The sequence below is a fragment of the Trichosurus vulpecula genome, chromosome 9 (genome assembly GCF_011100635.1).
Source record: "Trichosurus vulpecula isolate mTriVul1 chromosome 9, mTriVul1.pri, whole genome shotgun sequence".
In the NCBI taxonomy this organism is placed as follows: Eukaryota; Metazoa; Chordata; class Mammalia; order Diprotodontia; family Phalangeridae; genus Trichosurus; species Trichosurus vulpecula.
The window spans coordinates 7791936-7864024 of NC_050581.1; the positions used below are offsets into that span (position 1 = coordinate 7791936).

Consider the following 72089-nt stretch of genomic DNA (forward strand, 5'->3'; position numbering starts at 1 on the left):
CGAAGTTTGAAATCCTTGAAATGGTTAATTCTTGAGAGCTATTTTGCTCTTACTTCTCTTGTAATTTTTTCATCACAAAGCACGTTCACAGTGATTTTCCTTCCTCGCTTTTAGGACAAAACCTGGGTAGATTGGCAGGTCTCTCGGTGAGCGGTTTTATGCGGTAAAAACGCCCCATTCCTCGGTTCCTTTGTGTTCAATCTGAGTTTGCTAGGGAGGGATTTAGAAAAAAGGAGAGGGTATGCGGGAGAGGGAGCCGAGTGAGGAGGGGGGAGGAGGCGCGGGGGCGGGGGGATAGGGGAGGGGACCTGAGGAGGGGGAAGAAAGGCGAGGGGGCTGCGGCTGCGGCTGCGGCTGCGGCTGGGGCTGGGGCTGCGGCTGCGGCTGCGTCAGCGTTGCCTAGACAGACAGAGAGAGGCGAGGCAGACGGAGCCCCGGAGCCGGTGCAGCCACCCGGCGGTACCAGCTCCCCGGCGGGCTCTTTTTCCTCGCTGCCATGCTCCAACTGCCCCTGCTGCCCCTCCTGCACTGCCTGGGCTGCAGCGCCTGGCTGCTGCTGCTGGCGGGGCCCATAGCCTCGTCGGCCAGCCCAGCCGACGACAGCGCCAGGAGAGGGGACCCCTCATCCTCCGGGAGCGACGAGGTGCAGCGCCAGCCGCACGACTCGTCCTACGGCACCTTCGCCAGCGAGTTCTATGACCTTCGCTACCTGTCCGAGGAGGGTGAGGCTGCGGGTCCACGGTGGGGGGGTAGGAAGGGGGGAGCTGGAAGCAAGGGATGACGAGTGGGATAGGGGGCTAGGAGAGGGGGATGGGGTGGGGAGACCACCGGAGATCACCAGGGACAGTGGCTTAGGGGGCGGAGGGGGGGCAGAAGAGGGACTGGGATAAGGGGCGAGCTGGCCCCGGGGACCTCTGGCTGGGGGAATAGAGGAAAGAGATGCGCTTTGGGGGGCGGGGGGGCAGATGGGAAGGAGTAGGTTGGTGGTACTGGGGATCAGATGCGCTTGGAGCCTCTGTCTCTCTCCCTTCTGCCTTTGCTTTCTACGACGCGGAGGCGGGGGAGAAAGAGATGGAGGTTGGCGAGCCTAGAATCCTCTGCAGGATTGCCGTGGATTGGTTGTTGTCTGGGCTAGCGACAGAGGTTGAGGAGCTAGCTCTAGCTGCACTGACTGCGCCCCACCCCCTTCCCGCAGCGCCCCGGGGGCGGTGCGGGAACGGAGGCCAGGTTCACAGCCAGAGTTCTCCCCAAGCCTCATCCAAGCTGCATTTTCGTATCCCTCGCTGTCAGGAGCGTTGGGGACAATAAAAATCCTTTACCTTCCTTGAGCTGTTTAACATATTCCCTCATTACGGTATCTTCTTACTGTCATACTGGCATCGCATCACGTCATCCTTCCCTGCTTCCAACCCCTTCGCACCCCCTTTCCTACCAATTTTATCCAGCATTTTTACCCACCTTCGGTGTGTCCTGCCATTCTTCAGGGCTGCCAGCCCAGCCCCTGTTCATCTAGTTGAGATTTCCTTTGTGTGGGTTTTCCCACTAGCCGAGTCTTTGAGAAGGTTGCTTGCCTCAGATAGGGAGACCAAGCCTGCCCTCCTCATTGTGTAAAAGGTACATCTATCTTTGCAAAGCATATGAGCAGCATTTAATATTTCCCTGACATCTTGAAAATTGTTCATTTTCTATAAAATGTGAAAAGCAAATTGAGGTTAAAATGTAGATCGTTGGTAACAAAGGGCATTTCTAACCACAAACAATGATCATTTCTGAAATTAATAAATAAATAGCTATGTTCTGTAAATTTAAAACACTGCTAGGTGCTTTAGCATACCCAAAAATTGCATGGCATTGTTCTTAACATACCCATAAAACGATCTGTGAACATGACAAAGTTACATAAATATTATTTTGGGGGAGACCAGAACTGTGATTTCATAAGGGACTTCCAAAAAGGAAATTCCCTTTACTAATGCAGATTGGCAATTTTTCTATAGTTTATAGTTTTAGGTGCCAAAAGCTTACATGACTTGCCCAGGTTGATAGTTGTATAATACAGAAAATAGTGAAAAGAACAAGACCATCAGTGTGGACTGGATTAGGAAAGGATTCAAACAGAACGTAGGACTGGAGCCAGCTATAAGGATTATAGGCCATTAATGAACAAAGAGGAGTGGAGAATTCATTTCAGGGAGGTAGAACAGCATGAGCAAACACTGGAAGCAGGTATGAAGTAATATGTGATGGGGGGGGGGTGTACAGAGCAAGGAGGGGCTCCTGACTGGTATGATTGGTTCATGTTAGAGAACGGTGGGAAGTCATTTGGTTACGAATACGGCCTTGAGAAGGCAGAAGGGCGTAGATTGCCTGGATGTGGTAAGCAGTTGGAAGCCATTTTAGGTTCGTGTTTAGGAGACTGACATGTACAGAGAGAATAATCCCACAGCAATGTTTGGGTTGAATTGAAGGAGGATGGAGACTGGAGTCAGAAATACTAGTTAGGAAGTTGTTGGATTATTCTAGGTTTAATTTATTTCTTGGTGATTTATTTTTCTCATGTTTTATTCAAGGGCAAAAGATACAGGTGATAGCAGAGAGAATTCCAAGCATGGGAAATGGCTTGTGCAAAAGCACGGAGCTGGAATGTCGTATATGGAGGACAGTAAGAAGGCCAGACTAAAATGTAAAGTGTTTGGAGGAGAGTGATGTAGAATCATCCTGGAAGGATAGGTTGGGACCGGATTATAAAGGACCTGAAATGCCAAACGGATTAACCAGTTTCCAAGGCAACAAGGCAAGCATTTATTAAATGCTAACTACAGCTAGTTCCTGATTAGTGTGAATAATGAATCCCCTGAAGCGTTTGCTCTATTCTGATTTTGAATTTGCACTGCATGTTTTAAATGGTACCATCAATCATAGTTTACATAATTATAACTTCTAATAATACAGATTCAAATGCATACGCTCACTTCTGGTGATTCATTATTTATACTAATTTGGATCTAGCTGTACATGCCAGGGACTGTACTAAGCACTGGGGATACGAATACAAGCAAAAAGAAAGACAATTCTGGCCTTCGATGAACTTGCATTCCAATGGGGGAAGACAACACGCAAAAAAGAGATGAAAAGGTAGGGAAGTGGAAATGAGGAAGGAAGGCATGGCGTAGAATGAAGAACGAACCAATGAGAGAAGAGGGCCAGCATGGCAGAGAGATGTTCCAGAGCTATAGCAAGGGGTAGATGTTCCCGCACGAGGAGACCCTAGAGCTGAGGAAAGTTCCAGAGTGAGACATGGTGGCAAAGTCTAGAAAGCTAGAATCAGAGCTGGGAGGGCATTTATTATTTCCTTTGTGCCAGACACTGTGATAGGCACAAAGGATACAGAGACAGAAATGCAACAGTTCCTACCCTCAAGATTTTATGTAAGTGCACATAAAATATATACAAAATAAATTAAATTTCATTTCAGAAGGAGACACTAACATCTGGTGGGATCAGGAAAGGCTTCTGCTAGGGGTTGAAACTTGAACTGAGGGGGAAGCTAGGTGGCACAATGAGTAGAGCGCTGGCTCTGGAGTCAGGAGGACATGAGTTCAAATCCGGCTTCAGACACTTGACACACTTACTAGCCGTGTGACCTTGGGCAAGTCTCTTAACCTCAATTGCCCTGCCTTCCCGCCTCCGAAAAAAACAAAAACAAAAATAAACAAACAAAAAAAGAAACTTGAACTGAGCTTTGATGGAAAATTGAGATTCTGAGGAGGGAGGACGTTCTGGGTTTGCCAAATCACCTACGCAGAAGTATGGAGATGAGATGTCAGTTGTAAGGAATGGAAAAGAAGACTAATTTGACTGGAATGTAGAATATTTGAAAGAGAGAATATTATAATCAACTTAGAAAGATAGGATGGAGCCTTCAAGTGCCAAACACAGAAATTTGCAAAAGGGAGGCAACTGTGTGCACGGAGAAGGAAGGAACTGGATGTTGAGACCAGTTAGGAAGCTGTAACAACAGTCTAGGTGAGAGGTGATGAGGGCCTGGACTAGCGTGGCTGTGGTCTGAGTGGGAAGGAGATAGGCATGAGAGATGTTGAAGACATAGCATTCACAAGAATAAACTAAATGCTGCTTTATATTGCTTTAGTATTCTGTTCTAAGAGAAAAGAGGAAGAAACAATGAGCAGAGAAATAGAACATTCCACTAAATGTAAATGGATTTAATTCCACAACTAAATAAAAAAGATTTGAGAATTTAAAAAAAAAAAACAAAATATATGCAGGAAACTTCACTTTTTAAAATACCATTCTAATTGGCAGCTAAAACTGCCTTCAACATGTTTTTTAATTGCTAACAATAAAAAGGTACACGTGCTTATAGTCAGTGGAGTAAGCTATAGATTTAGATCTTGAAGATAACCATAGTAGGCATGCAACCTAACCCCTTCATTTTAATTATTTTTACACAAATTTTTACACTTTAAAAATTATGAACAAATTCTTTTAATTACCATGCATTTATTTTTCTGTCTTCTACATCTTCCTCTCCCCCGTACTGGGGGGTGGAGGATAAAAGAAAAACAAACACTTTTAATTAATATGCATAGTCAAGTAAAACAAACTCCCACATTGGCCATATCCAAAAATGTGTGTTTCATTCTACATGTTAATTCATCACATCACTATCCAGAAGCTGGTCATATTCTTTATCCTTGGTCCTCTAGAACCATGATTAGTCATTGCATTAATCAGAATTCTTAAATCTTTCATAATTATTCATTTTTGAAATTTTTCTCTTGGTTCTGCTCACTTCAGTCTGCATCAGTTTATGCAAGTCTTCTCAGGCTTCTCTAAACCCATCTCTTTGATCATTTCTTATAACACAGTAGGGTACCATTACATTCATATACCATAATTTGTTCAACCATTCACCAATTGATCAACCTTTTCATTTTAGAGATGAGGAAACTGAGGACCAGAGAGATGGAAGCAGCATGGCATAATGGAAATAGCAATGGATTTGGAATCCCAGCACCTGAATTCAAATTCTGGCTCTCATCCTTATTGTCCAACGTGGCCTAGGAGAAGTCAATTATTTTTTTGGCCTCAATTACCTCATTTATAAAATAATGGAGTTAAATTAGGTAAAATCCAAGTCCCTTGCAGTCTTTGATTCTATGATTAGATCTATGAAATAGGAAATATAAATGCTCTGATTCCAAATCCCAGAATCTCTGAGTGGGAAAGTATTTCAAAGGTCACCTAGTCATGCCTGGACAAAAATTCACTGTACAATATACCTTACAAGTTGTACAACAACCTTTCCTTGAAGACCTCTAGTGAGTGGGAACCCACTATCTCTCAAGGCAGCCCATTCAACTTGGGAATAGTTCTCATTATTAGGTACAAGTTTTTCCTTGCAGCAAGCCTAAATTTGCCTCAACCCATTGCTCTTAATACTGTCCCCAGAACCAAACAGAGTAAGTTAAATCTCTCTTCCGTATGACCATAGACTTTGAGATACTTGGAGATAACCCATATTGTCCCTTCTCACTCTTCTTGAGTCTTCTCTGCTTTAGACTAAGCATCTTCAGTTCCTTCAATCAGTCCTTTTACAGCAAGAGGCCTTAATTCGCATGGATGTCTTCCTCTGGATAGTCTCCCATTTACAAATGTCCTTTAAATATGATAACTAGGACTAGACACTGTACTCCAGATGCAGTCTGATCAGTGCAAAATACAAAGCAACTATCACCTTTCTAGATCTAGACACTGTGCCTCTCAATGAAACCTAAGATTATATTAGCTTTTTTTAAGCTTCCATATCATACTATTAATATGTACTGAGCTTATAGTCCACTAAAACACCCAGATCTTCTCCATATGAACCACTTTTTGATCATATCTTTCCCATCTTATATTTGTGAGGTTGATTTTTTGGAACAAAGTGTAAGACTTTACATTTATTCCTGTTAAATTTCATGAGAGTTATTTATTAGATTCAGTTCATGTTCTAACCTGTAAAGATAATTTTGGATCCTGACTCTATATGTTTAGTATCTCTCTTAGTTTTGTGTCATCTGCAAATTTGATAAACATGCTACTTGTGCCTCTTTTCAAAGTCATTCTTAGAAATGGTAAAGCCAATGGATAGATCCCTGAGACCCACTTCTAGTGACTTCAAGTTATCATTGCACTATTTTTTGAAAAGAAATTTACCTCCTTGCATTTAACTCTCTAGAGCACCTTATTTGCTACCTATACTTTCTGCATTTGTGTAAATACATCTGTAGCTGTGGGTTTTATTGCTGTCTCCTTTCTTAGATTCACTTGTCTTTGAATATCTAGGGTGTCTGTCCTGTAATTCTTCATTCTGCATTGTCACTACTCTCTATAGTATCTAGCTTGGTAGATAAACATAGGCAATTTTCTCCCTCCTCCTTCTTTTTCTTTATAAGCTTCTTTGGATTTGATTCATTATACTCCAAACAAATACTTTTTTAACCATTCCTTGTTAGATACACTCCATCCTTACCCAAGAAGCTAACATTCCTATATTTTGAGTCTTGGTCCAGAAATAACAAACCCATTTTCAGATACCATCTGCTTAACCCAAATTTTCTTTTCTTTTCTTTGATATGCAGCGATAACTAAAATAGTACCTATATCCTAAGGTCTCCAGTTTCTTGCCCAAGACTTCATAGTACTTAGCAATAGTCTCTAGATTCCTTCTAGCAGGATTATTTTTGCGTGTATGAATCACGTGAAGTGAATAGTAGCCATCTAATTTTACAAGTCTTGAGAAGTTCTCCATCATAATCTGGCTATATGGCTATAGAAGAAAAATACAGAAGACTCCCTTGTTATTTTCAGGTCAACATAAATCTGTCTTAGGACCCTTTCAGCAAAGAGTCACTAATCCCTGCCACTTGTCTATCTTTCTCTTGACATTTACTCCATCACTCCATGGAAAACATACAGCACCTCTCTCCTCAGATGGCTTAGCTGTTCAGGAAGAGCCTAATGTCTATCACTTAGCTCCAAGTGCTCAGTGGTCCTTCATTTTCTTCTCTGTGTAACATTCTCCCATCCTCTAACCACTTGACAAGATTCCCCTTTATCACATTAAGTCACTTTCCTTTTTTGGTTTTTGTAGCCCTTCTTCCATTTTTTAAACTCATTCACAATTTGGAGAGTGGAGCCCTACTTTACGTTTTCTTCTAGGAGGAAGAACAGCCTAAATTTTGGACATAGATAACAGTTGCTTCGTAGTGGGAAAAAGACAAATAGGGTACATTCTGCAAACTCCATTGCATATTTCTCCCTACTTTTCGTGCTTTCAGGACTTTATCAAACTAATAGTTCTTGTAGTTAACTTCCTTCTAGAACTGAAAATAATAAAGGTAATAAAAACTGAAGATAATGTGACCAAGTATCACCTCTCCCCCCAAACAAAAGTTGTAGTGATATAAAACAGTGGAATAATCTGGAAAGATAATATGGACACACATGATCAAAAAGGACAAAAAGACATTTCTCTTTCTCTCCAGAAGTGACTCTTTTTAAAAAGATGATCTTATATATTTTTTGTTTTTACATCACCTACATTTCCAGCTGTATCATTCCCCACTTCCTGTAGAGCTTCCCTTATAATAAAGGAGGAAAAAAAAGAGGAAGAAAAAGGTTTAGCAAAACTAACCAACATATCAAAAAAGTCTGGCATTATATGCAATATTCCACACCCATGATCCCCCCACCTTTGCAAAGAAGCAGGGGGAGGTGCCTTCTCACATTTCTTCCTTGGTCAAGCGTGGTCATAATAATTTCATAGCATGTAGCTTCGATTGTTTAGTTTTTTAATTTATGTTGTCATAATCATTATATGTAATATATGTATGTGTATATGCATATGTCTGCATACACACAATTTTCCTTTTCTGCTTACTTCACCAAAAGTGACTCTAATTAGAAACATAGGGTTAGAGAATAGACTGACTGTTTCATTAGTATAGATATTTCCCAAAGAAATATTTCAGTGGATTTGTGATCTCACTTCAGTGTTGCTGATTGCAACCCATCCACATTTTGTCATCCCATGTGACTCATCCATGTTCTCCCATAAATCCTCCATTAAAGGTCTATACAACATGCTGGGACCTCCCTCGAGATCTTATATCAGTGTATGACAGGGCACCATGCAGGTTGTCCATCTGTTTTTCCTCACATTCTCTACATGACCATTCACCTTCTTTTCCAAGGATACATTTCATGTATGATTTCCTTCAGGCTACTTCTTGCACACAAGTTGTCAGTGGTAATATGATGCAACCTGTATAGGCACACCATACATCTCTCCTTCACCCTCCACAATTTTGACACTTTGGACATCGTAGTATTCCCTGATTCATCAATATCTAGCATCACCATAAAAACAGTGATAAAAAAGAGGTATTTGTTTTAGGGGAAAGCTTTTGGTCATTGAACATGTAGAGAAATTTCCCCAAACAAATTTAGTTCATTCTCTTCCTCTAATTGAATTCTGGTCCCAGCTCATCATCCATCTGCAGTATTTGTCCATGATATACATATTGATGAACCATCTAAATGGACTATCCATCTAACTGTGTATCATAGACTGAAAATTAGGCATTCTTCATCCACTTGATTTTTCCTATATGGGTTGTTAGACCAAACTTATTTTGAGTGATTGTCAATATTATTTAGGAGACTTTGTAGTGTTCCAGGATGTGATACAATCAGCACAATATCATCCTCAAACAGGAACATCTGGAGGACTTCACCATCTCTAAGGAATCCCTCTTCCACTTGGACTCTTTCCTGGACATAGTCCATGAAAATGGCAAACATTTTTGGTGAGCATATGACTCCCTATTTTATTCTACACTTGATATTAATAATCAGAGCATTATTTTAAAAAGTAATTTTGTGGTTACATCTATTAAAGTATCATGTGTGCACTTAACCTATGCATAGGAGACATCTTGTTGGTGAAGAGCCTTTAAAATAATTAAATGATTGTCGACAAAATATAAATACAATGGTACTTTTTATTTGCTACACCTTCCTGTCAAGTGTGTCATGTGGTCTGCTACAGTGTATAATTTGCAAAAGCCTGCCTATTCTCATTTCATATTTGCATCTCAGATACCATGGATACATGTAGATCATTTTCATGAAAAAGTTTTAATGATGGAAAGTAGGTGTATGGATCAGTAGTTATTATCTTCTCAATCGCCCTTCTAGGTCGTTATACTGTTCGTATTTTTTTCCAATCGTTGTGTCTTCCCCTTTTCCAAATGTCTTGAGAACTGATCCCTCAGTGCCCTCAAAATTTTGCCACTTCCATCGAAGATATCCTTTGTATGTCACGTCTACACCAACCACTCTTCCGTTTTCATTTTCTTTAGCAACATTGCTAGTCCTTCATTTGGCACATCAGAGATTGTGGTGTTAGAGTTCAAACATAGTGGTTCCACTTTCATTGATGGGGGAAATTGTTATAGGAAATTTGGCAGATATTTTCCACTTTTCAGCTGTTTGTTGTTCCAGTTTCATCTTTAAATACTCTTTGGATGATCTGGATTAATTGGGCCTCACACCAACGTTCTGCAAATTTGATTTTCCTTCCAATACTTCTAGCTGTTTTATCTGGGGATACTGACATAATCTTCCACTAACTCTTCCTTAAGGTTTAGTGAATGACATAATATTTTAAACCAGTGTTGCCCTTGGCCACCACATTCCTCTACTTGATAAGGAAACCAAGTACTTATTGAATAAGGCTCTTTTAGCCTTTTTATTTTGAAAATTGGTTTACATCATTTAAATTTTCATAAGAAAGAATAATAGCTCATTCATTGGCTTTTTCTTTGTCTCTTTCCCATTTTTCAGCATCAAAAATTTGGTTGAAAAAATCAGATTTAAACTGTATTAATTGCATGCCATAACTTCTCATCTTCACCTTTTCTGCTAAATACTAATTTTGATCTTTTCTCTAACAAGTCAATGGTCTAACTGTATACACAGATGGATGATTTAGAAATGACTCTCATATTGATATATAATTCCTCATCTGTTAAGATACAGCCATTTCATTGAGGGTGGGAGAAGAGTTTACCATGTCCAATACCTTCTAATTGCTAGAAAAAAAGTTTTCATGATATATGGACTTTTTGATTTTGTGAATTTTGCAAGCTTTTGACTTTTTTCATGCCTATCCTGAGTCATTTTTTCAACATATTTTTTATCTACTCCAAATATCCATCTTTGCATTGAAGTTGCTAAGTATTAGCATATACATTGGTTTTATTTGGAGGCTCTTACTGAGTTTTTCATAGAATTTCTGCCTCCTCATTTTAGCAACAAATATTGGTACGTAAGCTAAATTTATTTTCATTTACCTTCACTGTCATCTTTTTGTTCATTTCCATCATGAGCACTGCAAGGACAGATGACTAAGTGTCCCATGTAGTGATATTTCTTGATGCCTTTGCATTCAACACCTCTATTTCATTTATTTGCCTCTCCCAAGTTCTCCCGGGAGAACTTGTGAGCCGTATTCATTTGGCTGCAACTTCCTTATATCATTTGGAGTTTTTGTAATAGTAGTATCATATTTCTATAATTAAGTTTCTCCAGTAGTACGTTGATCTGCCATTTTTAGACAAGAATCTCACATCTAAATTACCAATATTTGGTACTTCATTACAATAGAATATTATATTATTTACAAATGGCCTAAAAATTATGATTCTTAGCACCCTCTGGCCCTTTCTGGCCATACCACCAAAGTGCTGCAGAATCAGAAGGGCCCAAGACAGAGCTATTTTGTATTTTCCTTTGTTTCGTGAGTTGCTATGGACAAAGAATTCATCACCATGTGGACAGCCTATTGGTAATGAGCCTTTACATGCTTATCTATGCTTGTCCTCAAACAGAAGACACAGTCTGTCCCTGGGACTATACTCAGAGCCTTTTTCCGGCATGATAGACCCTGCCAAGGCTAGCACTCTGCTGTCATAGCCTTCAAAAAATGCAGTGTTAATGTCCGTACCACAGTTTAATTACAGAGCGGAACAAGACAGAAAAATAATACAGATAATGCACAGAATCTTGCCAGCAACAGAATTTTGGTGTTTCAGTATACCAGAAATGAAGGGAAAGACCATCACTGAATCATAGTTTTATGAACTGAGCTATTTAAAACAAAACATGGAAAAATACATTGTTAGTGAAAACAATGCATATAAAAAACTGCTGAGATGAATTCTAAATATTGTATTACAACATAATGAAAAATGAAAGCTCAGCATAACTCACGTATATAATGCAAAAAGCAGCTTGTTTTTTGTTCCTTTCTATCTTTACATGAACAGGATCAGAAAAATAATGCTATGTGGGGGTTTTTAAGCTGGACTCTAAGATGATTAGAGAATAAAGGTGGCAGGGAGAGGAAAGAAACTAGATACTAAAATTCTATTAACACAATAAGAAAGGACAAGAAAACAGGCCATCATGGCCCAGGGGGATGACAGTACTAGCTATAATATACAATAAAACTTGACAAGTAGATTATTGAGTTACAAAACAAAGTATTATGTAAAGTCTGAGGAGGAAAGTTAGAATTATCCCAGGGTTGGGGGCAGGGCAGGGAGGAAGAAAGGTTCAGAAAGATTAGGAAAGGCTTCTTAGAAGAGACAGCTCTTGAGCTGGACTTTAAGAGAGGGACGGGAATCTAAAGGGCAAGAAGGGAGAAAAATGTCGTTCTAGGCCCAGGGAACAGTGTGGGCAAAGGCAGAGAGGTGGAAAGGTACAGCTAATGTTTGGAGGGTACAGAGTAGTCTAGATCTGCCGAAGCAAAGGGATAAGATGTTGCCAGTTTACAGAATGTCTTGAATCTCATCAGGTTTGAACTCTACTTGGCAAGGCAAGAAGGAGCCCCTGAAAATTTCTGAGTATAGGAATAATGTGACCACTTCTGTGTTAAGAAAGATTAGTCTGGCAGAAAGATTATTCTAACTTATCATGTTTAATTGGTAGAAGATTCATAAGTATGTAAATTTAAGTCCTTAAAGGATCATTTCGAGGAATGGATTAAGAGGAAAAAAGTGAGTCAGATGCTAAAATGATGTAGGAATCTGGAAAGAGGACTTAAAAGGCAGGAGGCAGTGGCAGCTATGCGATTATGACGGTGATAAAGGTAAATGGCATATATTTACAGTGAAAAGTAGAGAGAAGGGTGAGGAATCTGTGATATAATCAGTCAATCAACAAGCATTTATTATGTTCCAGATACTGTACTAACCGCTCAGAATAAAAGAAAAGCAAAAACACAGCAGGAGTTCACCGTCTAATAAAAGTGCCCCATAAGATTAAGAAGATTCCCTCAACACAAAAACGCAGGAGACCAAAATCTTGATGAAATAGGATAGGAGAAGATAAAGGGCTCTTCGGAAAAGCCACTTGAGGGAGGAGATGGAGGAAACACCTTAAATCCAAAAGCCTTATGCTTTTTGATTTAAAAATTAAAATATCTTATGCTGAAAATGAATCAGTTTATTTCTCATAGACTTATGCCAGATGAGCAGAGTAACGAGTTTTTCTTCCACATCCCTAAGTGCCATGAAATAATTTAAATTCTTGGGGTAGCTTTAGAATCCACTTTGGCTTTTCCAAATCGCAACAAGATTGGACTTTTCTTTGGTCAGCTCTGATCCAGAACCACACTACTTTAAAGGCATTAATTGCCTTAGAAAGCACTTTTTTTTTAGCTTAGGGATTTCCACATACCTGACTGGCTATGTACAGCTGTTGGGCCATGTGAACAACAAATGAAATATTAACTATTGCTCTTTATTCTTAAAGAGCTATCACATCCAACTTTAAGCATATGGGGCTTCTTATATAATTAAAGTTGTAACAAATGGAGGGGAGGCAGAACAAGAAAGGGATCTTTCCATGCTTTTTTTATCCTTGAAGGCAAAAGATGTTCAGTTAAAAGAAATACATGCATGTATATTTTTATCCAAAATGTATGGTATTCCCTGTAATGCCTGGCCCAAAGGAAAGGGTATTTAGAAAGATTACTGATTTAGCATTCTCCGTATGCTGCTTTAAAAAGCTCCTCTATCTTGAAATCACTGCATTATGTATAGCAGGATCTGTCCCTGCTTTGTTTGAGTTCACACTTTCCTCTGAAAGTGGGAGTGACACAAAATTCCTAAGTCTCCTAGGAATATCAGAGAAATAAGCCTTTACCACCCTCGTGAATGCTTTCCTTTAGAAGGGCAAAGCTCGCTAACTCTTCACGGAACCATGTCCCAGCCATGTGTCTTCCCTAAGGGAAGCCTTCACACAAATCTCCATCCACAGAAAAAGTATTCATTGGCTCTTTTCCCATCTATGCCCTCTTTGGGTCATAGATATTATATGGCAGGGCATACTCTGCCTTTATACACTGCTGCAGGGCCTACGTGTACAGGTAAATCTATTTGTATATAAGACTGAGTCAACAAGTGCATGTGTCTTCCTTTCCTCTCTCATCCCTCTTATAGGGAGAATTAGACCAATTAAAGAGAGTTTTAGAAGGTCTGAACATTTCAGGATGTTTGTGTGGTGATGCATAAACGTTACATTTTCAAAATAAATGTTTTTTGAAAAGGCCATCACTGTACTTGTGATATTCTAACAAACATTTATTCTGTTTGTCCAGGTTATCCTTTCCCTACTGCTCCTCCCGTGGACCCATTTGCCAAAATCAAAGTGGATGACTGTGGAAAGACTAAGGGGTGCTTTAGGTTTGTAGTACAAAAAACAATTTAAGGTTGTAAAATATATTGTTTCAATCGCATGTAGATTCTATAAATGAATACTTATGACCTATGGCTATTCAATATGATTATAATCAATTAATTTTTATTGCTGTACTAAAAGGGTAGGGGGAAGTATAGTATAAAGCATGATTCCTGGCTTCAAGAAACTTGCAAGGTAGGTGGGGAGAGAAGGACTAACACGATGAACAAGTTAGTTAACAGTACACAATGCAGTGACAGTACACAAAATTAAGTTATAAATCGTGTAATATAGGCAATAAGTGTCCAAGTAATTAAGCTTGGTTTTGATCATGTTGAGTCTGAAGATGGACATTTAGGTAGAGAGTTCCATTAGGTGGCTGGAGATACAGAGGGAGTGCTCCAAAGGGTGGTTGGAATGAGAAATAAATGGATCGAGAAAGTACTCACACAACACAGCACCTTGTACGTAACAAAAACTCAATAAATACTTGTTAAATGAATTAATGAACTTAGCGAGGCAGAGGAGAAAGAGAAGTCAGAGAGAGAGAGAGAGCAATAGGAGAAGTATGAGAAGTATCAGGATAATATATCATGGAAACTAAAGAAAGAGATAGTTAGAGAATGTTTCATGAAGAAGAGAAGTCTTGATGTGGTCCCTGAAGGATAAATAGAAGAGGGTTTCAATAGAGAGGAGAGGGAAGGGCATTCTAAGCCAGAGAACAACCTGATTATGGGCAAAGACACAGGAATAAAAATGACACATTTAAGGGATGATGAAGAGATTATCCCGACTAGAGCAGAGAATAGCATAGTAGGAAATTAGCTGGATTACAAAGGATGAGACAAATCATGGAAGGTCTCGAAGGCCAGTTTAGATCTGATGCTGTAGGCCAGAGGTATCAAACAGGCCACTTTGCAGCCTGTAACACTCAAAGTAAGTCCTGAACCAGATTAAAATGCAATTCTTACATTTTAAAATGTAAATTTTACATTTTGATATGTAGCAAATATTAATACAAAATATTGAACAAATAATATTGGACAAAATGAATAGAGCCATTTCTGTTCAAATTTGACACCACTGTTGTAGTAGGCAATAGGAAGTGTTTAAAATTTTTTGAGCAGAGAATAGGGAGGAATTGGTGATTGACTAAATGGAGGTTAAGAAGAAGAGAGACACCTCCAAAACGACCACAAGATTTCAAGCGAGGATTACTGGGAGAATAATGGTGCCATTGAATGAGATTGGACAATGGAGGTGGGGGTGGGGGGGTAAAGAATGAGGTCAATTTCATTCATTTATTCAACAAGCTTTTATTATTGGTTAAATGCCCAAACAAAAACGTCCAGGAGGCCGCCGAAAATTTGAAATTGTGTCTCAATGAAAAGATAGAACTAGAAATATAGATTTGAGAGTTGTCAATTTAAAGGATCTCCTTGAAGTTACGAACATGAATGGGCTCTGTAAGGAAGAGAGGGAAATAAGAATAGAGCTAATAGAGTGCTGGACATGGAGTCAGGAATCCTGCCTGGGGCATTTACTGGCCGTGTCTAGACAGAGACCAGGCACACTTTTTAAACTCCCGGTGTCTCCCATGCCTCGTCTGTAAAGTGAAGGACTCGGCGGTCTCTTGGGTCACGTCTATCTCTGTATCTGTGATCCAGAGATGGGCGCCTGTAATGAGGGAATAGAAAGAAGAAAGGAAATAAACGTTTCTTAAATGCCTGCTGTGTGCCAGGCACTGCGCCATGTGTTTACAAATAATGTTTTATTTGATCCTCACAGAAATCCTAGGAGGTAGATGCCATCATTTTATAGTTGAGGAAATTGAGGCTGACAGCAATGACTTGCCCAGGGTCATACAGCTAGTAGGCATCTAAGCCCAGATTTGAATTCAGTTCTTCCTGACTCTGGACCTAGTACTCTGTCCGCTCTACCCCCTAGCTGCTTCTAGATGAAAAGAGAGAGGCAGAGCAGTGCGCAATGAAGGAGAAGTCAGAGAGATGTTATTAGACCAGCGAAACGAACTCAATCCCACTTGCGCATGACAGCCTTTCAGATATTTGAATACCACTATCACATCCATCCTATATCTTCTTTTTTTCCCAAGCTAAATATCCCCAATTCTGTCAACAGATCCTTTTCTGGTGTGGGTTGCCGTATAAGTAATAGGCTTTAACTGTCATATGCAAATGCCTGCAAAAGGAAATCATGACTGAACGGATCGGTATTCTAAAGGAAATTCCTACTGCCATCTTGCAAATTGTCATGGTCTCTGAGAAAAATCTCTTTCTATGTCTGTGTTTGTGCGTGTGTATGTTTACACACATATACATATTTGTGAATCCCTTTGGCAGTTAATTTATCATAATATAATTTAACGTACAAACATATGCATGTATGTTAGCTGGGATTAGTTATATCACAGGACATGAAATGACTTAGCCGAGGTCACACAACCATTATGTGTCAGAGGTAGGACTTGAACTCAGGTCTTCCTGGCTTGAAGATTAGGTCTCCACCACTGAACCATGCTCCTCTTTTTTTTCATTTTTATTGCATTTATTTAAAAAACATATATTGAACAAAAATTCAGACTTGGAAGCAGAATTCCAACAAGGTGTTTCCCATGCATATCAAATGTGATGATTGTAACTACGGAATAACTTTACTAAATGAACTTCTGAGGCAGCTAGGTGCTTCAGTGGAGAAGTGCTGGTCCTGGAGAAGGGAAGACCCGAGTTCAAATCTGGCCTCAGACATTGACTAGCTTATGTGACTGTGAGCAAGTCACTTAACCCTGTTTGCCTCAGTTTCCTCACCTGCAAAATGAACTGAAGAAGGAAATGGCAAGCCATTGCAGTATTAACTCCTGTTTGCCGAGAAGGCAGCCAGGCAACTTAGTGTTGGGCCTGAAGTCAGAAAGACCCGAGCATTCACTCCTCTCTTACATACATACGTATGCATACATATTGTATCAGGCAGCTAGAGGGCACGGTGGCCAGGGCCGGACCTGCAGTCAGGAAGACTTGAGTTCAAATCCAGCCTCAGACGGTTGCTAACTGTATGAGTGTGGGTAAATCACTTGACCTCATCTGACTCGGTTTCTGTATCTGTAAACTAAGGATAATAACGGTACCTACTTCCCAAATGGGATGATATTTATAAAGGGCTTTGGAAACCCTAAGGCACTAAATAAACGCTAGTTGTTTATTGGTGGTGGTGGTGTTGCTGTCATCTCTCCCAGGTGTGAAGTGGCAAAGCTGAGCTGCGAGCCTGACTCCAAATTCAGAGTCCTTTCCGCTTGTCTTTCCATTGGCCATCGTGGTCAGCCATTTGACATCTTTTTTTCTTGCCGCAAGAGGGAGATGTTTCCTTTCGTGCACTCCATCCGGCTCGGCGAGAACTAAAGCTCCTTCAAAATTCTCTCTTCCTTGGAGAGCCTTGTGTCTTACCAGGACATCCAATTCTTGTGGGCTTGACCCAGTACTCTGATTTCAGTTAACCGTAAAAAACACCAGTTCTTTTCCCAGAAGTCGTCTGAGATTCATACGTCGCTCCTAAGGATTTATTTCTGAGTGTCTGTTTTCTTCTGTCCTCCCCTTCCACTGAGCGAGCTCCTTGGAACCTGCACACTCTCATTTGCCAAATGCTCTTCGTCTTTGCTTTTGGTTCCTTTGTTTAGTCATGTTCAGTTGTGTCCAACTCTTTTTGGGTTTTTCTTGGTAAAGATATTGGAGTGGCTTGCCATTTCCTTCTCCAGCTCCTTTTACAGATGAGGAAACTGAGGCAAACAGGGTGAAGTGACTTGCCCAGATCACACAGCTGGTAAGTATCTGAGGTTGGATTTGAACTCACGTCTTCCTGACACCAGTTCTAGCATTCTATCCACTTAGCCACCTACCTGCCCCCTCTTCATCCTAGATCTCAACAACTTTAGTACCTGACTTCCTTTCTCATACTTGTGGGCTTCAGTGAAAACAGTGGTGCACCCTTGGCCTCCTCCTTCATGACCTTTTGTCTTCACTCTTCCCTCATCCACCCACAGAGTAGTCATACCTTAGATCTCATAATCACCTAAAACTGCCATTTCCATGATCGCAAACTCTGAAATTCTCCCGTCTGATTAAAATCTTCTTTTGCTTCTCCTCTGCCTTACTCTTCCTAAACTTATCTCTTTGGCCTTACCATAACCTCTAGTCCCTCTACTGTACCCCATTCTCCCAGCACATTACCTCTGCTCTAACCTCCCTTCAACGTCTTGACCCTAGAATTGACAGGTTCAACTATCTATAATCTCTCCTTGGATCTCTCTCCTCCTTGTCTTACTACCACCTTGTTTCTGATTCTCAATCCTCGGTCACAGCCCACGCAAGCAAACGCCACTGGAGGGACTTCACCTGGACAAAATCTCTGGACCCATCTGGAATTACAGGGTCCCACTACAAATCCATCTTATCAGATCTAAACCAAATCCTTACTGCCACAGGAAAATCCTATTCTTCCTTGACTAACCATTAGGCTTCCCTTAGCAGTTTTTTCCAAAATGTTTCTTCTCTTTTCAAGGCTCTTTCAAGACTCCCTCTTTGTGTATGACCTTGCCTCCTATTTTACTGAAAAAATAAAGGTCATCAGTCATGAGCTCACTCATCTCTCCTATTCCATACACGAGTCAAAACCATTCTGCATTTTACCTATCCTGTCCTCTTTGACATCATTCTGAGAAAAGAAAGTTGGCCTTCTCCTTATCAAGGCCAGCCCCACTCCTTGTGCTCTTGATTCCATCCTCACTTCTTGGAGCTTGCCCCTTCAATCATTCCGCTCTCCATCTTCAGCCTCTCCTTATGTCCTGACATCTCCACTATGAACAAACATGCCCTTAATAAAAATAAAATAAATAAAAATAAAAGAATTTTTAAAAATCTTTCACTTAATAAGTCTGATCAATTCTACCTCAATAATATCTCTAAATCTGTCCCCTTCTCTCCACTCACAAAGCCAGTACCCTATTTCAGGCCCTCACTACCTCTCTCCTAGGCTGCTGAAAGAGTTCCTACTAATTGGTCTGCCTACTTCTAGTCTCTTCTCCCTCTCTAACTAATCCTCTAGACTTGTGTCACATTAGTTTCCCAATACACTGGCATGTTTTCAATGCACCCTTGTTCAGAAATTTCATTTGTTCCCTATTGCATCTAGGATAAAATACAAACACCACAGGTTAGAATTTAAAACTCCTCCCAATCAGGTACCAACCTATTTTTCCAGGTTTTCTTCATCTTACTTCCTTTCATGCAATCTGTATTCCAGTCAAATTAGTCTGCTAGCTTTTCTCAAAACTCAGCATCTGATCCTCTGGCGTCCAATGCTCTCTCTCCATTTCTACGAGACTTAACTCAGATGTCCCCTGGGGCCTTCTCTGCTTATTTCCCACCACCACCAATGTTCTGGCCTTCAAATTATCCTCCCTTTACTTTTCTGTGTACATCTTATATCCCCTAGTGGTGTGTAGGCTCGTAAATGATTAAAAATTGTCTGAGTCTAACGGAATTGAATCACAGTCTCAATTTACTCATTTAGTGTGGCACAAATTTAAGGGATTATATGGTTCCTTTCAAAGCATTTCCTTTTTAATCCAAAGTCTTTTTGTCCCAGGCCCTTGACCTTCAGGGTGTGAGGTCTTCTGACTAGTTCACCTTATTTCTACTCCTTAGATCTAGTTCACTCTGATTCTACTCCCAAGGCCTGCCTAGGGCCCAAAGCCTTTTAGGCTCATTTTATTTGCTGGAAAAGCAATTTATCTCTTAACCTCCTTGCAGGCCTCCAGAATTGGCAACTGTCCCCTAAAATCCATGTTTTCTCTCTGGCTCCTCTCTGTAGCCTATGTGACCATAGTAGGCAGAAACTTTGGTGGCAGCAAAGGAAGTGTCGTGATCTGGAATCATCTGGAATCAGAAAGTAGTATAGGGAATGCAGTTGTCAGAAGTCAGAGCAACTGGTAGGTCCATGATCCAAATAGTAAGTCAAGAGGTAAGGAGAGTGTACATGTGATAGCTGGGTAGTTGGCAAGAGAGCAGAAATCCAGAGAGAAACAACAAAAAGTATACTCCCCAGAGTTCAAAATTATGAGTGGAGATAAGGAAGAAAGTACTTTGCACACTGTAAAGCACTCCAGAAATTCAAACTATGCTGAAAAGCAAACGAGGGGGGAATATAAAGGTACCATGTACCATTGCTGGGGCACAGTAGAGGAAGTCCTAAATGCAGGCTGGAGAAGAATGAGGCATGGCTGACCTGAACACCCTCCTTCAAAGGAGATTCTGTGACGTCTTAGCCAGTCAGAGGGAGAGTAAAGCACAGTGGCCAAAGGATACCTCTGACAGGTGAATTCCCAGGCTGAAATGAGGCTTCAGGGTGAAGAGGCTGGGCATGGCAGAGGAAGTTCTGAGTGTAGCCTGGAGAAGAATTACATATAATGATCACTACAATATAAGTGGAAAGAACCACAACAAAAAATCTTGTATGTTGTATAGTTATAATAATCAATTTTAGCTCTAGGGAAGAGTTGAAAAAATATGCCTCCTTCCCTTCAGTGAAGAGGTTGGGAATTGTTGGTGTCGAATATTGGATATGCTGTAAGAAATAATAAATGTATTGGTTAGTTTCATCAAACTGATTTTTTCCCTTCTCTTTTTAAATCTTTATTATAAGGGGTGGTTCACTGGGTAGAAGAGTGGGAAAGTATTTATTCTGAAATCAATGTAATGTGAAAATGACAGGCAGCGGTAAGATAAGATTTTAAAAATTTGCCCAGCTACAAAATTACATAAGCATTAAGATTTGCATTGGTGAAAGGGACAGTGCACATAGACAAAGGTAAAGGTTCTTAAAATACCAAAGTCAATAAATGGCCAAACCACAGATGGGCAGGTAAAAAGGAATGCTTATATTCAAGGTTTTAGGAGAAGTAAGACCTATTTTCCTCTGTCTTCTAGGTATGGGAAACCAGGATGTACCGCAGAAACCTGTGATTATTTCCTTAGTTACCGTATGATAGGAGCTGATGTAGAATTTGAGCTCAGTGCCGACACTGATGGCTGGGTGGCAGTTGGATTTTCCTCAGACAAGAAAATGGTAAGATTGATGGAAGCATGATGCATCGTATTATTGCTACATTTGCAATTTGAAATTGTGACGCTGTTGTCCAGACTTCATTTCCTACTATTAAATGTGCGGTATGTCCCTTGTTTGATATTTTTTTGTTTGCTTGTTGGGGTTTTCCCCCCTACAAATTGAGCTTTCTAGAATTTTCTTACTAGGTCAATGTCCTTGATAAAACCAAGGTGAGTATGTTAAGATTTGGCCAGCAATAAGGAGGAGCATTTTTTAAAAAGTGTATTTCAGACAAATTAAACCTTTTTTTTCATTTTGATGGGATCCATTTGCCAAAACACAATATCTCAAAATACTTTTATCAGTCCTGAGCTTTCTCATTAACAGACATGTGGAAATCTCCTTTGAGCTTTCTTTCAGGTCATATTCTTCTCACCTGAGCGGATTTTTCAAGAGCTTTTGGATGGCAAGGCCAAGTCTTAAGCCCTGATATCTTATTGCTCATGCTGCCTGTTCTTATGCGGTGCTCATCCCAGTAAAGCAAAGCTGGGAGCTGAGCTCCTTCAATTGTTGGCTTTAAGGAGTGAGTCATTTGGAGAGGCAGTCAGCTTTTGCTCTTCTTTGCGTCCTAAGCACAATGTCTGACACATAATAAGTGCTTAATAGGCTAGTGATAAAAAAAAATCCAGAAAGGAGTGAGTGTGTGTGTGTGTGTGGAGAGAGAGAGAGAGAGAGAGAGAGAGAGAGAGAGAGACAGAGACAGACACAGAGAGAGACAGAGAGGAAGAGAGACACAGAGAGAGAGGAAGAGAGAGTTAACTAAGGAACTTTGTTTTATCAATAATAACAACAATAGCTCATATTTATATCACACTCTAATGTTTGTGAAGCATTTTATATACATTTTCTCATTTGATCTTCAAATCAGTCCTGGGTGGGAGGTGTTGTTATTATCCTATTTACAGATGTAGAAAAATGACACTCAGAGAACTTAAGTCACTTTCCCAGGATCACACATCTCATAAATGTCTGAGGTAGGATTCAAACCCAGGTCTTCCTGACCTAGACTCTCCTTGCTGTGCCATGCCATCTCTCAATCATGGACTATTCAATTCAGGAATCCAATGGGGAAGACCACTTGCTGTACCCCCCCAAAAAAAACATTCCTAATTCCTCTAAGCATTTCCCACACATACACAAAATTACTTGATGGCTATTTTGTATAGATAATTAGAGACATGTTTTCTCCTCTAACAGAAGGTATGCCCCTTGAGGGCAGGAACTGTTTTGTTTTTGTCTTTGAATCTTCAGCATTGATTCAGAGAAAGGAGAAACCAAACTGGGTAGGGATGAACAGACTCTCTAGTTCTCATCTTGTCCAAATAGGGGTCAATGTAAAGGTTTTGAGCAGCTAGATGGTGCAGTGGATGGAGTACCAGGCCTGGAACCAGGAAGACTCATCTTCCTGTGTTCAAATCTGTCCTCAGACACTTACTAGAGTGATTCAGTGTGACTCAAAGTGAGTCACTTCACCCTGTTTGCCTCAGTTTCCTCATCTGTAAAATGACCTGGAGAAGGAAATGGCAAACGACTCCAGTGTCTTTGCCAAGAAAATCCCAAATGGGGTCACAAAGAGTGAGATACAACTGAAACGACGAAACAGCAGCAAGGATTCTCCCTCCTACCTGTGATGAATGGAAATACCTAATAGGACCATACTCCAATATTTTCATGATTAATTATTAAATCTAAGCTGTTCATCCCTAAGTATAGAGTCTGGAGGAAATGTTTTTATATGAAGGTCACCCTGTGGGAGCCATGAGACTCTTAGCCATTAATTGTAGCTTTTTAGAAATTACCTAATCTAACCCTATTTATTTTACTTAAGGTGAAACTGAGGCATGACTAGTTTCAGCACCTTACTCAAGGCCTCATAGTTAGACAGTGATAGAGCTGGGACTAAAACATAGGTTTTCTTGAGTGTTTTCCTCTCTACCTTGAGAGCAGGGAGTGGCTAACTTTTCTACTTGTATCCCCCTGTGCCTGGCACAGAAGAAGCTCTTCATAAATAATTTTTTCATTCACCTGTTCAAGCGCTACCGCATTTCTGTAGCACTTTCTGCTTACTTGAAATTGTTAGATCTCTTCTGTGTAAAAGAAAAGGCTTTAGACAGAGAGCTTGAGAAGTTCGAGTTCTAGCTCACTACTTACTTGCTACGTTTCCTCAGGCAAATCAGTTCATCCCCCTGGATATCAGTTTTCTTGTTGGTAAATGAGGGCTTTCACTAGCCAGTCTATGAGGTCTCTTTCAGCTCTAATTATGATCCTGCAATCTAACGATCACATAATCTGTAAATGTTCCTTCTAACTCTCATGAAGTTGTTTGTCAATGGTGTTTTAAGGCATAAGTAACATTACCAACCTTGAACCAAAAACCAAGACTACGAAAATGACCAAAGGGTTATCCCAGTTCCGTTCTTTATTTTCTTCTTATCCAGGATTAGGTATGAATGGGCAGTTATGCTTCTAGTTGAAATGTCTTCGGGAGACAGATCTTTCAAAAGATGCACCTCTGACTTTTTTTTTCTTCTTAAACTATTTTGTTTTTAGGGTGGTGATGATGTCATGGCCTGTGTTCATGATGATAATGGCAGAGTCCGCATCCAACACTTTTACAACGTTGGCCAGTGGGCCAAAGAGATCCAGAGAAACCCTGCCAGGGATGAAGAAGGCATCTTTGAAAATAATCGCGTGACCTGCAGATTTAAACGTCCCGTGAATGTTCCCAGAGATGAAACAATTGTGGATCTTCATTTGAGCTGGTATTACTTATTTGCTTGGGGACCAGCAATTCAAGGTAAGCTGATAGCTACCAATGGAATTCAACACCATAAGTGACTGTTCCCAAAAAAATACTCGAGCCATTATTGATCTCCTACTATGGGTCCAGGAATAGAGGATACAAAAGAAACACCTGATCCAGATTCATAGAGCAATTGTTCCCTTAAGGCGCAGGAGTGGGTGGGGCTACCACACCTTGAAAAAAGGAACTTGTCAACCATTTGACCAGGAGATCTTGACAGTGATCTATCCTGGAAGTTCCTGTCTCGTTTCATGGGGATCCTGACTCAAAGCCACCTTGGGTTCCCAGTTCCCTCTTTTGTTTGCTTGTCCAAGCTCATCACCTCTTCTTGGCACCGTACTATGGACTCAGAATTTTGGCGTTTGACTGTAGTTGTTACCTTGGCTCTGACACCTCAGTTCTCCTCCCTTTACTCAGCCAGACCCTCCTATAGTGATGATTGATAGTAAATTTGGTTTCCCCACCATTTCATAGCTGGGCATTCTAAAAGCCAGCTCCTAATGATTCTAACAAGCTTGCAGCTAGCTAAAACCCCCATTTTTTCACATGAACTTCAGTCTAGCTACATTTCCCTCATCTAATGCTGGGGCAACTGATTTTGCAAACTTCAATTCAGGATTTGAAATTCATCTGTGTTACACTGCATTATGTTTGATGCCACGTTCACTCGTCTCTTCCCCACTACATGAGCATCAGGCTTCCTCGTTACAGAAACTGTGGGTATGTGTTGCAGGGATGAGCCCAAGGTCCAGCTACCATGAACCATAATGAAGAAAGGCGTTATAGGAGTAAGGAACAATTTAGTAAAATATAGAACCAAGGAAGCATGAAAAAGATCACAAATTGTACACTTTGGTTAGAACATAAAATCCGTGAAGGAGATTAACATGAAAATTATAGAAAGGTAGTGTGATGCCATAATATGAAGGGGGACCTTGAATGCCAAGGTAAGGATTTTGACCTTCACTAGTTTCAATGGGGAGTCGACAGAGGGTTTTGAGCAAAACTGTTCCATATAAATATAAAGGTTGCAATTCTAAGATTAGAAAGTCAGTGGTCAATGAAAAGAAAAGAATTGATGGAGACTGGGAATATATTAAGAAACCAATCTGAGCACTTATCATATCTTCTTCCTTGGAATACTCCAATTGTCCATGGTTTCATGGATATGAATACTCCCTCCACCAATTACATTCAAAAGAACAGAAAAATTCCTAGGAGAGTGGAGATAGTCAAAAAGGCATATAAGAAAAAAATTAACTTAAGCTGTTTCTGGAAGGAAGTATAGGACTTAAATTGACGAGAGAAGATGGAGTGAGCAAGATAGATGTTATAAGGAGGAGCCGGGTTGAGGAATAGTAAGATTGCCAAGTGGAACAGAGCCTGGAATTTCAACCTGAAGGGTTTTTAGTTTATCCAGTAGTCTATAGGGAACTGTTGTAGGTTTACTAAGCCAGAAAGTTATATGATAAAGGCAAGTAAGAGGATGAATCTAGCAGTTGTATGGAGGGTGACCTAGAGCAGGTAGAAACTCAAGATAGCAGATCAAGGTAGGAGGCCTTGGTCACCAGGTGCACAATACAGAATACACCACATATCCATGGCAAAAAAAGCTTAACAAATCCTGTCTTGTACCTAGAGTGGCCTGTGTTTCAGGTTCGTGGTACTCTATAAAGATTCACGACATAGCATTGGCTGTATGCTTCTCAACCACTTTCCCCATTTGGGTCCTATAGAAAGCAACTTGTTAAAAATATAACACATCCATCCTCTCTTCTCATTCCTTCCTATCCTCTTCCCTCAAACCCCCTCAAAAATATATTGTCTCCTAAAGGTTTTCTTATTGTTCTCAATCTCTATGGTCATGGGCAAATGCTTCACTGGGAATGTCGGTGTTTCTATTTCAGTAACCCTAGGGGATTCCCTAAGAAAGTAGGGCAAAGGGAAAACCAGCACATGGTACTTCCAACATCCAATTCCAGTATAGTCAGATCTCCTATTTCTGGCCTACCAGTGCTAAGAGCAAACTTATGTAAGAGAGTCAGAGACGTCTATAGAGGCCAGAGGCGAGAATTTCTTCCTTTTAGAATTATCTTTGGGAGAGAGTTGTTAATATTCTTCTTGACAGTGGTCAATTCTTATCAAGCTTTTGGTTAAGTTCTATGCCAAGTATAAATAAGCGGGCCACATAGCCACTCTCCTACTCTCTAAAAAAAAGTTCTGTTAGTCAGACTTTTGTGCAGTTGTCCATTTATGGCTACAAAACTAAGCTCCACTCTGGGAATTCCCTGAAAAATACAATGATGGGATCAGTCCCTACCATGCACTGTAGTACCATCCTGGTATATATTCACAGTCAGTAAATTATATAGATTTTGAGTCTGGCTGTCCAGCCTTTTGTTTTCTGAGGAGCCGCGTATGGTGTCAATAAGTTTAAATTACTAGAACTGGTAGAACTTAGAACCCAGCCACAAAAGGTAAATGAGTTTACCCTGATGGCTAAATCATTGAGAGGCCAGTAGAGTTTGTCCCATAGAATATGTCTGGATAGGGGAAGAATGTCAAAGAGTAATGAGAAACCAGCCTGTTTCATTCATTTAAGTGCTATTCAAGCGATACTCCGTTTAATTCCTGTGCTAACACCTTTTCTTTATTATCCAGTCATGGATGTGAGTGTAATCCAAGCTGCTGATGCTCGTTTACTTGGCACTGAAGATTTTAAGATTCCTTGGCTGTTCAGGTATTTTGTTTTAAATCTGTATTTTTTCCAATCCTTTTCTTTTAAAGGATCTATAACTCGGCATGACATAGATTCACCACCTACATCAGAGCGCGTTGTCAGTATTTACAAGTATGAAGACATTTTCATGCCATCAGCTGCCTATCAAACCTTCTCCTCTCCATTCTGCTTGCTTCTTATTGTCGCGCTGACCTTTTACTTGTTGATGGGAACCCCGTAACCACAGCAGCAAAGCCGAAAGAACATCTTGTGGATTAATTGGAACTTCTTCATTGTGGTGTGTTTTCTAGTAGAGTTCAATATAATTGTTTCCTTTAAAAAAAATTTCATTTTTAGCAACTAAATTTGTCAGAAAAAAAGTTATCTAGCTTATCTTCCGGGTAGAAGAGGTTTGTGGTAATAATAATACCTTACATTTCTATAGCCTTTCTTTCTCATCAAAGAACTTTCACATACATTATCTCATCTGTTCCTCACTACAGCCCTGGGAGATATATAGAGCAAGGACTTTATCACCATTTTACAAATGAGGAAACTGAGACCCAGAGAAATTGAGTAAGTTGCCCATAGACACATAGCTAGTTCATGAAAGAACCAAGATTTGGAGCAAGGTCTTTGAACTATTCTTTCTTATTGGTTTCACAAAAGTTATTAAAATCAGAGAACATACAATAAATTGCTGTGAAATCACAAAACTATTAGACCAAGCTTGACAAAAAGACAAATACAAATACAAAAACACTTCCAAAAGTCAGTGGAGAACAAGCGCTTTAAGAATAATGATATTGATGATGAAAGGAAGAACAGGGATATTGCAGTGTGTTTTATGGGTCCAAAGCGGCTTCTGAAAATAGGCTGCTCTCTTAAAATGAGTCTTCGAAAGGGAAAAAAGTATATAAGTTCAAATGGAAATTTTTTTACAAGATTACCATATTGAAATTACTCTGAAAGTTTTTTACATTTCTTTTAATTCAAATACAAGTGGTTTTTTTTTTTATCACTTTAACTGTCATTCTCTTACTAAAAGACTGCCATATTGGGGGAGGAAAGTGTGACTAATATTAAAATCAAAATAGATTATTATTTCATTTCCAGCCCCCCTTCTTAATGGCAAAAAGCAAAATATTTTGTGTTCAGCCCTTAATGAGGCAATAGAAAAATGAAGTTATATTTTGCATTAAAAATAGTAATTTTATAAGTTTGGAATTTGGCGGGTCACATAATTACTTTAAGAAACTAGGATATTCATGTATAATTATCTTTAAATTGACAAAAAGTAGTGATTTTTAGGTCTAAATGACTTTATCGTCAAAGTCAGAACTCATTTCAAGGGTGCCTAACCGATTGAAGTAACTTAAATATGCATTGTGAGAAGCAAACCATCTTAATAGTGTTTCAAAAACCATTCAAGGATAATTCACAATTATATCTTGGAAATAGTGTTACATGAGAAAAACTTTACTTTAGATGAAGAATCTTCTATTTCATCAGGAAGTAGAAAAATTGACGGTGAAAGGAATATACCAAAAATTATTTCCATTGATTGCTTTGAAAATATATACTTGTGTACTAGACAGCCAATATAATAATAATAATCATGCCTTGACTTTATTTTGTATGTGAATGAGAAGTATCTGTGATTTTGTCAGCCTGGAATTTCCCTTCCAGGAATTTCACTTGACAATATGTATCATAGACCACAACCATCTATGACTTGAGATAAATCCTACAGAGTTGCCCAAGGCACATGGAGTTTAAAGTACTTGCCCAGGGTCATACAGCTGCCAGGTGTCAGAGAAGGGTTTGATACCAGGTCTTCCTGACTCCCAACCTGTCATTTCTACCACACTGTTTTCATATATGAATACAGACATATATATATTAATATCCCTAAGTACTTCCTGTAATCTGGCCTGATTCAAATGCTTTGTATTGGTAATTTTCACGTGGTACTCATACTTCATATTAATGAAGATGCAGTTTACTTTCTTAACCAAGGCAATTTAGCAGCAATCTTGGAATTTATGACATTGGCTAGATCTTGCTATGATGATGTCTTTACAATTCTTCCTATAACTAAATTCCTTTAAACTGAGTCCAAGAAGAACACTAATTATTCCTCAAATTCTAGGTTATAGGTTATAATATGAGACAACAATATATTTGGCCCCCTATGACCTCTACAAAAAAGCAAAATGTTTTAGGAAGATTTTTCTGTTTTCTTTTACGTGTAGACTAATACTTATAATGTTGAATTGTATAAATGTGACTCCTTACCTGTCTGCAGTAGGGAAGAATAATTAGCAAATTCTTGAACTTTCATCCCATTCACATTTCAAAGCAATAAGCTAATTGTTTCACTGACAACTCCTGCTTTGCTTTACAGGTCACTTGTGTGTAGAGTTAGGATGTCACAAGTATGTTTTCGTTTCATACCTGTAAGCCCATCTCAGCCAAAGTTTCATATGCTAACATCTGTAATCAACCTATAAAGCCATTATTTAAAGAAGCCGATAGTTAGCTCTTGATCTGAAAGCATCAACAACGAAATCATTTATGAGTTTACTAGATGATCTTTCCTACTTTGGATTTTAGCTGGTATTTGAATGTCATGATTATTCAATGACGTGAGTTCACAACTTTGAGAACAACCTCCTAAATTTGAAGATTCAATGAAGTTAACTTTATAATTTCAGCCCCATTAAATAATCAGTGCTTACTAAATTAAAGGAACTAACTCCTGACAAAGGTAAAAATGCACACAGTATGTCTACACACATTTAATAAGACCTTACTGGCCCCACTAACTAGAGTCCCCAATTAGTAGGGGTTTTTCCCCCATCTAGCAACTCAGTTTAGGGAGAAAGTTTAAAATGAAAGAAAATGAACTCATATTGGTAACTTCAAACTGATTTCCAGATTGTTTCCCAAGGTTAACTTTGATTCACACCATTATCCTACAACATTTAAAACTATTAAACCTGTTAAAACTAAGCACTATTCCCTTGAGGTCCATCCAAATTTTTGATCATTAAAGAAAGACTAAATCACATTCAGTGTATTCTGCTTACATAAGGCAAGAAAGGAGACTAATACATCTTGAAAAGATTTTCATCAAGTTGAAACAAATGAGTTGACCATAAAATTCAATTAACCAGAACATCTGTTCTCAAAGCCTTCTAGTTAAATGAGGGTTTCTTTGTTTTTGTTCAGACTTATGACTTCACTGGCAGAGGGAGTTACCAGTGAGGAAACTCCCTCTACCAATCCAAATGGGCAATTGTTCTGCAACCTAGAATCTTAATGAGGGGCACAGAGAAGGTATTTGCCCAGGGACAAACAGCCAGTATGTATGAATCAGGTACAGGACTTTGACCAAGGTATTCCTGACTCTGAGACCAGATCTAGGACATCTACATCATCCTGACTCTCTTAATTTATTGAGTTTCACGTCAGTATATCTAAGATAAAGACCAAACTTGGATTAATAGCTGTAAATAGAGAATGATAACTATCAATTTATTCATTAGCATCCAATTTATTTTGAAGGACAATTATTTGTTTGCTTGAGCAAAATCCTGTGCTTTCATGTCAATTTGTTTAGCCACTGCCAGGGAGAATGTATGATTTCACCTGCAAAGTCATCACTCACTCCCTTTTGGGCTAAACAGCTATACCAAAAAAAAGTCCAATCACCCATAAAATTCTATCAAGAGAAAAATAACCATCTTCTTTAACAAGCAAACCTTCTGACTCACAGCAAATATGAGTCTCTTTGTCTAGGGTTCCATTTTAACTCATGCACACAATGCAAGATTATAAAACTCACACTTTCTCTCTCTTTGACTCCTCATCCTACCTTCCAGCTTGTGCTAAGGGGAAACAGTCTATCCTTTCTTAGGGACTGGGATTTTCCCTCTTATTTTCTCTCTGTGCATATAATTACCAATGCAAATAGTTCACGTTTGTGGCCATCATGTTAATGACATAAAAACTAAATGAATAATCAGAAGACGGTTCATCTGAAATCTTACCACCTGGAGCTGCAATGGATAGGAAACGAAGTTGACATTTCTCCCCTTCATTCTGTTTCTCTCTTTCCCCTCATTATCAGGGGGCAAGGGAAGAAATAAAGCCACAGGAATTTTTTTAGACTGGCAAACATAAGACAGCATGTATAGCCAGTAGCAGAGAAAAGGAAGACAAAAGTATCAGGGACCGGTTGTATTCATCTCACCAGCCCCTCTATAATCTGCTGAGCCTATATTCTACTTCACACCATCCTTCACTCAGTCATCACTCTGCCCTACACCTGAACAATCCGGAATAGAGTACTAGAAAAGGGTTCTAGAGGAAATGATCCCATCGGCTCTGGGTGGCATTTCTCTCTAGCCATCATGCTGTCTTTTCTTTCCCTGAAGTTCAGCCAAGGGCAAAAGAAAGACCACAAAAACTTCAGGAACTCTGGGTAGTTTGCGTGGCTTGCTGGCAAAAGAGAAAATCTGTGGGCATAGCAAATCTAGACTGCATTCTTCCCCAGGGCCAGAAATTTTGTAGCCTTTTTTAAAATGACTTGAAGTTGTACATTTGACCTCTACACATATATGTCACAAGCATCAAGGTAAATAGCAGCATTTAAAGTAACATGGATAATTATCCCAGGATCCTGGGTAATCATCCAATGGTAACTATTACCTTAAGTTCACAACAGCATTGCATTCAGTAGGCATAGGACAGTGCAAAGCCATTTCAATAACTCGCTCTCTAAATTATATTCAGGACATATTACACAGACATATTCTGGTAGATTATGCATATTCATAGTATACAATCGAAATATGCATAAGTAGAAAAAAGCTAGAAATAACAATGTAGATAGGCCTGTATAATATTAACAATGCATGAACATTAGCATATATGCAAATAGGCAGCAAAACGATACCTCGTTAACAGATTTGCTATGCTATATGTATAACGCTAGTACATAAACAAATAGAAAAATGATAAAACAGAAGCATAATGCAGAACATACAGTAATTAACATGCACATAATTAAACATAAGCAACTAAAAGCAAGGCACTCATTATATGAACAAACAGCACTATTATTGTCTGGCTAAATGTAAAACCACTTCTCCAGTTTCACAGATAACATCAAAGGTCAGTTCGCTCACAGGTCAGATAGACCTAGTTGTGTTGTCTCCTGCTGTTCTTTCTGGCCCTATACCTGAGCCGGTTAATGGTCATTTCATCATTGCCATCTATAGGTCTGTATTCCTATTCCTGAACGTTCTGAGGGTCTAACTCTGGCTATTAGCATTTCTACGTTCTATGAATTGTCTCTGGACCCTAGAAGTCTCTACAGATGAAGTTCCAAGGAGGAAAGGTGCTGTCTCTGGGTCGAATCTTTTCCCCACATCCTCAGTAAGGCAAAATTGTTGACCGCTGAACACCACTGAAAATGTCATTTCATTCTGATCCAGTTCAGACCATTTTTGTACAATTGGCAAACAGTTTTTCTTTCTAAGAGTCCATTGAGGTAAGTATCTATTATTTCTGTCCTCCTGGAGTAAATCCAACTAAATTTGCTATGGATAATAGCTGGTTGCAATTAATTGTTCCTACCAGGTCCCAGCCACTCCCTGTGTCTATTCTATAAATAGTCAAATTGTCAACTTGTGTCCCTTGAATACCAAGGTTTCTCAGGAAGACTCTTACTTGGCCACCATACTTTCATTTGTTTCTTTCAGCTCTTCCAAGCTGAAGTCATGCTTAGTTTATAGGCTTCCTTCTTCCTCTCAGCTGATAACTGCGCTTATTATGAATGTTTTAGTTTCCTCCCTCTTCTGAGACTCCAGGGCACAAATCAACAAATAGATATGACTCCTGCCCAAACATCAGCAAGTATACTTTAAAGAGGGTAGCCTCCTGGAGGAGTTGTATGCATGTACTACAAACACCGTACGTTGACCCCACTCCGTTTTTTGTTCTGGTTTCAGTGCTCTAACAGGTTCAACAGTGTACGATTGAAAACACTTGGGCTATGAGTCTCTTTGGGAGATGGTAAGGTATATTTTGATTTCTTGATATTTGTGAATGCTACTATTTCTTTGAGTAGCTTGCTCTCGAAGTCTCTACCTTGGTCAGGATGGATCATAGCAAGGAATTTATACACTGAGAAGTAATTCTCCTACAACAATTTAGCAACCATGGAAGCTTCTGATTCCTGATTGGAATTGTATATCACCTGTGCATACCCGGTGAAATGATCAGTCACCATTAAAATATAACTTCTGTTCTTGCTCTCTTCTTCCAGAGATACAGTCGGTTAGGACAAGTTCCAAAGGTTTGATGCGCTTGTGTTCTTCAAATATGAGGTACAATTCTTTGTTACATAATGAACTCATCTCACACTTCTTGGTAGTATCTGCTACCGTCTCAAACCAGTAAAATCTGTTTCTTACTCTAGACTTCTTTCTTGATCTGTACGTCCAAAGTCATCATGGTCATAGACATAGAGTGATAAGCGCCGGATGGCACTGTTTGCTTTTTGGTACCAGGCGCAGGATTAGTAATAGTCTTATACAGAATTCCATTACACAGGTTCAACTTCTCCTATTGTTCCAACAGTAAGGACTAGGAACTTCTAGGAACTTAAAGTCCTTCAACCTCACTTCCATGCTTCTTGGCCTATAATGCTTCTTATTGCCCGTCAGCCGTCTGCTTTCACCGGCAGTCTTCTAAAGACAATTGAGACAAAGAAAGTTCGATGAAACAAGGTTCATGGGAAAAGTCCCAAAGTCTTAGCTACGCGTCAACTTGACAATGGCCCGGCTGTCTGGGAATCACGTATAGCCCTACACTCTCTCCTTGAGTATCGCTGTAGCTTTGATGTCATGCGACCCTTGGGAAAGAGCATCTACGTCAACATGAGTCTTCCTTAGCTGTTGGTAAATGCTGAATTCTTAGTTGGCTAGTGCTGGTACCCATCTACAACAAGAAGCATTTACTTAGTACTTGTGAAAATATATCAATGTATTATTGTTAGTTCACGGTTGGAATTGAGTTCAAACACAGTCTTTGAACTTTTCAAAGTCAAGAATAACAATTTATCTGTGGCATAGTGAGTCTTCAGCTTGTAAATGTAGTTGGTTCCTGGTGACCAGCACCTTCTTGGTAAAAATCACCACATCCAAATACTTCAGGCTGGCATCTGTGTGTAGGACAAAAGGTTTACTTGGACCTTCCTAGGCAACACTTAGATAGTCATGAGGCAGTGGATTCAAGTCTTTGATAGGTTTTCACATATGCCCTTTTATAGATCTCCAAATAGCTTCACAGGTTTTAAACTAATTTGACCTTTCTTGCCCTTCTGCTTTTGGTTTCCTTTGATCATGTATGCATGAGTGAGAACATTCAGTAGCTTAGCAATAGCAATATAGTTCTTCACAAATCTGCAATAATAAACACTAAATCCTAGAAATGTCCTCAGATCTCAAAGGTTCTGTGGTGTGCCCAGTTCAAGAGTGCTTCTTTCTTCTCTGGATTGGTGCTCATGCCTTATGGAGATACTCTTTGACTTGTATACTTGAGAGAAGCTGTGCAAAACTAGCATTAGTCATCTGACAGCTTCCTTTTGCCATTCCCATACTTGCATCCTTCTTTCTCCACATTCTTCCCAAAATCAATAAAGTCATCTATGTACACCAAGACTTTCAGGTAATCTATATCTGTGACTGTTTTCTCCCTCAGCTATTGGAAAGCGGCAGGTGCCGCTGAGATGTCTTGGGATCTCAAACTGGTAAAATCCAGCTATAATTATTGAAAGTAAAACAAAACAAAAAATACAATAATAATGTTTTAAAAAACTGAAAATTTTCAAATATATGGAAAAATTAACATCTGAAAAATAAAAAGGAAAAAAGCAAAAGTCTTCCAAAATTACATCAAGAAATGCTCAACTAAAATTATGTTCAAACTGAAAAAAAAAACCCCAAAATCACAGAGTAAGAGTCCATCTGCAAATTGCTTCTTTGCTAAGTGGCCACCGCCATCTTTTGCAGCTACCATCTTCTGCTGCTTCTCTGCTTAGATGGGCTAAAATTCTGCTGAAATTGAAAAACCAAAATTGCAGTGAGAGACTCCCAGTGTGACTTGAGCGATACTACACACTCCTACTTAAAGAAAAAACAAAGAAGGGGGAAAAACCATTTTAATCCCAGATGTAGCTTTCATATTTAACTACCAAGGACAACAGGAGAGTGAAAATCAAGTCACAGAATTATTCTTTGCCATCCATATATGAAGGGACCTATTCTCCCACAAACTCTGATGCCGGTGGGAGAAGGAACATTCCCTGGATAACTCATTCTATAAGAGCTGTGTTGTGCATAAAACGCCTCTCATCCTCTAGCAATTGACTGTGACTCATCATTCTTCCACTCCAGCTCTGCAGCTGCCTTTCCTTTTTACTTACAAAGCTGCCGTTTTGCTGCTTCTTTGCCAATCTGTAGCCACATGTTGGAACTACTACTCATCTGCTCCTGTAGCTGCTGACTCCCTGCTGAGTTGCTGCTACCACCTGCTGACGCTATCGTCTCTTACTGCTTCTGTGCTGAGCTGCTGTCGCCATCTGCTATTGCTTCTTTGCTAAGCTGCTGTTACCATCTTTTTGCAGCTGTCATCTGCTGCTGGTTCTCTGCTTAGCTTCTGTCGCCCTCTACTATTACTTCTCTGCTTAGCTGATGCCGCTATCTGCTGCCGCTTCTCTGCTTAGCTACCACCTTCATCTGCTATTGCTTCTCTGCTAAGCTGCTGTTGCCATCTTCTGCAGCTGTCATCTGCTACTGCTTCTCTGCTTAGCTGCTGCCACCATCTGCTGCTGCTTCTCTGCTTCTGCCATCTGCTTCTGCTTCTCTGCTTAGCTTCTGCTGCCATCTGCTGCTGCTTCTCTGCTTAGCTGCTTCTGCCATCTGCTGCTGCTTCTCTGCTTAGCTGCTTCTGCCATCTGCTGCTGCTTCTCTGCTTAGCTGCTTCTGCCATCTGCTGCTGCTTCTCTGCTTAGCTGCTGCCGCCATCTAGTATTGCTTCTCTGCTTAGCTTCTGCTGCCATCTGCTGCTGCTTCTCTGCTTAGCTGCTTCTGCCATCTGCTGCTGCTTCTCTGCTTAGCTGCTTCTGCCATCTACTGTTGCTTCGCTGCTTAGCTTCTGCCATCATCTGCTGCTGCTTCTCTGCTTAGCTGCTGCCGCCTTCTACTGTTGCTTCGCTGCTTAGCTTCTGCCATCATCTGCTGCTGCTTCTCTGCTTAGCTGCTGCCGCCTTCTACTGTTGCTTTTCTGCTTAGCTGCTATCCGCCATCTGCTGGTGTTTATCTGCTTAGCTGCCACTCTCATCTGCTATTACGTCTTCATTAAGCTACTATTGCCATCCACTTTTACATCTCCACTAAAGATGCTGCTGCCATCTTCTGGAGCTGTCACCTACTGCTATTTCTCTCCTTAGTTGCTGCTGCCATCTATTATTGCTTCTCTGCTTAGTTGCTGCCACCATCTGCTGCCACTTCTCTGGCAAACTGCTGCTGCCATCTTCTTAAATTATCAACTCCTTCTACTTAGCTGCTGCTACCATCTATTGCTCATTCTCTGCCAAAGTGCTATAGCCATGTGCTGTGGTATCATCCACTGCTGCTCCTCTACTAAGGGGCTACTGCCATCTACTGGAGCTGTTATCTGCTCCGCCAAGCTGCTACTACCACCTGCTGAAGTGATCATCTGCTGCTGCTACTCTTCTGAGCTGCTCCTGACAGCTGCTTCTCTCCTGCTGTCAACTCCTAGAGCTACGATCTGCAGCTGCTACGCTACCGGCTTGCTGCTATCATTTTCTATCAGCCTCTGTGGCTTTTTCTTCCCTTGGAAAGAGTATTAACAACTTTTTGTGAAACTGCTCCAGGCCAACATGTCTGGGAGCTAATCAACACATTTTCATCACTTTTAATAGTCACCACATACCACATTTGGCTGATACTCAGACAGCTGTCAATACCATCTTCTTAATTTTTCCCCTCTACCCAAACCCTCCTCAGGGAGAGGCCTTCAGCCCTCACTACTAGTGGGGTTATCGTAAATGAATTCCTTTCACCTCCCATCATGCCTCTGACATTGAGCAGCTGGCCCATTCAGATCACTCCAAGTATCCACACTGGAGGGTTGGGGTGGAAATACAAACTTTTGTTTTCCATTCCTTCCAGTACAAGTGTCACTGACTCCTTATACTTAGCTGCTTTACCAACTTCCTTTTGCTTCCCGCATCCTTTTCTTCCTCTTTCTCTGAGTCACTTTTGCTTCTCTTTCAGCTCAAGGACCGCTTTTCCTCCTTTAATTCATGCGCTCAAGTTCCCTTGTTTTTTCTTGAGTTGTTCTTCAGCTGTAGTCTTTCCTCTTCTTTTGCTTAAGTACCTTATTAAAAAGTAGTTTCGGTCTGCTTCTCTCTTTAGTATCAGCTTAATCCCTCATTCCAGCATCTGCCACTTGTCTACATCATGTCTCACCCAATACATGCTCCCGAGAACTCTTAAAAGTACTCTCTGGATACTGAGACATCCACAGTTTCTCAAGAACCACATAGCCACATAGCCACGGCCTTTCTCACTGCTGCCTCCTTTTCCCTCCTCACCACCATAACGTGGAGACCCCTTCGTTCTTGTAGCTCTTATGTCCCTAGAAGTCTCTGCAACTACTGTGTGTGTGTGTGTGTGTGTGTGTGTGTGTGTGTGTGTGTGTGCGAATGTGAATAAGTGTACTCTAAGGCTTTTCTCTTGGAAGGGACTTCCTTGGAACTACGCAGATTCCTTCGGCATAAATTCTTTCTGTGCATGATTGCTACATTTACTTTTAATTTTTCTCTCAATTTTTGCTAATCAAAGGTCACTTCTTCTGTAATTTTGCCTGCTGCCAGGAGGACTATCTGCCATTCCTTTACAACATGATGCTTTTCTTCTGTTGTGGGCAGATAACCAAGCTTGTTAGATTTGTTTATTTAATAACAGTGCATACGCCTCTGAATGACTGTCTAAGGAATACAGAACGGGACTTTAATGGTAAGAGCTTTGTATCAGCTACTTCAGAGAATCAAAGAGCGTTTTCTGGGGTCACAGAGGTGCTACCAATCATGGAGGTTGGTGGAAGGCTGGCCTCCAATTTAGTGGTATGTTATTCTGCATGGACGCCGACAAAAACCAGGAGCAGATCAGTCATAAGAATATCACAAGTTAGTGTATGCAAAGCCCTTCGAAAACTCTAAAGCGCTATATAAGTGTTAGTTATTACTGTTTCAGTGAACCTGTGATGTCATTGATGGGGGTACTTCCTCTGACTCTGAGGATCACAACTTACCCTTGCCTTCCAATGCATCCTCCACAGGCTGAAATAGAGAAAGGAAGCATAAAGATTCACAATGATTATTCTTTAATAGTGCTTTATTTTTAGTAAAGCCCTTTCCTCACAACATTCCTGTGAAGTACACAGTAGATGTCTCATCACCCTTGTTTAACACATGAAGAAAATTAAACTCAGAGAAGTTAAGTTACTTGCCTGTTGTCACACTGCTAGTAAGTGGAAGAGGTAGGACTCACTTTTCTTTCTGCTACATACAGTGTCTAGCAGCAGGGAAAAATGTAACTAATATAACAGGAAAAGAATGAGCGTTGAGTTAGTCAAAGCCCTGCTGTAAAAGAGAAGAGATCAGTATAGTTGTTCACTTCTGCTGTTTCCTTCCTCTACTCATCTCCCTCCTCAAAATGTTTCATGGTCATCTCTTCATTATCTTGGTCTTGACAGAAATGTACTTAGCAAAAAATATTAGAATATTTAAATAGGTGCTTAATGAGAAGAATTTCAAGAGTGAATTTTATTTGAGCAAATTATCTAAGTTACAAATGTTACAATCCCATTCTGTGTACAAGTAATTTTATGCTTTTGAATTTCAATGGAATCTCACTTAATTTACTGGGGATTTTGTTCTATGTAAAACCCCTGAATTATAGGAACCCGGAATCATGACATTTACTAGTAACATTATCCTTGGGATCTACAGCCCTTGATGCCACTAAAAAGATCACTAGTTTGACCCTATCAATTACCATGCTTTATAATTTCTTCTAATTCTTCATCCTTAGCACCATACTAAATTCTAGCTAGATATACCCCAACTAAAATTTCTAATACCTTTTCCAGGGTAATGAGGCCATTGCTTTGTAAACTGCAGAATGTGATTGATACGTGAACTATTATTATTGTAGTAAGACACAATTTTAGGGTAGACATAATTATAAGAGGAACCCAGTTCTAGAGGAAAAGTGATATAGACATGCTTCATGACTTTATGGCAGACTTTGAAATTCAAAATTGATCTATATTGAGGTGGGTTTCCATACCCTGCCTCTTTAGTAAGTGCTAGTAATTCCTACTAGTGACACCCAGCAGATGTCTGGCTAAAGACTATTTCTCCCCTACTCTCACTTCTGGGGAATGGGTAGAACCTATAACTATATAAATACAACTGGCTAGAACACCATATTTCCAGCTTGGTAATCAAAGGATTGCCTAGTGGCCCAGAGATTTATTACTTTTGCTAATAATATGTATTTTAAGACTTCTATCATTGCAGAGAAAAAGAAGCCCGTATGGAATTGGGACCCATACCCTAAACCAGAGGTTCCTAAACTTTTTGTGTCATCAACCCCTTCGGTCGTAGGTAAGGTCCTATTGACCCTTACTCAAAATAATGTTTTTAAATGTATAAAATAAAATATCTAGGACTACAAAGGAAATACATTGAAATCATTGTCAAACTATTAAAAAAATAAAAACCATGTTCATAGACCCATAGAACCTCTGCCCTAGACTAAAACCCTGATGAGCTAATTTCATTATTTCTCAGCTGACAAGTCATTTTGAATGAGGGGTCTTTGGGAAGAAGAGAGGACATCAAATCCTCACAATAGCTGAACATTAAGTGAAGGTCATCTGGAAAGTAAGCCAGGGAAATGAAAAGGCTCCAGCTACTGTAAGTCTTAGAGTCAGTCTCCTGGAAAGCATCCTCCTTCTGCTATTGCTGCTGCATTCTCCACCATTCTTGTCTCTTTATCTCCCCTATTCATTCTCTTTGACTCTCTGGATCTCTCTTCAGAGAGATTTTTAAATTTCCACTGCAGTAGAAAAACTCAGACTTCCACTTCTGATCTCATAGTAGCTTTGTCTTTTCCTGAGCTGGGGAAAACTACAGTTCCCAGCATATTTAGCAACTTAACCCCTATGCCAGCACAGCCAGTTCAGACCTTGTCTGAATGATTCAGGCTAACCAACTCAAGCCCAGCATTTGGACTTTATCCCAATTCTAACTTGTAGACAATTAGACAGTGCTTCTTTATTTTCTTTAGCAGGTAAATAATGATGTATATTTCTAGAAAAATGGTCTTTGTCTTTAATAAAATAAAAGAATAATTTGTTCAAATGATGTTACAAAGTGTAGATTTACTCATAAACAAGGATGGAAGCTGAGAAAGGAGAGTATGCTACAATAAATGGGAAGCTGCCAGCAGCTGTTTGAATTTCCTATTCTACTTAGGTGTAAAAGGCAGTGCCCTCATACTTGGCCAGAGCATGAGAGCTAAGGGGCTCTTTCAGCCTGGGGACGGTAATCATCATTTTCATCAACCAACATTTATCGAATACCTTCTCTGTGTAGGGTGCTAGACTAGGGGCTGGAGAGTGACTGAGCCCTTCTAGATGAGAAGCTCCCTTTCTTAGACCATCTGCCTCTGAAGAACAGAGGGCTACAACATGAGGTAGTAGAATGACAGCTGTACTTGGAGCCAGGAGATCTGGGGTCATGTCCTAGTTCCAGCAGTCACTAACAGCGTGACCATGGGCAAATCCCTCAACTTCCTTGGGCTTCAATCCCCTCATCTGCAAAATGGGGATATAACATTTCTGCTGTTGGCTGTTGTGGGGGAAGTGCTTTGGAAATGTTTAAAGCTCTTCTAGAAATGTGAGCTATTAGTATTAAGAGGCAGCATAGTGCAATGGAAGGAGCACTGGAGAGTTCTGCTCTGCTGTCCTTCCTCTGCCATTGAAGACCTGGCTGACCTAGGACCAGAAGCTCAGCCTCCCTAGACCTCAGCTCCCTCATCTGTAAAATGGAGGGGTGGGCTAGAGATGATCCCTAAGGACCCTCCCAGCTGCAGATCTAGGAACGTATCACCAACTTCTTGGGGAAGGCTATTCACATTCATAGACCCCACCCCATTGTCCTGGCTCCACATGGAAAGAAGCAGTGTAAAATCTTGGAAAGAGATCCAGACTTTGATTACAACTCTCCCTCTACTCCTTACTGTGTGATGCTCAGCAGGTCATTTAACCTCTCTGAGCCTCAGTTTCCGCATCTGTCAGTTGGGAATAAAAATACTTTGCCTACCTCACAGGGTTGTTGTGAGGGAATCGCTTTGTAAACTGTGAAGCTGTAGAAACCTAAGCCATTGGTATTATGAACTAGTTCTATTATTTTATCACCTACAGTATTGTAAGAACTTTACTGTTTTATCTTTATCCTTTTTATTATGCTTTTAGTAAATCTAGATTACCTTCAGGATTCTTTTTATTATGCCAGACTGGTTTTAGTATTTTAAGACTGCTTTTTAGTGTTTTAAATCTTGCCATTTTGCTCTTAACACTTTAAGATGGCCTTCTTATGTCTTACTTTTACTGTCCTGAAGACTTATGGTCTTGGTTTTACTGTCCTAAAATGACTATTCATATCTTAAAGATTTCCTACAGCGAGTGACTTTGGGTTGTTTCAGGCTGTTGTTTTCATTATTAGATTGCTTTTGCTTTTAGTCTAGACTTTAATCTGTGACTTAGACCTTGAAGTTCCTGTGTTGTTTTCCCTATCAGGCTGTTTTGAGTGATCTGCTAAGATGTGATCCTCTCATTCCATCTTATTGCCTTCAGTGTTTTCAAATAAAGAATCATTTCTCAAAACTTATGTATGGATTTTTTTTGTTAATTTATCCTAGATTTAAATATCAGTAATAGGCAGGGGGAAAAGGGATCAGAAACTCAAGGCTATGGAGGGAGAAACATGAAAATTCTGTTCACATCTATAAAGAAATTCTAATGGCACAGCTTGGGGACAGGGAGGATGATAATTATAGCTTGCACCTATACAGTATTTTAAGGTTTACAGAGCCCTTTGCAGCTCTCAGAAATATTTGGGGGTGCCAAAGAGTAGGAAGAGGACTAACATAGTAGATTCGGTAGTACAAGTTACTGTTATTCGAATGAAGAGTAATTCATTGGAGAGAGTATATTATTGAAGCAGAGGGAGAAAAGAAAGTAGTAAGATCAAGGGAGCCATGCCCAGTGATTTTGATGTGTGGGGTGTTGTTGGTGTTTGTCACCACTCTGTGGTGTGCTCATGTAGCTGCCGAACCCCTCCACACAGTATGTATCTATACAGGGAGTCAGTTAAACTTAAAGCTGAACTCTCATATCCACTCTAGTACAGTTTATCTAAATTCTATCAGCTGAGCTTGCTCCAAGTTCTCATTCATGGAGAAAGACATCACATTGACAGAGTCACTGAGGATCTAACAGTAAGAAAATAATTGATCTGTCAAACCAGGCATTTTCCTCTGACCTCACACAACCCAGAGACAACATTTTCTTTTGCTTATTTGGTTCCTTACAATGCATACATCAACAACTGTTATTTTACCCATGGTGAAGAATATGACTCCTCTTAGTAAGATGATTTAGTAGGAGGTCTTTAGGAATTACTGCGGTATACTTTTTGTTGCAAGAAAGAATTGGAAACAAAGTAGATGCCCCCTGGTGAATGGCTAAGCAAATTATGGTAGATGAATGGAACAGTAAGAAATTAAAACTATGATGAATACAGAGAATCATGGGAGGACTTATATGAACTGATGCAAAGTGAAATGATCAGTACCAAGAACATAATATATACAATGATTAAAACCACAGTAACATCAATTGAAACTGAATAATATGAAATTGTAATGCCAATGTGTGGCCCAAAAGAGAAGATACAAAAAGATACCTTCTCCCACATCCCCACCCCCTCCATTTCTTTGGAGAGGTATGCACTATGGGAATGCAACACCATATATGTCACACTTTTTCCATATATTGGTTAATTTTGCTGAACTTTTTCTTCTTTTTTAAAAATTCTTTGTTATAAGATATGCCTCTCTGAGTGGGTGAGAGGAGAGGATTACATTGGGAAGTGTGTAAAAACAAAAGATATCAACAAAAATATTCTTAAAAAGAATTGCTGGCTGGGCATGATGGTGCATGCCTCTAATGCCTGCTCTTGGGGAGGTTGAGGCTGGTGGAGCACTTGCCCTTAGAGGCTCTGAACTGCAGTAGAGCTAACAGTAACTGGGCATCTATACCAAGTCTATCATTAGGATGGTTAGTGGGTTGGGGAAATGGCTACCAAATTGTCTAAGAAGGGTGACTAAACCAAGTCAAAAACAAAGCAGTAACAGCTTCAACACACAGAGCAGTATAGGGACTGGGCCCATGAGTGGTCATTGTACTTCCAGCCTGGGCAAGATAAAGAGACTGAGTCTCAAAAAAAGAAAATGCTTTGGCCAAAAGATTAATCACCAATAAATCACCAATCTGGTGATAAACCTCTAAGAATTTAGCTAGACTGAGCTTCAAACTATTGACATGGAGTCATCACCAAGCCATACTTGAAACCTCTCCAGCTTAGAAGGACTTGCCAGTGCTTACACTCCATTAGTATAGCATTCAGAAATTCAAGGTTACCTCCATACCATGAGGGAGCATCAGAGAAGGACTTTAATGGAACATTCATTTCTTAAAAGAAAATAATTTGCTTTACCAACATCAAAAAATTTGACTATTGGAAAATAAAATAATTTAATTCTTAGGAAACAAAGGTTGGAAATCCTATTCTTTGGCCTGTCTTTGTCTGAGATATAGTTAGTATTTTTTCAATCATTTGGATAAAAGCAGATATATCATTTTTCAAATCTGCAGATGACACAATACTGAGAGATAGCAAATGTATCCTGAATCAGGATCTCAAATAATTTCAAAAGATAGGAATGGTGTGCTAAAGCTAATAAGGTATGAAATTTTGGAAGAATCAATGGTAAGTTTTTTACTTGGGATAATATGAAGTGAATAACACAAATACACATGGGAAAAATAAAGGCGCTCTAGAGTTCATTCCTCAATCTCTTCCTCTTGCAGTTCTGCTTTCTAGGTGAAATGAAAATTTGACTTTCTCTCAGAAACACCATATGTTTTACTACCAAGGGAGAGCTGGTAAAAGTTTGACAACTGGCATTCTGGGGGAAAAGTACATACAATGCACTTTTAAATTTAATCTGCGTTATTACCATTTTCTCAAGTCTATACAATTAATAAAACAACAAACCAAGCCCTGATTTGTAGTATTTGTTGATTTCCAAGGTGTATATATACGCTCACAGAGAAAATTTAACAATGAGCTCTTGAAATCTTGTAAGAGCTGGCTCCAACGCACCACTGCTGACTTATCACCCTCTCCAGTGCCAGGTGCTCCTTTTCTAACATCTGTTGATTCACAGGACCGGAAAGAAGACTTGGCATGACTCTTTTCCCCCACTACTGCTTACAGACTTGTGCTATGTAGAGTCCATGGCTCAACAGTCTCACTCACTTCCTTGGTTGTTCATACCATCCAATGACATCGTTAAAGCCGTGCAATGCAAAGACTGCTGGTTTTGGATTCTGAGCACATGGAGTCAAACTGAAGCTCTGCTATGCACTTACTCCCTGTGATGTTGGACTTATTACTTCCCCCTTTCCAGACCATAGTTTCTTCAGCTATAAAATTGGACTAGATAATCTCTAGGGTCCCTTCCGGCTCTAAATCCTCTGTCCAAATGACCCTGCCACAAACCTTGTCATACCACCTACCAGGATACTTTGCTACCTTCTTCAATGACTTCATCATTAGTTTTACAGCCTTCCTCTCCAATCCAACCTCTGCTATTGTCCTTGGTGGCTTCAGTATACACACACGCTGATAACCTTTTCCAATCATTTGCTCACCATGATGCCTACATTCCAGCCATCATTCTCATCTTCCTCCCCTCACAAATTTAGACTGCTCCTCCATATCCCTGGGGTCTGATGGATGAGATTGTGTCCTATCTTGGCTGGAATCAGGTCTCCAGGTCACGTCTCTCCCATCTCCACACTGTTTTAGTGCTTTTCAGTTCCCCTTTATGTGTGGTGGTCTCCCCCATTAGAATGTTTGCTTTCTGTGCATGGAAACTGTCTTGATTGCTTGATCTGCATATCCGGCACTTAGCACCATTGTTGGCACATAATTAGTACTTAATAAATACTCTATATCCTTCTATCTATATACATCTATGTTTCTGCATATCTTCTAATATCCTACCAGTTTGTCTTCAATTGTTGTAATCTCCATTTCCATTCTATATCAGCCATCCCATGGGTGGCTGCCATTACACAAAACTTTGTCTCTTTCAGATCTCAAACTGAAATTCCTTTCAGTAATCAAAATTTCCAATCCTCCTTTATCTTCTTCTTTATGCTATAGTCAGCCATTTCAACAGTGCATTCTTCTTTACTCTTCAATCTGTAGTCCTTCTGTCCTTACTCTCTTCTTGCCCTGAAAATGCCAAACCCTGTGCCCTTCTGTCCATACGGCCAGCTCCTATTCCTGAGGTGCAAAACTGTGTTGACTGATCAACGATATTCATGCTTTCTAAGTCAAAATGGCCCTTACTAAAGTGGATGTCAGTACTGTCTGGCAATCCTTCTCTTCACCTCTCATTGGCTTCTCACATACTCCACAGCAGGAATTTAACCTTCTCTTTTCTTCACATCCCCAAATACACCCTCAATGTAAGATTTCACCTTCTACTTTACAGAAAAGATTAAGGCCATCCTGCAGGAATTCTTGCATCTCAAAACTTCTTTATGTCTTCCAGTCCTCTACTCTATTCCCTTGATTATTAGAGGATAAGATGGTTCTTTTCTTTGCAAGGGCTAAGTGATTTATTTGGTGCAATTCCCTCCTTTTTCTTCTATGACCTTGCTTCATTAATCATATTCTCTCTCTCTCTCTGTCTCTCCATCTCTGTCTCTGTCTCTCTCTCTCTGATCTCTTTCTCTTGAATCTTTCCTTCCCATCAACTGGCAAACATGTTCAGGTCTCCCTACTTTTTAAAGATCCTTGCCTATTGGGAACTATGCCCCAAAGGCCATAAAACAGTGCATACCCTTTGACCTAGCAATACTAGTACTAGTTCTGTATCACAAAGAAATTTGGGAGGGGGAAGGAAAAGGACCTCTATGTACAAAAATATTTATAGGAGCTCTTTTTGTGGTGGCCAAGAAAAATAAAGTTAAAAAAGTGTGCTTTGGTCTGCGTTCAGACTCCGAGCAGTTCTTTCTCTGAAGCTGGGTGGCATTTTTCATCACAGGTCTATTGGATTTATCTTGAATCATTGGCATGACCAGGAGAGTGAAATCATTCACAGCTTATCATTATACAATACTGCTGTTGCTGTGTACAGTGTTCTCTTGATTCTGCTCATTTCACTTTTTATCGGTTCATGTAAGTGCTTCCAGTTTTGTTTTGTTTTTTTCTGGAAGCATCCTGATCACCATTTCGAATAGCACAATACTATTCCATCACGATCACAAACCACCACTTGTTCAGCTATTCCTCAATTGAGGCACTGTTGTTCACACTCCTCTAGATACTCTCTTCTTTCTAGGTTCTCCACTCCTACTTGTCTGACTGCTCCTTCGAAAGCCTCCTTTTCTGGATCTTCATCCAAGTTATGCCTGATAACAGTAGGTATCACCCAGACCTCTTTCCTTGTCCTTCTTCTCTTCTCCTTCTGTACTCTTTCACTTGGTGACTTCATCAGCTTCTGTGGATTCATCTATTATTTTCATGTAGATGATTCTCAGATCTACTTATCCAGCCCTAACCTCTCTACTGACTTCCAGTCTTACATTCCCAACTACCTATTAAACATCTCAAACTAGATGTCCCACAGACATGTCCAAAACTGAACTTGTTATCTTTTCCCCAAAATCTTCCTCTCTTTCTAACTTCTCTATTAGTGTTGAGGGTATCACAAGTCTCCAGTTCACTCAGGTTCACAACCTAGATGTTATCCTTCTCTCCTCACTCTCGTCCCTCCTATATCCAATCTGTTGCCAAGCCCTATCAATCCTACCTTCATAACATCTATCGTATATATCCTGATTTCTCTTCTGATACTGCTACCACCCTGATCCAGGTCCTCACTGCCCCATGCCTGGATTATTTCGCAGCCTTCTGTTTGATCTCTCTGCTCAAGTTTCTGCCAACCCCTATCCATCCTCCACTTAATTATCAAATTGATCTTCCTAAAATGCAGGTCTGACCATATCGCCCATCTATTCAATAAATTCCAGTGGCTTCCTATTACCTCCAGGTTCAAATATAAAATCCTCTTGTTTTTAAAGCCATTCATAACCTGTCTTTTTACACCTACTCCTTCCCACTGACTCTGTTGGTGCGCTGACACAGGCCTCCAAATCTGGAATTCTCTCCCTCCTCACCTCCAACCCCTGGCTTCCTTGATTTCCTTCAGGTTCCAGCTAAAATCCCACCTCCTATAAGAAGTCTTTCTCAATCTTCCTTAACACTAGTGCCTTCCCCCTCTTGATTATCTCCAATTTGTCCTGTATATATCTTATTTGGACATAGTAGTTTGCATGTTATCTCTCCCATTAGACTTCGAGGTCCTTGGGGGAAAAGACTATTTTTTCTTTGTGTTTCTTTGTATCTGTATTCCTTAGCACAGAGCCTGACACATAGTAAGTATGTAATAAATGTTTGCTGACTCATCTCCTTTCCCATAGCTCCCATTCTAATTTTCTTAATCCTCATTCTCCATTATTTTTCTTCCGTCTTTGGTACTGTTGACCACACCTTCATTCTTGAAATAGGTGAAAGTCTGTCCTACCTCAGCCTAAATCTTCCTACCGCACAATACTAATCATAGCACGCTTCTGCTCAAAGTGGTAAAGTCTTCCTCATTTCCTGTTTAGTAAAGTGAAAACTTTGGTGCTCAAGATCTATCATGACCTGCTTCTAGCTACTGCCTAAGCCTTGCCTCACACCATTCCTTATGTTCTAGACAAACTTATGGCCTGCATATGTTCTAAGCTTTCTTGCCTTTGTTTCTGTAATTCACTACAACTGGAATAATCTTCCCCCTCCTCTGCCCCATCTGTTGAAATTCTACCAATCCAAGTCAAATGTCACCTCTTTCCGTGAAGCCTTCCCTGATCCCCCTCCCCCAGAAATGAGCTTTCCTTCTTTGGCCCTTGATTACCACATTGTTGTCTCTATCGCTTCCAAGCTTATATTCTGTATTATGGTTAATTTGTGTCTGTGGCTTGTCAACCCCACTGCATGTTTGAGACTATTTAACTGAAGACTTTGCAGTCAGGTTCAACAAAAACATAAACACATTGCTAGAAAAATACACAGAGTAAAATGAGCATATTTACAGAAATTATGCCCACGAGTGAAAAAATCAGATCAGCTGCTTGTGAAAGCAACATAATTTGATTTCTAATCGAGAATGCACTGCTCCAATAAATGAGCACAGCCACCATTTCTTTTACACAAGAATTCAGTACAACATGGAACCAATTAAATAATCCCAGGACATATTTCATTCCTGGAATAGCTGCACCTAGCTTTAAAAACCATACAGTAACATTGATAGCCTTCTAAAGGAGGCATCATTACCATCTAACACCATTCGATGATTCGAAATCACTACTAGGTGATTTAAAAACTGCTTTAAAAACAGAACAGCCAGTAGATGCTATTACAATAGTGCTTTTTCTCCTGTAAGTACAGTGCTTTATTCAGCTAATATACCACAGCCTCCAACCAATTCTTCTGAGACGCTGAGATGACATCAGAAGGCAAATGGATTGTTTTATTCTCGGATATTTTATTAAGACACACTGAAAGACAATTTGAGACCTGACAAAAGCAACCCTTCAGCTATTTACAGACCTCAATTGTCTTCCCTCTAATTCTCTTCTTCAGGCTTTTTCTTCAGGAATAAGGAGAGGTAATGTGACTCAATGGAAAAAACATTGAATTGGGAGCCAGAGGATCTGAGTTATAATTCCCGCTGTGCTGTTTGCTAACTGTGTGTCCTCAGGTGAGTCATCTCTCTAGCCCTCATCTGTAAAATGAAGAGGAGTTGAATGAGATGGCCTCTAATGTAAACCCCAGTCCTAGATCTATGACCCAATGTATGCCATTTTCCTGAGATTACTTCCCATTTCCACCGTATACATTTTGTACATGCTTAGCTGTTTGTGTGTTGTTTCCCCTATCAGAAGAACAGAAGGAGAGGTACTGTCTTATTTTTCTATTTGTATCCCCAGCCCTTAGCACAGTGCTTTTTTTGCCTCATAGCAAGTGCTTAATAAGTGTTTTATTCATTCGTTCGTTTGTAGTTAGGATGCTCTTTAAGGAGAAGAAAACTGTGGCAGGTGAAAGAAGAAATGACTGAGGAAACAAAGGTTTTATTAAGCAATGCATGTTAATTGCCTAAAAACCATTGGGACCGAGCCCCTTCCTCAGTTTAGGGCTGGGCCCTAAATACAGGAGGAGACAGATTTTTATACACTAAAACCACTTAATCAAATAAGGCCAATTAATTAAAAGGAAGCAATACAACATTAGGTGATGTGCTTTCTCATTGGATGAACGATTAGGGGCTTTCCCAGGTAGGAGGGGAAGAACAAACCTGTATAATTCCCTGAATTTGGGGGAAAGGGGTATCCCACCCTTCTCAAGTGTCTGTAAACAATCAAAGATACACGGAAACAATAACTGATTGATCAGTATGGTGCTAGTTTTTAGATAAGACTCATGGGTTGCTTCAGATGTACAACTGTAAAAAAAATTCCTTGTGTCACTCTTTGGATCTGACTGAGTTTCTGGTCAACATAACCTAGGTTCTTAGTTAAGGGTCTCTAAACAGCAGGTAGGGGAGGTGGTCTACCCTCCCAGCCATACAGGGCTAGGTTCAAGCAATGCAACAAGGCCTTCCCATAATCAAACAAAGTTTTCTCACAAGACAGAAATTGGACTAGGCCCATAGTTTAGCAGAAAGAGAACTGAATTAGTTCCAGAATTGAGTCCCAAAATGGAGTCAGTGTAATTCACTCAATTCCCACAATTAATATCTTGCTTTCCTAATCCCCTCAATCCCTCAAAACTTATAACCCAAACAATCACCCCACAGGAAACACAAGCTCCTTCTTGAGCAAGACTTCTTGAGTTTTTTTCTGTCTTGGATCCTTTTGGCAGTCTGGTGAAGCCTCTGGATCCCTTCTCAGAATAAAGTTTCTAAATGCATAAAATACATAGGATTTAAAAGGAAACATTCAAATAGTTATCAAAAATTTTTAAAATAAGTTTGCAGACCTGTGGAAACTCCTACCTCGAAAGACTTACATGAACTGATGCAAAGTGAAGTGAGCAGAACCAGAACATTGTCTACAGTAACTGCAATATTGTATGAGGACCAACTGTGAATGATTTAGCTCTTCTCAGCAATACAATGATCCAAGACAATCCCAAAGGACAAATGATGAAGTATTTTGTCAGCCTCCAGAGGAAGAACTGATATTGTCTGATCACAGCCTGAAGCAAGCTATTTTTCACTTTCTTTCGTTCTTTTTCATTCAAATATTCTTGTATAAAATGACTAATATGGAAATGTTTTACATGTTTGCACATGTATAACCTATATCTGATTGCTTACTGTCTCAGAGAAGGGGGAGGGGAGGAGACAGGGATAGGATCTGGAACTCAAAACTTAAAAAACAGTTTAAAAATTGTTTTAACGTAATAAGTGGGGGAAAAATAAAATAATATATATTATATAGGAACTAATGCCAAATTTAAAAGTCTAAATCGTTGAGGAAATGAAAATATACAGCCTTAAAGAGTATCCTTAAAGTCTAGAGTTAGAAGAGACCTTAAAGATTATCTATCTAAATCTAATCTAAAAAGACCATCACATTTTACAGATGAGAAAACTGAGTATCAGAGAAGGTACCACTGGTGACCTTGGGCAAGTCACTTAACTCATGACCACACAAATAGTAACTGTCTGAGCAAGGTTTGAACATAGGACTACTGAAACCAAGTCCACTATTTATCCATTATGCCACTCCATTTCTTTCTTACTATGTTATAATCTCCATAATTGCAAACATGATGTCTTGCCTAAATTTTGTGCCTCCTTCAGTGGGCCCTTAAAATGTTTTTTTTTTAATTTAATTAATATAAACTCCTGATTTTAACATTCCTACTCCCCAGTCTGCCTACAGTTTATCTTTCCAGCCTTAGTTCATACTCTCTCTACTCTGTAGAGTTGTTCTCTACTCTAGTCATAACTTGGAGACTCCATTTCCCATTCTTGCTCTGACCTCTCCCATCTCCACATCTTTGCTCCCACTGCCTCCCTTACCCAGAATAAACCTCCTTGTTGAAGTCTATACTGTAATAGAATGAACACAGGAACTAGAGTCACAGGAAGTGGGTTTGAATCCCAGCTGTGTGAGTTACCACCTCCCCTCTGTGGACCACAATTTATTCATCTGTACAATCAGTAGCTTAGACTGGGTGTGCACGAATGTTCTTTCAAGCTGTAAAGCCACTATGTTCTTAGACTTTTTCTGGCTTTAAGGTCCAGTTTAGAAATTATCTTCTCAATAAAACTTTTCAGAAGCTATCTTCATGAAACTATTCCAGTTCCTTCCTCTCTCCCCAAATGAAAATAATCTCTTCTCCCTCAAACTTCCCGTAGCACTTTGACTGAACCTCACCTTTTCCTGTCATAATTGTTTGTCTACATATCTTTTCCTTCATTTTCCTTTTTCTAATTTTTTAAAATTAAATTTTATTTTATTTTCTATTCTGCATTCTCTCCCTCCCACCAGGCCTACCCAAATGAAGAAAGCAAGAAAAATAAAGCGCATTATAAACATGTACAGTTAAGCAAAAATATTCTTGTCTTCACATTTTTTCAACCCCTTAGACTCAAGTTCTTGAGAGTAAATGCTGTCATAGTATCTTGTATATTTAACATACACAATGGTTCCTTGCACATAGGAAGCACTTAACAAATGTTTGTTGAAATTAAATGAATGTCCTCTTCTTTCTCACTTTTCTGGATCTGTCCCACTGATAGGGTGTAGTAGCAATTTAAATTTGAAGATCTTTGCCACCCATTAGTGGGCCATGTAGCCTGCTTGCGTCACAGGAAGCCTAAGTCACGTGTGGTGGGAGGAGTTTCCTGACAGGAAAAGGAAGTTATGTCACAGGAAATGCAGAGAGAGAGAGAGAGAGAGAGAGAGAGCAAGCAGTCATGGCTGCTAATGGCCGCCATGGTGGTAGTTAGAACTGAACAGGCTCAATTACCTGTACTATGAGCTTGTGTTTGGAGAAGACCCCAGCAGGGAATGGAGAGGTTTTGGGATGGCAAGGTTCCACGTTATATTGTGTATTGAATGTTTTACTGCTCTGATAGACTGGATAAATGGCTTATGGGATATGTTCTCTGGTGTCTGAATAAATGGTTTACTTGTTCTACCTTCTACATGGAGAGTCTGGCATACTTTGCGATACAGAACTACATAGGCATTTCGACAATTATCATCTACATTGTTATTATGGCCTTACTGATACAGAGGGCTCTCCTATTTCTCATGATGTCTCCCTATCCTCCATTAAAGTCCTACTCCAATATCTCACAGTGGTGTGGAGGTGACGTTGGGTTCTTGAAAACTTTATCAGGCAAGTATGATTTTTGCTTAAGTTCTACCAAGCAAGAAAAATTTTTAGTACAGTTAGATTGAAAGACTGTCTCTGGTTTGAGAATCAGCCTAGCTAAGTCTAGAGCTCAGCAGAGCTGCAGGGAATCGAGACCTTGGCCACAGCAGCTCTCCAAATCTACTTACTTCGCTGCAGGGATGTTTAGCTTTGGATTGGTGAAGGGGATGTCTGATCTTTTAGGGGACTTTTAGAGACCTTTAGAGTTTCTCTAAGGAAGTAGTCTCTAAACTTTTTCTGATCCTGACCGATATGCTGGGGGTGGGAGGGGAAGTAATTTTCACAGTGGCACCTGCACTGTCATGGCTGTGTGTGCCTGAATTGGGTTAGGTTAGAAATATCCCAATTGACCAACCATTGGCACAGAAAATAAAAAGTTGGGAGCTTGCTCTGTGATGTGCTTACTGTAATGAGTGAAGGATAAGTGTGTTGGAAGACTCGTATGCACTCGAGTTAAGTGAACTGAATCAGGAAACCAGTTTATACAACCACAGTGGACACACAGGATAGCTTTAAAGGTTTTGTTTAATTATGTGTGTGTGTGTGTGTGTGTGTGTGTGTGTGTGTGTATAAAAGCAAATGATTCACAGTTCCAAATAGAGGGAAAAGGAAGGGAACAAGCATTTATTAAGTACCTACTATGTACCAGGCATTGTGTCAATTAAGTGGTCTACTTAAATATCATTTCATTCATTCAGTCCTCTTTTTCTATTCTACTATATATGGAAGTGCCCCTTTTTATTCACCATTTAAATTTTATTAACTAATTTTAATTTTTTCAAGTTGATATGGTTGTGTTGGAGGCAAATCTCATGATTGGCTCTCATAGAGTAGCCTCTGATTCGTCTTCCCCCACTGGTTGATCATATGAGTCATGAAGACATTGATGGGGCAACTAGGTGGTACAACAGAGAGAGGACTGGACCTGGAGTCAGGAGGACCTGAATTAAAGTCAGATAGTCACTAGCTGTGTGGTCCCGGGCGTATCATTTGAGCTCTGTCTGCCTCTATCTTCTCAGCTGTCAAATGGGGATAGTGGTAGTGTCCACCTCCCAGGATTCTCGGGAAGGCAAAGTGAGACGGTATTTGTAAAGCACTTTGAGGAACATAAAATGCCATGTAAATGGTAGCTATGATGATGGTGATGATGTCACTGCACAGGTGCTCAGGATGCTGCACCAATCTACCCATATGCAGTCCGCTGTATTAAGGGTACTGATATAATATCTTTTTATGCCAAGGATAAAAAAAATGTTACTCTGCTTCCCTTGCACCATGGTTGGAAATGAGTCAGGTACGGATGTTCTACAAGTCTCTAGTCCATCTGGACAAGAAAAAAACTTCATAGTTTAGACGCTCATTATCTTGGGCTTAACACTTTCCTCCACAAAAGTCCTACTAGGAATGTGTTGGTGATCCTGGGTTCTCCTGCCAATGAAGCACGAGCTTTGAAATGCCCCACCAAATGGATAAAGCTACAAATGTGGTAATAGCTATGGCTCATTAAGTGTGGGGTGGCTCACTGCCAACAAGACGGCCATTAGGTGAATGTTTATTTGGCCAAAGGTGACCCATGAAACAAATGGCATTTAATTCAAACTGGAAAACAACATATAAAGTGCCTGCCCCAAAACATCTGGATTATATCATTAGAAAACATCAGCGTTGAGATTCAAACCCAGGTCTCGAGTCCGAGACCAGAACTTTTCCCACTACACCAAATTGCCTCTGCTTTTCTTTCAATTTCAACTTGGAGTTTGGAAGACCTGAATTGGAATCCCAACTCTAACACTTACTAGCTATGTGATCCTGGGCAAGCCACTTAACATTCTCTCAGCCTGAGTTTTTTTTATCTGTAAAATGGGAATAATAAATACATCTACTCACAGAGTGGTTGTGAGGATAAAATGAGACAGCCTACACAGAGTCTGAAAACCTTAAAGTGCTATATATAATGTAATACAAGGAAAATTAGGAACCCCTGAGAAACCCCTAGCTACTGACAAGCACCCCCAGAAGAATGGACTCAGATATCTTTGGCATTTAGCAAACCCCCTGGGACTCCATGACTCCACCAAGGAATGTCAATAGATAGGACCATCCCACTGAAGGATAACCTGGCAGACCCTTTCTAGCAGCTATCCCTGGGGCTCCGTGACTCCACCAAGGAATGTAAATGAGATTATCCCACTAGTACGATAACCTGACTGAATCTTTGGATCAGCCAGGACCTTTGTTCCTGTTCCTGCTCCCCCTCTCCTCCCCCCACCCTGTAACCCCATATCCTATATAAGCCAAGCCATCACCCCAACACATTGCCATTGATTTGTGGTGCCGTACCCCAAGGGCCGCCGGCTAATAAATTCTCCACTTAAAACTTACACTCTGTGGTGTGTCTTGCTCGCTTCTGGTACAACAATAAGACATATACACACACATATATAGAGAGAGAGAGAGAAAGAGAGAGAGAGTGCAACCATTTATTAAGTACCTACTATGCGCAAGGTACAATGATACAAAGAACAAAGGAGTTCCCATCCTCAAGGAGCTTACATTTTATTGGGAGTAAAAATAGCATGTGAACTATTCGACATGCATATGCCAGACACTGTGCTAAGCCTAGGTACACAGAGAGGTGGATGCAAAATATACTGTTGACCTAAAAGTTTGGTTAAAAGAGGCAAACAGGCTAGGTGATATATATTTATATTATTTATTCCCTTAAAGCTAGTGTAATACATACATATATGGAGCCAGTTAAAATCTGACTGTCTGAACAAAAGAATGAGAAGGCTTAAATACATTTTAGAGCCATCCCAATTCAGGGTGCCCGTGGCACCCAAAATTTATGATCTTTATATATGTTTAAATGGAATGAGAAAGGAATTTTCTTAATTGAATTGGTGGCAAATACAAGAAAGTTGACAAAGTGTCAATTGAAATTATGATCCAGGCCATTTGTATTTTTTTTTTAGCATTAACATATTATAACATAGTAAATGTCTGTAAAATATTAAGATACAAAAAAAAGGTCCCATTATTCAAGACAGTGTCTCCGTTTAAGGGTCTCATCCTTACTGGTCATAGACTGAAGAAAGAACGCTCTTATAGTTGACATAGGAAGAGGGATTCTCTGAGTTCACTCAGAGACCAATGGTGTTAGGTCCAGGCGCTTCTTCTGGTTGATGAGTTCAGGATTTGGCTCTTATCGAGGTTGTTAAATTGATATTAAATGATTATCAATATACAAATAACTGTGAAGTAGTTTTGGGAAGGTAGAGAGGGTACTAACAACTGGGAAGAACCAGAATGATGGGCATTTGGTCTGAGCCTTGAAGAGAGCTTTTCTACTGATGTACTTGGAACCTTCCAAGGTTCCACTCCGATGATGAGCTTCCTCCCACTTAACTCTTCATAGACCTCCATCTCCTTCACAATACTGCCCACCGCTCCTATCCCAAAGAGGATCTTGTGCGCCTGCTTCCCTGTCCTTTAGGCACAATGAGTGGAACAAACAGTCCTAGGGTTTAGAGAGGCCCTGAACTGCTAGTTTTCCCTCAAAAATGCTGTCGTTATTATATGCAAAATAAATGCAAAGATGCAACAGCCCTTTCCTGGATCCCCATCCCAATAAAAAGGCTGCTTGAATAATATACATATTTATGAAAAGAGAAAGAAAAGAAAGCCACCGGCAGGGCTCGGTTCTCTGGTGTGGGCCCGTGTGAAAACAAGCAGGACCAGGAATGGGCTGCCCACCCAGTGGGTCACTTCTGCGCTTCTCCCAGGAGTGAGCTCTCCCTGGAGGTAGAGAAGGGGGCTTGGCCAGGCAGTCGGGAGGGTGGCGGTCAGGGCTGTTGTGGGCTTGCTGCTGTTGTGCAGAATCAAAAGCTCGTGGGCTTTACAGCCGGCACCTCCTAAGTCATGTTTTCTAAACCTCTCGTTTCCTAAATGAGGACGCTCAAGTCCAGAGGGTGAACCAAGGGGTCGAAGGTCACAAAAGTGGGTGAAGTGGCCAAACTGGAGCCCCCGGCTCCCACACCGGTGCTTTCGGGGGCCTTTGCGGAAGGACCCGCGATTTTAACGTGTGCCTCGCTTTAAGGGTTCGCAGTGTAAATTTCTGTTGCCTCATCTGTGGTTCTGGACCGCTCGGTTTAGAAACTGGGGGAAAGGTCATTTAGTGGGGAACTTCCATCGCCTCTTCCAGACCCCAGGGTGGACCAGAGCTTCCAGAATTTTTTCGCCAGACGACTGCCCGCAGGGAGTTAGCAGACAGCGGGCAGGAGGGTAAGGAGCCCCAAGGGCAAAGGTTCACGGTCCCGGGTGCCTCTCGGGAGGTGTGGCTTCGCTCCCGCCCACTCTGGAATCCGAGCGCCAGGAGAACTACAAGTCCCATGAAGCCCCGCGCCCCCAGTGGTCGGGCCAATACCGTTTCCTGCGCCCTCCCCGGAGCTCCCCCGCCGGCGAGCGAGGCGGCGCCACCATGGCTGACAGCCTAGGCGCTGCGGACGAGGCCACCTCCGGCTCCTCCAGTCCTGCCCAGCCGCCGTCGCCGCCGGGGCAGGATCGCTCGGCCGGGGCGGGGGCGGCGGCGGCTCCGGCCCCCGGGGGCGTGTGCGGACGGGCCGCGGCCCGGGATACGCCGCCGCTGCCGCTGCGGGAGGGTCCCGGCGGGGGCCCCGCACCCGGGGAGGCGGGGGGCGGGGTCCCGCCGGTGGGGCTGGCGCTGCGCTTCGACAAGCCCATCAAGCAGGCCTTCTACAACACGGGCGCCGTGCTGTTCGTGTGCCTGTGCTGCGGCGCCGCCGTGCTCGTGTATTTCATCCTCGAGGCCTTCCTGCGGCCGCTGCTGTGGGCCGTGCTGTGCGGCACCTTCCTGCACCCCTTCAAGAGCTCGCTGACGCGCCTGGGCCGCCGCTGGCTGCGCCGCCTGCACCGAGCGCACACGCCCATCGTGCTGGCCGCGCTGCTGCTGCCGCTCTGCTTCGCCAACTACGGCGTGGAGGCCCTGGGCGAGCAGGTGCTGCGGCGCCGCCGCCTGCTGCTGCTGCTGGGCGCGGGCGCGCCGCTGCTCTACGCCCTCTACCACCTGGGCAGCTACCTGGGCGTGCAGGTGCTGCTGGCCTACGCGTGCGCCCTCATCCGCCAGGGGCTGGACTACTTCAACACCCTGTGGGTGAGTGAGCGCCGGGGGCCCCAGTCCCGTCCCCAGCCCCGCCTCCCCCCGCGCCCCGAGCGAGCCCCCTTCCTGGGGACCCGCGGCCCTGTTGGGGCGCTTCGTCGAGACCTTTTGGACCTGTTTGGCAGCCCCCTGCCCGTCTCCAAAAACATGCTTAAGATGCCAGAGGAAGGCCGATTTACAGTGATAGATAGCACTGAGGGCTGCAGAGCGCCTTGACGCGTGCGAGCTCGTTCGATCATCACAACAACCCCGGAAGGTTATGGTCCTATTAGCCTCTTATCCACATTTTGGAGACTGAGGCAGGCGGGGTCTGACTTGCTAGGGTCCGATGTCGGATTAGAACTCACTTCTTCGGACCGCCTCTTCCGCTTTTGAACAGTTCTAATTCTTGGGAAAGCACCACCCCCCGCCCCAACTTTGAACCTAAATTTGCTTCTTTTGAACTCCCACATGTTGCTCTGCTCGGGGCCGAAAAAACCCTGATTCCTCCTCTGCGTGACAGCCCTTTGGGTGTTTGGGGACGGCTGTCGGAACAATCGCAGTCCAACCTCCCCCGTCTTCATTTGTGAGGTTTGGGGTTTTTTTTTTTACTTTTCTCCTTCTCTTTTTTGGTACCCAAGCGCAAGAATTTAAATGAACCCATTGAATTTCATCTGTTAGGTTCGACCAGGAGCCCTGGTCCTCAAGTGCGGCCCTCTGACCCAATCCAGACCTCTCAGGACAAATCTCCCCAATGAGAGGGTGTGTTCTGTAGAACTTGGACTGTGTCAAAGGACACACGCGTGGGGCTGCAGATTCCCCGCCCCTGCCCAGCCTGTCTAGATGGCTTTTCTGTCCTCCTCAGCCTTTAGCACGGGTAAATCTGAATCATGGATACAAATATTAAATAAGTTAAACTGCCTCAGAGACTTTGGGTGGGCTCCTTAGCCTCCTTGGGCCTCTGTAAAATGAGGGGTTTGGGTTTTGTGGCTCTGAGGCCCTGTGGGGCACGAGATCTTGGATCTGCTGCGAGGATGATCTCGGATCTCGGGGTGAACCTGGCGATCTTGGCCCAGGTTTTCCTCTTCCCATTCGTTTGCCTTGATGGTGATCGTTTTACTTATTCCTCTTCCCCCTAGTCCTTTCATCGAGTATATTCCAGGCACTCAGGGGATACAAAGACAAAACTTAACAGCCTCTTCTTAAAAGGAGTTTCCGTTCTACCGGGAAAGGGTGTTGGGGGTGGAGGTGCCGAGAACAAAGAATTAGTAACTAGGAAGTCCATACAGAGTGCAGTAGTTACCTCTGGGTATAGGAGGCGATACCTGAGCTATACCTTTGAGGCAGTCAGGAATCCCAAGAGGTAGAGATGAGAAAGTTGGGAGAGGGACGTAAGCATTAACATCATTTAAGAATGACTGTTGAATGTATGATGGAGGAGGATTTCCCACGGGTGTCTGACAAAATTCTTTAATCTTGCCTAAATCTCCTTGGAATTTTTTTTAATCACATATTCCGCAGGTCATTTAGACACAGAATGAAATTTATGAATTGAGAACATTCATTAAATAAATTAGTTAATACTTAAGAGTTTGGGCAGCCAGGTGGTGCAATGGATAGAGCACGAGGCCTGAAGTCAGGAAGATCTGAGTTCAAATTTGGCCTCAGATACTTAGTAGCCGTGTGACCCTGGGCAGGTCACTTATCTGCCTCCATTTCTTCATCTGTAAAATGAGCTGGAGAGGAAAACGGCAAACCACTCCAGTGTCTTTGCCAAGAAAACCCCAAATAGGGTCATGAAGAATTGGTTGCAACTGAACAACAAATATAAAAAACCTTAAGAGTTACATTGTGTTTTAAAACTTGCCATGAGTAACTGCCTCCCGGGAGAAGGTTTCAAAATATATCCACTCTTAACATAATCTGAAAGTCAAGCGATTAAAGTTCTTTTTGCAGAGAAATTCTGAAATAAATTGTCAGTACAGAAAACCCTTCATAAACTAGATTTTTTTTGCCTTCTCCCTACTTCTAGGAAACAAAAGCCAATGATGACACTAACCTTTAACAACATCCTAGATTCTTTCCAAATTCCTATACCCTTTCGCATATCCAGTACTAAATTATTAAGTAAATTTGTGCTTCTGAGATGTTGGTGGAGACCTGGAGTTGGAGGGGAGGACTTAATAAACTTGGATTGTAAGGGTCTTTATTTTCTGTGCAATGGTCTGGAACACCACCATATAATATCTAATAAAAGTTCTTAGCATTTGGAATTAGGTATGAGAGAAAATGGGCAGAAAAACAGTTCCTGTGGCAGACTGACCATAGTGTTTGTAAGGAAGATAACTATGTACAATTTATTTAGAAGCCCTGCCTCTGGTCTCAAGAAGTGGTTATCTAGTGAATGATGCCAAACCTAGAAATAACAGAAAAGATAACACAGATGCTTCTATACCATTGTAAAAATAAATCTAATACATGCGTGAATGTTTAGTAGAAGATGAGAGTGTTCATATGAGTAGTATCAGACACTTAGTAGAAAAGACCTACTCAAGAAAGGTTGTGCGAACAAGCCCTTTCCTCCTTGTATATGAATTCTTGAGTGTATTCCTCTTGTTTTAAGTAGCAAACCTATGTATACATCTCTCTTGAAATGAGGTCACTGAATAAGAGTGGATGGGGGTGGGGGGGGATGAACAGATTTCCCAGCTAAACCATCAATGTCAGTATCCCGAAGGGGAGTTAGGTAGAGACCCGGATAGAGGCATTAGTGAGGTGTTCGTAGGAGAAACTAGAAATAAGTCAGTATGCAGATTTTCATCAAAGGTACTCAAGGTCTCAAAAGAACCAAGCTTGAGATACTATTTGTGAGTGAGATGAGAACTAGAAACACTAGGAGATCTGATAGGTCCACTGCTTTGGATGGCCAGGGTAAGCTGAGTGAAACTTGGAGGTAGATGGTGGGTAAATACATTAGAACTAAAGGCAAAGCTAGGTAGCTAAATTTTAATCAAACTTCGAACATCAGGATTTTTTATCTTTCTTGTGCCCTAATCCTGTTGTTCTCTACCACAGAGTCCTTTTTCATTTAGTTTTGATAGTCCACCCTGGAGGTTTTGTCTGTGTACAAGTTCACTTTCTCCCCAGAACTTTTTGATCACTTTTTAAAGACCTCTTACTTTAGAAAAAAATAATTTTAATTTAATTAATTTAATTTTAATTTAATTTTAGCATTCTTTTGTTTTTAAATTTTGAGTTTCAAATTCTCTGCCTCCCTCCCATGCTCGGTGAGAAGACAAGCAATAGGATGTCGATTATATATGTGAAATCATGTAAAACACATTCCCCTTCCGTATTTCCCCCCAAAAAGCAAGAAAAATAAAATAAGAAAATTGTACTTCAGTTTGCGCTCAGAATTCATCGGTTCTCTCTCTGGCGGTCGATGGCGTCTTTTCATCGTGAATGCTTTGAAATTGTCTCGCATCGTTGTATTAATCAGAGCAGCCGAGTTTTTTGCAGTTGCTCATCGTTATAACGTTGCTGTTCCTGTGCACAGTGATATCCCAGTTCTTCTCACTTCACTCTGCATTAGTTCATGTAGTTCTTGCTGGGGTTTTCTGAAACCACCTGCCTTCTCATTTCTTTTTTTTTTTTTCTATTTTATTTTTTTTTTCCTTTATTTATTTTTAGTTTACCACACACGGTTCTACATAGTTTTGAGTTCCAGTTTTTCTCCCCTCCCTCCCCCCTCCCTCCCCAAGACGGCATGAAGTCTCATATAACTGTCCATGTATAACTTCGCATTGAATTAATTTATGCTCTAGTCAAGTCGTGGAGAAGAATTTTGACCAATGGAATGAATCATGAGAAAGAAGAAACAGAACCAAAAAACAAAACAAAACAAAAAAAAACTCCCAAAACCAAAAACAAAAGAAAAGCAGAAAAGGCGAGCATGTAGTGTGCCTCAGTCTGTATTCAAACTTCGCAGTTCTTTCTCTGAATGAAGATAGCATTCTCCATCGTGAGTCCCCTGGAGTTGTCCTTGCCCCTTTAGGTTGCTGAGAGAAGCGCAATATGTCAGGGTTGGTCCTCACGGAATCCACATATCTGTGGCTGTGCACAACGTTCTCCTGGCTCTGCTCCGCTCACTCAGCATTATGTCGTGTAGGTTTTTCCAGGTTGTTATGAAGTCTGCATCATCCCCATTTCTTATGGCACAATAGTATTCCATCACCTTCATATACCACAGCTTGTTCAGCCATTCCCCAATTGATGGGCATCCCTTTGCTTTCCAATTCTTGGCTACCACAAAGAGAGCTGCTATAAATATTCTTGTACATATGGGTAAATATTCTTGTACATATGGGCTTCTCATTTCTTATAACACAATAATACTCCATCACAATCATAGGCCACAACTTGTTCAGCCATCTCCCAGTTGATTGACATCCTCTTGATTTCCAGTTCTTTGCCACCCCACAAAGAGCTGCCACAAACATTTTTGTCCATATAGGTCTTTTTCCTTTTTCTTTGATCTCTTTAGGATACAAACATAGTAGCGGTATTTCTGGGTCAAAGCATATGCACAGTTTTATAGTCCTTTGGATGTGGTTCCAAATTGTTCTCCAGAATGGTTTTGCCATTTCACTGCTCAACTAGCAGTTCGTTAACGTACCTGTTTTTCCCTCATCCCCTCCAGCATTTGCCACATGTGATAGTTGTGAGGTAGTACCTCAGAGTTGTTTTAATTTACCTTTCTCTAAGGAGTAGTGAATTAGAGCATTTTTTCATATGACTGTAGATAGCTTTGATTTCTCCTTCTGAAACTGCCAGTTCATATCCCTTGACCCTTTATCAATTGAGGAATGGCTCTTATTTTTATAAATTTGACTCAGTTCCCTGTATATCTGAGAAATGAGGCATTTATCAGAGAAACTTGCTGCAAATATTTTTGCTATTACTTCCTTTTTAGCATCATGTAGTTTCCCTGATCATCACTTTTAATTAGGTCTATTTTTACTTTTTCTTTGTCTGAGGTCATGATTGCTGTTCTTCCCTTTTTTACTTTAGCTAAAGCATATTAAATTTTGTTCCAGACCTTTATTTTAACTCTGCATGTGTCTGTCTGTTTCAAGTGTGTAAACAACATATTGTTGGATTCTGGTTTCTAATGCATTCTGCTATCTCTTTCTGTTTTATGGATGAACTCATCCCACTCATGTTCACAGTTATGATTACTAATTGCGTATTTCCCTCCATCCTGTTATCTTCTGTTTCTCTCTCTCCCTGTCTCCCTATCTTGTCCATCTTCAAAAATCTATTTTGCTTCTAACCACTGCCTCCCTTAATTTGCCTTCTCTTTTATCATCCCCTGCTTTCTCTCATTCCCTTCCCCTCCTATTTCTCTGTTGGGTAAGTTACATTTCTAAATGCAACTTAGTGTGTAAATAGAGTCTTCTTTCTTTGAACAAATTCCTATGAGAGTATGGTTTGAGCATTGCCCATCCCTTTCCCTTATTTTCTCTTTCTTGTAAAAGCTCTTCTTTGCACATCTCTTTTACATGAGAAAATTTTCCTCATTCTACCTCTTCCTTCCCTCTTCTCCCAGTACATTCTCCTTCATTTTTTTTTGGAGATCATTTTCACAAAATTGACTCATACCCATGCCCTTGGTCAATGTAAACTCCTATTAACTGCCCTAATAATGATAAAGTTCTTAGGAATTACATGTAACATCCCCCCATAAAGGAATGTAAACAATATAACTTTATGAGTCTCTTATCACTACTCTTTCTCCAATGTGTCTTGAAAGATTAATATAAATCTGCCACTTTCTATGATGAGGTGTAGGTCGTTGGAAGTTAGCAGCTGCCAGTTTCTAGGTGACTTATGAAGTAAGAGTTGAGCTGTCAGTTTATGGGATTCTCAGGATACTCCTTTATTCCTGGGGCTATACCAGTGGTCTCCAAAATGGGGTCCTTTGCATAACCCCAAGTGTTGTGTATGATCAGCCAATTGGAATGTGGGAAGACTCTGCTCTCTGCACGATGGCTAGTTGTGAGCCCATCACCAACACAGCTTCATCCCTGCTTTAGTCCATTACTGTCTAAATACTTCTGCCACTCAGCCTCTTCACGCCACTGGCCCCCCATGGCTGTACCCAATGCTAGGTCCTCAGCATAATTATAGCTAAACTCAGTTCAGGTACTCACAGTAGTATGTATGTAAAACTGCTCATCATATGGCCCCCAGCTTCCTTGCACTCTACCATTTTGGTTACTTGAGGCAGGCATCCCTTGGTGAGTAGGCTGGCATTCCAAGGCTGTGGGTAGTAAGGTCCTCCCCTCCCCCTTTCGTTTTAGTTGAGACAGTGAGTCATAGAACAAGCAGGCTTGGGAGGACAGTGATTTACAGTGATCACAGATCTCATTAAATTATCTTTACCCCCAAAACTACTCTTGTGTAGAATGCCCTTGTTACTGTGGAGAGCACTGTTATCCCTCCAGTCATCCAGGTTCTTTACCTGGATGTCATCCTCAGCTCACTCCCTGTAACAATGTGGCTTGCCACTAGTGACTGTGTAAGGCTAGTAACAACAGCACGCAGAAGGGCTGCCAGCACAGGTTCTTTGATCTGCTTTACTAAGGAAAGTAACTTTAAGAGGTTAACGATCTCACTTTAATTAGACATACACATATATAACTCATTTAGTTCAGAAGGAAAAGTCAGCACCCTGAACTTCAGAGCAAATACAAATAGAAATTACAAACATCAACAGACAGACCTTGTCTGATTAAAATCACAATCCATAGTTACCCGGGAAGCATCAACATCTGGGTTTACAAGCCGGAGATCTCTTATCAATGGCTGCCCCCAGTCTCTTCAAGTCACAAAAAACTCTTCTAGTGAGTGACAGCCCCCAAGGAAAAATACCAACCTCTGAGTTTATATACCCTGTTCAGGGTCAGAGGACCTCACAACATGTGACTCAAACCCATGTGACCTAAAAGCTTCTGGTGTCACAAATGTGACTCAAACCCATATAAACTAGGTTTTCCCTTGAGGTAAGCAGGTCATCAAAGACTCCTGATTTAATCAAAGAAACAAAGGCCGGACTCATCAAGGGCACTTGATTACCTCCCTGCTCCAAAAGAGAAAACAGTAAAAAAGTCCCACCTTAATGACAGATACACTCCCTCACCCCACACATACAGTCAGTTAGCAGATTTGGTCATTTTTACCTCCTCAGTGTCTCTCACATCTGTCCCCTTCTCCTCTCTCTAGCACCTCTCATCTGGACTATCTCAGTAGCTTCCTCATTGCCTCCAGTCTCTCTTTTCTTCCATCCATTTTCTTCACAGCTTCCAAAATGAATTTCCTGAAGCATGGGTCTGACCATATCACTCCCCAATAGTTCTCCATTGACTCGAGGATCAAATATTTATCTTTAGTTCACCTTTATTAAATTTCTATTTTGTGTAAGTTTTCTAGTGTGCATAATCAGCACAATAGAACATGTATCTAATTTATTAAAAGTATACATATATTCAAATATGTGCTTAAAGTTTTATCAAGAGGCATGCAGTTAAAAAGTTTGGAGGCAGCTACTGGTGTATGGCAGCCCATTTCTCTAATCTGTTCCATTCTTGAGTAAAGGGGACTTCCAGATCTCTTTCTCCCATACACTTCTCCACTTCTTGCAATCTGGCTGCCATAGGGAGAATGACTTCCTTATTGCTGGTTTTAAATCTCCTCCTCTTTGATCTTTCTACTTTGTGCTCCTTTGGACCGGATGTGTCAAACACTCAGCCCAGACCCACACTCTTGAATATGGCAGGAACCAAATTAAAATGTAATTGGAAAATATTTAACAAAATAATACAAATACAGTAGGGTAGATAATGTTAATTTGTGGTTTTCCAAGTCCAGCTGCATATGCAGCCTCAAGTGTCCTATGTAGGCTTAGTGGTCCCTGTTTCTGTTTGAATTTGACACCACTGCTATTCTTTCTTTCTTGGTTCCTATGATGTTGCCCTCTTACAGTTCTTTTTCTAGCTGTATGATTTTTCCTTTTGTCTCCTTTGCTGGCTCCTTTATCTCTGTTGGCCCCCGGAGTACAGAAAGCCCCAGGGATTTTTGTCTTTGTCCTTCTCTTTCTGTTTATTCTCCCTGAGCAATCTCATCTATTCCTTGGGCTTCAGTTGTCACTTGTACATGATAAAGAGTAGAGGGTTTCTCTTTTTATTTCATCTTGAATAAACAATATTGCAGTAGTTAATTGAGGTAACTAGAGAACTATAATGATATGTCATAATAATAATGATAGCTAGCATTTATGTCTTACACATATTTTCTCATTTGATCTTTGCAACAATCCAGGGAGGTAGGTGCTGTTATCTGCATTTTGAGGAAACTGAGGTAAACAAGTGATTTGCCCAAGGTAACACAGCTTATAAGTGTCTGAGGCTGAATTTGAAATCAGATCTTCCTGTTGTTCTCTTCCCTGTTGTCTCCACTGTGTCTCCTAGGCTGCCTTAGGTGACAAAGACTAAGGCTTACTAGTTAGGACAGGATCTAAATAAATAATACGTCAAGAATGTTCTCTCACTGGATGTCAATCAGGGAAGGCCCTAGAACATACAAATCATGTAAGGATTCTCGCAGTGCTTGTAAAATCACTTGTAGAAGTCTATACAATTTCAGCAATGTTCCCAGATCTACAAAACCTTATCTTCTTTGACAACTGAGCTCCAAGCCCAATGGACTTAATAATCCAAATTTTCAAATAGGCAAATTGTTTGTAACAAAGGTTTGGGCTTGTCTTTATGTGACTTTAACTGAATCCAGTTAATTCAGTTCAGTGAACCTTAAGGATATGAACAAATCTTGCTAAGAATTGGGACTTTTTTGACCTTTGGGGGTGGCGATTTTTAATCAAACTAAGAGATAGGGCTGCTAGTTTTCTCCATAGGAACAGAATTGTTAAATCCACCTGGTTTCAATCTAGTGGCATATAGTTAAAGGAGACCTTTCCCAGGAAAACAACTTGTAATTTTATAATTGTTCCCCACCCTACCCCCTTCACAACAGCACCATTTGGTAAGTAATTCAAGCAGTATCTCTATTTTATAAATGAGGAAACTGAGATAAAAGATTAGGTGACTTTCTCAAGGTGACACAGAGCTGGTATCAGATTGAGAATTCCAATGTAGGTCTTCTTACTCTAGATCACTTCTTTCTGTTTTCATCTTACTTTCAACCTGGTCTATAACATCTTTCTAAAGCAGTGGTTCTCAAAGTGTAGTCTGTAAACTCGTGGGAGTCCCCAGGATCCTTTCAGGGGATCTTCGGGATCAAAACTATTTTCTTAATAATACTAAACATTATTTGCCTATTAAAAATATTCCTTCCTTGTCCACCTTCTTACCTATGAGGCCAGATTATTTTTCGTATGCTTCAATCATACCAACATATTGCAACAGATTGCAGTAGCATATACATGAATCCAGGTGTCTTCTAGTTAGCCAGACATTAAAGAGATCTGCAAAAATATATAAACCAATGCTGTTCTCACTAAATTTTTTTTATTTTTGAAAATGTAATTTTTTATAAACATGTATTTGTGTTAACCTGTAATGAGTTTATTATTGTTACTTTAATGGAATAGATAATTTAATATTTTATCAGTTTTAATTTCTAATATTGATAAATATCGATAGCTATAACTCACATAAACACAAGCTGTTTGGGGTTGTCAGTAATTTTTAAGTGTAGATGGGTCCTGAGACCAAAAGTTTGAGGACTGCGAGTCTAACAGATGGATGAGTAATTATTACACCGGACAGCACAGAAAGCCTCTTGTTAATTACATCCATAAAAATAGGTGAAATGTATTGTTTTGTCCTGATTTAAAATGTGGTTTCATATTCTGTCTATCACCCACTATTTTCACAGGAATCATAGTTTTTCTACTGCAATTGTGATCGTTTAACTCAACTTAGCTTTTTGTGATTTTTTTTGGTTGAATTTTCCTAATGGACCATCAATCCATAGCTTCCAACAGTAGTGAGCCAGAACATTATAGCCATACCAGACCCTCTAAAGGTACCCTTGATGCTATTTTCATTCACTCCCACGTTGTCTGGCACATTGCCTCTACACACAAAAATCCTTCCCCTACCCCCCTCTCTTGCCTTCCATCTCTCCCTGCCTACTGATTCATTTCCTGCTATCTATGAATAAGCCCAGGTCTCCCCCATCCTGAAAAGATCATCACTTAACCCTACTATTCCTGCAAATTAGTGGCCTGTACTTTATCTCCTTTTCATAACCAAATTTATAGAAAAAAAATCTACCCTTATTACTTCCACTTCTTTACTTTCGCTAAGTTATCATTGTTTTGCAATGTGACTTCTGACTTCAAGTCACTGAAGTGAAACTGTGCCTTCCAAAATTATCAGTTAACTCTTACTTGTGAAAATCCAGTGGGCTCTTCTCAGTCATCATCCTTTTTTGACTTCTCTGCAATATATTAGATACTGCTGACCCTTCTCTCCTCTGAGTTACTGTGTGACTATTACTGCTTATCTTGACACTCTTCAACCACCTTTGCTTTATCATCATCCATATCCTGCCTGCTTGCTCTGGGTTTACCCCAAGGTTCTGATACGTGCCTTCTCCTTTTTTGTAATAATTAATTTTATTTTATAGTGCTTTCAGATTTGCAGTACACTTTACATGCATTCTCATTTTGTGTTTTAATAAGATCTTCTAAATTTCATGAACACTGTTTCCCTGGATAGAGTGGTTTTCTTGATTGACAAATCTGTAGAGAAACCTAGGAAGCCCATATTAGGCTTCTTATGTAGAACATGTCCTGTGAAAGATAGTGTTTCTAATAATACCCAATTAGAACTTAGGATTGCTACTTGTGAATCATCTTCTAATATTAACAGATTTTAAACTAAAACTAAGGTAAGAAAAACCCTAAGGGTTTTTTACACCCCAGAATTTACATTTTTAAACATCTGATAATTTTCAACCAAAAGGGTGACTTTTTTCTTTTTTTTTAAATGAGATGTAAGAACCTTTCTTAAAACTACTTTCTTCATCTTAACGACCTAATATGTATAGTAGAGACCTACTACAATAGCAGTTTTAAAATACAAATATTTGAAAGTTTTGTATAATGTAGGTATGTTTGTGTTTATTTACATATCCGTGTGTTTTCAACCTTGTATTTTCTGTTCATTTATCCCTAAAGATCTGGACCTTGGTAGTTGGCTATGTGTTGGCTGTTTTATTCAAGTGGAATCCAAGTACTGAACGCTACTTGAGAGCAGTTTCAATTCCTGTCTGGATTATATTACTTTTCCATTTAGGTGGGTCATTTGTTTTTGATACCAAGAGGTATGCCATGTAAATTTAAAGCAAATATTTCTAGATTTATTAAAACTCCTATTAGATTTTTAGAGAACTTAACTTCTAAATGCTACATTTTCAGTTTTTCATCTTTTAATTTTGTTAGATGTTTGTTTTTAGAATCTTGTTTTTTACAATTGAAAAACAAAGTCAGCATTTAAAATATTTTTTAGAAAAATATATTGCTTTACTATTTCATTTCTCTGTTTTTCTGTAAGACACCTTTGGTCAGGGATTTTTAATAGTACTCAAGACTACCTGTAAGTTCCTTTTCTGCTCTCAACCCATGATCCTCAAAATATGACTTCCATGTTCTTGCTTGTTTCTTGGAGAATTTATTCCAGTAGCCCTTTGGTTTTTTTATTTGACCATGTTGAATTTGGGAGATTGAGGAGGAGAAACAGAGATCTGGACCCTGGCAACCCCTAAGTATCTAAACCCTGTACATTAAAGAGAGTAATGTTCTAGTTTGTTATCTATGCCCTCACCCTTTTCTGGGAATTCAGAGTATTATGGGCTCATCCGAAGTCCTAGGAGATCCAAGCAGCTCCATATTTGAAGAGACAAATAGAAGCTTTGACTCAGATGGTTAGCATTTTGGCGCTGATATAGAATGGCTTTTTATCACTGAGGGATTAAAATGTACTAGGGTGTAGTCTCTTCTGAGTTTGCTCAGTCAGACTCTCGTAGAGTCAGCATCAGCTCCTTGGGAAAGCTCTGGATTGGATATGCATTTCCAGAGCTGGGTCAGAGTATTTCACACAGAAGCACACTCTTTACCTTTTTTCCTTCCAAAACCTAGTCTATGGTGTAGAATTTTAAATGTTTTAATTATATACACACGCAGCACACACATATAGTAACTGTCCTTTCAGGTCACTATGTTGATTGTTTTAGAGGGCTTAGACTTGTTTACCATTTATTTTCAGCATCTCTGGCTGGCTCCTGGAGGATTCCAGTATTCCTGGTCATAGTTTTTCTCATGTCTGTGGGTACTCTTTATGAAAAGCAGAATGAAAAAGTCTCCTCTGGTAAGAACTTTTATTTTATTAATAGTAGTATTCCAAGAAGTATGCTGGAGATTAAATGCCGAACAAATTGTAGTAAAATAAAAAAAAAAAACTTGCCACATTTTCTGTTCAAAAATATATTTTTAAAAGTTTTATATTGGTAATGATACAAGTTCCTTGAGAAATTAGGTTTAAAGAATTATCTTTCTAAAGTATTCTATCTGTGTTCATAAAAGTTGTGCTTGCTAGGGAGGGCAACCATTTGTGAGGTGTCAGAAATACGCTTACTTTGGAGCTTAGACGTATGGCAAAAAGCCATTTGGAATGCAGCTAACTATGGTTTTAAAATATATTGCTATCTTTGATGTTTACATCACTTTTATGTGGGAGTATATTCCCTTCCCCCAAGGACAACCATCCCATGCAGCCGATGGAAAAAGGGGAAAAGCCTTTCATGAAAACCAACCAACAGATCAACCAAGTCTGACCCTGACCATCTCCCCATTCAGTGAGGAAGGGAAAGAGAGGCCATAGAATCATAGAGCTATAATGAGAAGGGACCTTGGAAGTCATCACTGGGGCTAAGCTTGATCATTATGATTATACAGTATTCAGTTTCAAGGGCATTGTTTTTCTTGTTCTCCTTACTTTACCTTGCATCAAGTAATTTAAATCTTTCTCTGCTTCTCTGTAGTCTTCATATTTATTATTTTTTTATGGAATAGCCATATTCCGTTACATTCATGAACTATGAATTTGTTTAGCCACGCCTGAGTTAACACATATCTATTTTATTTCCAATTCCTTAATATTACAAAAAGTACTGCCATAAATATTTTCATATATAGGGTACCTTTCTTTATATCTTTGATCAGAAATAAACTTTTAAAATGCTTAACTAATGAATAGTTGTCATAAAATCCATATGCTTTATTTACCCTATGTCCTGACCTAAATAATTATATAGAAAAAAAAATTATAGAATATAAGATACAATTCAAAAAAGGCCTACTGTGAGCAAGGGATTGGGCTAGATAGTCAAATTGAAGCAGCAAATTTTTTTTTTGTTGCAAATTTATTTAATTATTTTAAACTTAGATGCAAAACGAGAAAAGAAAACTATTGTCATATACACAGCAGAATATAAGAGAGGATTCTCTAAAAATAATAAATTTCGATTTCAAGAAAACCTATATGATAAATACTGTACATTGTTTTCAAAGCTGCCCAGCTTTTCTTTGCTTCCTTGTAGGTTTTCTTTTGTTTTCTGCTGTATACTTTTTACTTTTTTCCTCTTTCCCTCCTCCACCCTAAGGAAGGCTACAGTGAAGCATGGCTATATATATGTATACACAGATATCTATAAACATACACATATATACACACATACACTAATATACATATGTGAGACCATACTATGCTTATTTCTACTTGTCATCTGTTTCTCTGAAGGTGGATAGTATCTTCCTTCATCAGTCCAAGGCTTTCCATGTTTTTCTAAATCAACCAGCTGCTCATTTCCTGCACCACAGCAATATTCCAAACCAGTACCATTCCTATTTGAGAGAGTGTATATGAAAGTTTTTTCTGCAATTTTCTGCGTTCCTTCTATTCTTGGCTACATAGGTTTTATTTAGACAAGAAAATTTTAACTTAGAATAATCAAAATTATCCATTTTATACTTCAACAGTGCTCTTACCTTCTAATATAGTTTAAGATCTGATACTGCTGAATCTATTTCCTTTACATCTTTTTTCTCTGGTTTCTTTGAAGTTCTTGACCTTTTCTTCTTCCAAAGAACTTTGTTATTATTTTTTCTAACTCAGTAAGATAATTTTTTAGTAATTTGATTGGGATGACATTGAATAAATAGATTAGTTAGGTAAAATTGTTATTTTTTAAATTATATTGACTTTACCTACCCATGAACAATAAATGTCACTACATTTATTTAGAT

The 72089-nt window shown here is 40.2% G+C and overlaps 2 protein-coding genes across 3 annotated transcripts in view; both read left to right on the plus strand.

The window, feature by feature from the left end:
• Positions 1–344: 344 nt before the first annotated feature.
• On the plus strand, positions 345–41571 carry FRRS1L (ferric chelate reductase 1 like). Its single transcript, XM_036737520.1, has 5 exons — positions 345–722; positions 13736–13820; positions 20811–20949; positions 23539–23785; positions 26579–41571. Exons 1-5 carry the CDS (start codon positions 497–499, stop codon positions 26749–26751), a joined length of 870 nt encoding a protein of 289 aa, XP_036593415.1. The 5' UTR covers positions 345–496; the 3' UTR covers positions 26752–41571.
• A 15451-nt stretch (positions 41572–57022) lies between these two features.
• The window catches only part of TMEM245 (transmembrane protein 245), a 101640-nt gene continuing 86573 nt past the window's right edge, over positions 57023–72089 (plus strand). For both annotated transcript variants that reach the window (XM_036737752.1, XM_036737753.1), the window contains exons 1-3: positions 57023–57715; positions 68964–69081; positions 70051–70152. In XM_036737752.1, coding sequence (XP_036593647.1) covers positions 57023–57715; positions 68964–69081; positions 70051–70152 — 913 coding nt within the window. The remainder of the gene's footprint in view (positions 57716–68963; positions 69082–70050; positions 70153–72089) is intronic.

Bases quoted from the DNA above. Each gene is read 5' to 3' on its own strand.
- FRRS1L (XM_036737520.1), top strand. From the start codon at position 497: ATGCTCCAACTGCCCCTGCTGCCCCTCCTGCACTGCCTGGGCTGCAGC. The intron at 723-13,735 runs GTGAGGCTGCGG...CTGTTTGTCCAG, and splicing joins TCGCTACCTGTCCGAGGAGG to GTTATCCTTTCCCTACTGCT. The intron at 23,786-26,578 runs GTAAGCTGATAG...TTTCTTTTAAAG, and splicing joins TTGGGGACCAGCAATTCAAG to GATCTATAACTCGGCATGAC.